Raw genomic sequence first — 71,512 nt, forward strand, 5'->3', positions numbered from 1 at the left:
CCATAAAGAAGTGTTGTACTCGTGGCATAGACCCAGTTGGCACTTCAAATTTTGTCATTAGGGTGGCTAATAAATTTGACCTACACCACAGATGACCTCTAGGTCACCCTAAAACGGCATTGTTGTGTCTAGAACGTGTTTGTCCCACAGCTACATGCAAAACATCAACCTAGGCAGAAACACTTAAGAAGATAAGTATCGTTCTTGCAGGATGATGGTAGACTAGTTTTCAACGGTGACCTGATTTGACCTGACCTTGTGGGGGAACAGAAATGGTCGGAATGGACTCTCCATAGTATTTGCACTTATTTACGTGCCCTCCACATCAGTTTTCACGTGTTTACGTAGGCTTTAACTGCATCCATCGGAACGACCATTTTTGACCTTTACCGTCCACTGGTGACCTCACATTTGACCTAAAGTGGAATATTTGGGGTGTATTTTTCATGATTTGACCAGATCTTCAAAATGGTATTTTTCCATACGGCGTCTAAAAGTTGGAGATCCCAGAGGGGAAGTCAACTCCCCCCCCCGCCGAGCGCGGTTGTCTCAGACCACCGGCCGGTCGCGGGTTAAGAACAGACGGTGGCACTGTGTACCATGTCCTTACTTAGCATTCATTGTGCTTTTTCTTACGGCTATCTATGTAAATCTCTCATAAGTCCGCAGATTTTGCCAACATTTGATAGGTCTCTTCGCCTGCGTGATGTTAACAGCGCAGCGCCGGTTAATAGCACGCGGGATGTGCCGGGGAACAGGATGACGATGTCAGAATGCCAGTCCAATAACTGCTTTCACGGGCACAACAAGCTGATTAGAACCGCTGGCATTGACATTTTGCCAGTTTCCCCCGCTGTGTTCCTGGGTCGCTCCTCGGCTCCTCGCCCCTTCTCTCCCCTCCTCTCTCCTCGGCCCACACGCCGTTGACGGGCTGTGCACCATCCGCAGTGCGTAGGTGCTGGACCACCTGGACACGCCGCGACGTGCACCGCGGAGACCGAGTGTATTCGCAATGCGTTGGTGACCGGACCACCTGGACACGCCGCGACGTGCACCGCTGGGAGACCGGGTGTGTTACCTTCACACGCGCTCACATCCGCCTTTCAGTCAGGAGCGTTCGCCTTCCGCCCGACGGCCGGCGAAGGTTGCGTCATAGCCGGGTACTGGCGGCAGGAAAAGGAAATGCCGGCACGCAGACGAAAACTGGACAGGAGAACGCCGTCGAAGTGGCACGTGCGTCAAACAATGCGCCCATCGCAGCCGTGCTAGAGTGTGCAGTTGGTTTTCGGGCCGGCCGTGAGGACACTGTGAAAGGAGCTTCTCTTGGGAGTGGAAACAATGTTCCGGACAACGGTAAATTGAGCTGTACGATCTATGGAACTCCAGTCACTTGTCACGTTGGTTTGTTTTAATAGCGTAGTGGTCAGTTGCTCGTTTTCATCTTCACCTGACAGACCTACAGACGTGGATCACACATTTGTCATCAAAAACTGTGTACTACGTCTGGCGCGGGAGATATCTGGACCGAAAGGCATGATGGCGATGAAACGTGCCCGAGCCAGACGAAATATCCAGCGGCCAGACGGACGAAATATCCAGCGGCCAGACGGACGAAACATCTAGCAGCCAGACGGACAAAACATCGGGCAGCCAGACGGGCGAAACATCTCGTGATCAGACGGACGAAACATCTAACGGCCAGATGGACAACGCATCTAGCAGCCAGACGGACGAAACATCCAGCGGCCAGACGGACGACACATCTCGCGACCAGACGGACGACACATCTAGCATCCAGACGGCCGAAGCATCTCGCGTCCAGACGGTGCCGCTGCATGCTACGGCGTATAAAAGCGCATCTCTGCCGCTGGTTACCCGACACCGCCGCCGCTTTTCATTCAATCGGTAGAATTCCGACCAACTTTTCTGATGTCAAGAAGCTGGTACGGAATTTGTGTGACGTCGGGGCCATTTACTGGCGGCTGACGGCTTTGTGCTATATTCTAGTGATGACCGTCATCGTCTGTTCACTGTGACGGTCCCCGCGGCCCATTCCAAAAACTGTTCGCCGGAGCTGTATCATTTTCAGTGATTTCGAGCACTTTGACGACCTGAGGCGTTTCACATGTGGTTATCTTGGCTACAGCCGTCTCTCTTTTGGTGGTAGATTGCTCCCGGGTGGCTAACGGTGCGCAGGGATCCTCACTTCTTTCTTCATCGCTTCACTGAATCCTCGCGACACCCTTTTCTGGGACCAGAAAGTTAACTAGCCGTTAATCAGAAACCGGTTTAAGTCCCGCATCCTGGCGAGAGCCACATCTGAGCACCCACACATATCTGAGAAGGGCGCCTGCATGGGGTAGCCCCGGTAGCGCAGGACCATCAGATGACCGGAGAGTGGGAAGTCTCGGGGTAGCGCAGGACCATCAGATGACCAAGAGTGGGCAAGCCTCGGTAGCGCAGGACCATCAGATGACCAGAGAGTGGGGCAAGCCTCGGTAGCGCAGGACCATCAGATGACCAGAGAGTGGGGAAGCCCCGGTAGCGTGGACCCAGATGACCTGGATAGTCCCGCAGATAGCTTTGCTTACCACTCACCCGGACCTTTGCCACTGGAGTTATTACACTTAGTCGGACATGTATGCAAGCATCTGTGAGAACGTTCATAAAAGCAAACGTCCAAGTTAGAAGGCCAAATGCCAACCGTTCTGCCACTACAGACCAAAAGCCCATGACCGCCTTTCATCTCATGTTAAATGCAGGCCCTCACCAAACGCTGGCTGACCGCCAGGGCGTCCCGTGACGTCAAACCAATCACGGGTCGTTTCAGCCGGGCTCCCCTCTGCGAACCGATTTTAGCCGTGCCATCTGTGATTTCGGAATTGTGGTAAGTGATTAGCAATTAGAAGACTAGAGCTGACCAGCCAGCATGAAAAATCCTGAAGCGTTTTTCGATGGTGACTATTCTAATCAAAGGGGACTTCCAGGGATCGCGTGATGCCGTTTTTTTCGAAATGGTTGCATGCTTCGATTTCAAGTACGCTTAACTACTGAGCTGCACACCTTGCTCTATCACATAGTTGGTTTGGCCAAGGCTAGGCGCATATATCATTTGCGTGCAGTAGATCGCCATACTGAAATACACAATGCTAACAATCTTCCCATCCGAGCAAGAAACCGCTACCTCGGGCCTCGTCCCTTCTGCTAATCGTACCACCGTCGTGATATGCCCTGGGGCGGTTTTGGCAACATGGTGTGCTAGCGAAGCCCGCGGATTGGCGGTTTGTTTGACCGTGCAGCGCTAAGGCAGCCTGCTAGCTGCAGACTCGCGTGGTCGTGTTAACATAGTCAGAGCTGGCACAACCAGACAAGCCCAGTGTAGCTAGGTCCTGACCAGGGGTGTCGCTTTCTAAAATCGAGTGAGGGTTTCAGCGGAAAAGGTTGACCTGACCTAACCCAAAATCCGTCGAGTTGGTGCGAGCTGCCTTTTTGTGAAAAGCTTAGAATGGGGCGAAATTCACAGAAAAGCATCTCAGTAAATCTTAGTGAGGGATCACCGATGGCTGCCGGCGTTGCTGATCGTGATGTGTAACCACCACAGCCAAGATTATGCGACAAATACACTTGCCACTGTTGGTAAAAAATACGTTAACTTTTGCCTGGGCCAAATTGTACTTTAAAAAGTTGTCGCATACTGTAGTCATTTGTTCTTTATTCCAATCCAGGCGTTATCATTTAAGAAGCTTGTCAAACATTTACAGGTTGGCTTAACATATGAAGTATTTAGCATGAATTGTTGAAGGGCCTCGAGAATGACACACATTATGCACCTACAGGATAGATACCATTTGGTACCAAATTTAGATGATTATTATGGTAATGGATTAAGATATCTACTACCTGGTGTACCTATCGTTAATACAATTACTCCACATTTCTTTGGCCCAGCATTCCCTCCTTGTCCATGTGCATTGAGCGGGCTCAGAGCAGCACTGGGGAGGGGAGCACAGCACATGCCGCCAAGCCAGCATGGCGGATCAAGCCCCCGAAAGTATATAAAGTGACGCCCCTGGTCCCAATCCACCCAGGTCAGCTGTTAGCAAAGGTGTGGAGAGCACGGACCCTGGGGTGATATTAAAGCTATGTCACATCAGTGCTCAAGGCATGGAGGCTCAAGCCGTTTTTCCACAATTAGTGCTTCGGATGTAAGCCAGACAAGCTGATATTGTTCCCGGGAATCAGCACACTGTGTAAGCATCAATGCGTTGGATGCCGGAATTTTGGTGTAGTGGCGTAATGGCCTTATGCCAGCGCATGAGCGGCTGATCCACGTCAGTGCGGTGACCTAGGGGCAGCATGTCAGTGCTCTGACCTCGTGTCAACAGAACAGCGCACTGATCCCTTGTCGGTGCGTAAGTGTGCCGGCCTCAAGTCAGTGCACCAGACCTGAGCTAGGACGTGACGCCAGCACACCGACTTTATGTCAGCGCACCAGGCCTGAGCTGAGACGTGACGTCAACATGCCGGCCTCAAGTCAGTTAACCAGACCTGAGCTAGGACGTGACGTCAGCACACCGACTTCATGTCAGTGCACCAAGCCTGAGCTGAGACGTGTCGTTAGCATGCCGACCTCCCGTCAACGCACCAGACCTGAGCTAGGACGTGACGTCAGCGCCTGCGACGCCGGCATACCAAAGCCAATGTCAACGTTGGCGCTTGTTTGGCGTAGCCGAAGCGCCCGCTGCGGGCTCTGGTGTCTCCAAAACGCGAGTCATCGCCTGACGGAGCGCGCCCGAGCCCGGAGCCTGACCCCAAACGCCGGAGCCCGACTCGCGTGCTGGCCGTCATCACAGCCCGAGGTGCACGACTTTCCCACGACCCCAGCTGCGGCTCCCGTGATGAGACAGCCGGGGCGCCGTGACCAGCCTCGTCGCCGGCACGGGACTCCCGGCGTCAGAGCGCCGACCTCGTCACTGCGGTGGCTCGTCATGACGCCGGGTCGGCGGGGTCTTCAGCCGGGCGCCGTGACCAGCCCCGTCGCCGGCACGGGACTCCTGGCGTCAGAGCGCTAACCTCGTCACTGCGGTGGCTCGTCATGACGCCGGGTCGGCGGGGCCTCGACCTCAGAGGCGGCGTGGAAGGCGGCCGGGAACGGCGTAGATGCCCGGCTGGCGGTTGTGGGAATGCTCGGAGCGCGGTGGCAGGGCTAGGACCTCGTGACATTGACGCAGATGGCCGCTGAGTGTGGGCAACGAGAGGGAGTGCGCACTGGAAGGTGGGACATCCATTAGGCGTGTTCCTGGCCACTTGCATTGCTCCGTGTGGACAACCATGGACAGACGGTTTAAGAGCTGTTCGCTATCCGCCGCTGCGCGCGCTTGTATCATCGAAGTGCATTAACACTAACAGCAAAAACATCTCACCAATGTGCCAGGGGCATCGGGCAGTTTTGCTGTTATTGAAATACTGTGACCCTGGTGGTGCGACACAAGGCAAACTACACATGCACGAGTTGAGCCTCTCGCCAGTAATACTCCAACACGCTATTCATTGGGCCGCGGTGTGAACGCGAATAGACTGTACGTCGACTAATGCGGGATGCCTTTCCCAGCAGGTTGGTTTGTTTAGCACCTCAGGTGACACTTCAGATGACAAGCCGATAGCAAATTAACGCAATGTTCGTGTGCGACACACTGAAGCCTCAGATCCGAAGCGAAGCTTCCCAACTTGAGCTGGGGGACTGAACGTTGATAAAAGACTCAACCCACCGCAAACTACAGCAACAAGTGGGTTTCCCCCCGCATTTGGCAGACTTTCTTCTCAAAGTTGGGGGGTTGGGGGCTCGAGCCGAAGTTGGAAGGGGATGAGAGCTTAAGTCTCCCCAACTGAATACGGAACTTCACCCCTGCTTTAGGTAAAAAACGCATTTCAGTTTCCTGAGGCGTTGCTCCCACCGACCAACACACACACACACACACACACACACACACACACACACACACACACACACACACACACACACACACACACACACACACACACACACACACACACACACACACGTGTTCCACTGTCAACGCGCGTGTCTGTGCTCCGTTAGCAGCTTTCCTCTGCCGTCTGTTGCTGTCAAACACCAGACACCACCTGCCGTAACGTGCTGGGTTACATCACCGCCAGCCGGTAACACTCGAGACTCCGCATCTCAGTCCATCCGCCGCTGCATTGTCTCGGCAGCAGCGGGTGAAACTGAACTCTTCAAACAAAGGCGGCGGGCCCGGAGCCAAGGGCGTGAAGTGGCGGCCGCGTGTCTCGCCGGGGCCGCATCATCCATGCATCCATAGTGCAGAGCGTACAAAGTGCGAAATGTCCCAAGCACACAACGTCCAAGACACGTAATGTTTGAAGTGTACAATGTCTAAATGACGCAAGTCGTAATGTAATTGTTTTTAGATTTGGCTTCGATGCGTTATTGTCAGGTTAATGTGTTACCGTGTATTTCCCCTAGTCTCCTGGAGGCTTTATAGTGACCTTTGAAAGTCATGCTGCCGACACCATGGCGACACGTTGCCACCTTCAGGGTTGGATTTGATGTCTTATTGACGGAGTAGTGCGTATATGCGTACTTAACTGTTAGCTGCCTTTGTGCTATACGATGACCTATGTTAGGTTATCAACGGTGCATATCCGTCACGACAGGACGAGCACGTAGACGTTTTGATGTTTGAATTTGATGCATTATTGGCGGAGTGTACGCGACCACATTTTTAACTCCCCACTGCCTGGGGGTTGTACGGTGACCCCCAGAAATTCGGCTGCCAGAAGTGCCTACACCCGACGTCATGACAAACAGCGGCCGTTTTTAGATGTGGGTTTGATGCATTAATGACCAAGAACTCGGTGATCGCGTGTTGTCCCCCAATTGTCTGGCAGCTGTGAGGCGACCTTCACGGGAATTGTTACCAAATGTGCAAATACCTGACGTCATGGCGACCACATGAGTGTCGGCACGCTTGGATTAGATGCCTTGCTGACGGAGTGATGTGACTGCACATCCGACTTCCAATTGCCTTGAAGCTGCACGGGGACCTTTATTCATTTAGGGGCCAGTCTGTCAAAATTCAATGCATTTGACGTTGCAGCAAGCACGTGGTTGTGTTTGGATTTGAATTCGACACCTTATTGACGGGCAAATGCGTGACTGTGTATTGGATTAGCCACTCCTTCGAAGCTACATCGTGACCTCCGGAAAGGCCAAGTTGTCAAAGGTGCATATACCTGACGTTAGAATCGCAATCTAAATACGTGGCCGCATTCAGATTGGGATTCGATGCATGATGGATAAACTTTGACATCGAAGGCCTCAACCGTGGAAGAGCATGGGGAAAAGACATTCCAGGATTTCGAGAGCGTTTTCTTACAATGCACGTGAGCATGACGCTTCATTTCATGAGTTCAGGGCTCTCAGAATCGCCGTGAATTCGTAATCTTATTTTGAGGCTGAACACGGCGTCACTATAGGGCCTGGTTTTAACATTATGTAGGTTATGAACGTTCAAAAATGATTCAGTGTGATGAACGCCGGAAACCCTGCAACAAATAGCTATACCCCGACACCAGGCACAAGGGATCGAAACGTCCAGAAAAATATTATGCTTTCGACGCATGCTCGGGTTGCCCTTACCAGTCCCTCGTATTGTTAGGCTGCAGGACGTGAGCACACCGTTCCAGTAATGTTCGTGAGGTTGAGGCAATGCTGGAGGCCGGATAAACGCGGCGAGTGAGATTCTTAACCAATACTCGGTACGGGTCATCGCGAACTTCCGGCTTAGCCGTCTGCGTTTCGTGCAGCCCTTTTTTGTGGCATTGTCTTTGCAGATTAGGAAAATTTTCAGCATTTTTTTTACATTCCCGTGTCTTACCTGCCAGGTGTTTCTTTTATTTGCTCAGGACTTGTTCAAACCCTTATTACTCGTGAGTGCTCTTGAGCATGTCAGCTCGAAGCGTGGAGCACCGTTCATATGATGAATGTTTGCGATATAACTTCGTTTCAGCAGTACGTTCCGTCATTTGAAGGTCAATAACTCACCATACGAACTATAAACTCAAGCTGCCGAAATACAAGGAGCTGAAGATCTTTCTTTCTTGCATAATGCTGCATGCGATTACACTGTTGGTCGACCAATATCTTACCAAGTTGGTTACAGGATGTGTCTTCCGACCCGCCCACCCACGGCGGAGTGGGTTCGAGTCGCCTCAGGCGCCCACTTCTCGCTTCTGATTGGGATGGCCTGCGCCCAGCGGCCGTATCCAGCAGGTCAGAGGGCGGGACGGGCCGTGCCCACCATTGCGACACGTGAAGCCCTCGCCGCAAGATCCTGCCGTCGACCCGGAACTTCAGGATCGAGTTGAGGGATTGGGGCTCACGCAATAACCCCGGCTTAGTGTGCGTGCTGATCACCGAAATCCACCAAATCAAAACGTCAGACTAAAGTAGTTTTAAAATGTCAAACAGTTGGGCTTGTCTCCGTCCCCGTGGCGGCGGAGCCCATTTCAACGTACGACTTCTGAACGCTGCTGAACACCTGCTGCGGATGAGATGTGTATTTGTACGGTGCAATTCACATCAAATAAACCCCAGCGACAGGTGGCGCCACCGCGCGCTGCGGCCGCGCCGCCGGCAGCGGGCGGTTGACCGGTGGCGCCGCCGCCAGCAGCGGGCGGTTGACCGGTGGCGCCGCCGCCGGCAGCGGGCGGTTGACCGGTGGCACCGCCGCCAGCAGCGGGCAGTTGACCGGTGGCGCCGCCGCCAGCAGCGGGCGGTTGACCGGCGGCGCCGCCGCCAGCAGCGGGCGGTTGACCGGTGGCACCGCCGCCAGCAGCGGGCGGTTGACCGGCGGCGTCGCCGCCAGCAGCAGCCGCCGCTACCAGTCCGGCACGGCGAACACGTCCGTGTCGGCTGCGGCTGTCGAGCCCCCGGGTGCTGTCGTCCCGTTCGCCGAAGAGTCTGGAGAAAGGAGAAAAAAAAACACGATAATTACATTTGCGGCATAAGCTGGCGCGTCCTGCTGCCGTGGTCCACGAGCGGTCCAGGTGTGCCATGCCGCATACAACACATCTACTAGTCGTTATCATGCCTGCCTCATTACGAAAGTCCGAGCGATCACTGTGCCAAGGAGAGCTCCAAGAATCGACCCAGCTTGGCAGGCTGATGATAACGCCAGATGCCCTTGCATCACACCAGCGCTAAAAGCGACCCCATGCTTGATAATTTGTGTGCCCGCCTACAACACTTATTTTTCGTTGTTTTCTTAAGAAGTGATACCTTTCCGATGAGGTGAACCGCCGCATAGCACAAATTAGAATCCTGTTTGTGTATTTCAGATTGCAGTCGGTGTCAGTGATTCAAAATACTTGAAACGAAAAGGCGAAACGTTTAGATGCGTTCCAGTAGTGTGTTAAATAGGCGTTCAGTGTTTCAGTAGTGTTTTTGGTAGCCTTTCACAGTTTTTAAGTCAAAATTGTCACTTAACTGCTTGCCTAACGTCGATCTCTCCAACACGTTTGGTGTCAGCTCCAGGACATCGAGGAAATAATCCGGTAATGATTATGACTCCAATAAGTAAGAGTCCCGGCCTGTTCCTTGCCTATTCTGGACCGCAAGTGACACGCACAACCAACAGCTTAACAGCAAAACAGCCAAGGGAACAGGCAACATAGCCTCGGGCCAAGTTGGAAAGGTCATTTGATTATGCCTTGACACATGTAGCTGCCTGGCCGACGAGCATTTTCATACTACGATGGATGCGGCGCCAGCAAAAGTCTCTTGCATCGGGATTCAAACCTGGATCCAATAATTATCAACACCAAAGCCTACCACCCACTTGACTAGCTTTCCTCACACACAGAGCTACGGCACTGTGAGGCGCAGCTGACTGTTCACCACACCCCGCTGACTTACTGACGCCCTGCGGACTCACCGGAAGTCTCCCGCTTCCGCTTCTTCCGGGCGGACCTGGCCAGCGCGTGCTGCGCGTCACTCCCGGCGTCCCGCGGCGAGCTGTGGCGCGGCGCGGCGCTGTCGGCCGCGGTCGGACTGGAGCGCGCCGTCGCCTCGCTGCCGGAGGCGGTGCGGCGGCGTGGGGCGCCTGCGGCGGCTGGCGGCCGGCCCGGGCCCGGGCGCGGACTGACCGCAGCGGCGGGCGGCGCGTCTGCGGCCGCCGAGCCCGCGCCGCCAGCGGCGGAGACCGCGCGGACCGGCGCGGGAGAGGTCTTCTGCTTCGCGGCTCGGTCGGGGCGCGACATTCGCTGAAATGGAGACGTGGTTGACGCCCACGACTCGTATGAGACTGCTTCACATGGATGTTCAGTTAGTTTTGATAGATGTGTCAGCGATAATTGGCTTTTCCTATGCCCAAACTAGACGCACAACCGCATATTCGAACCACAGACATCTAAACGCAGAGGAGGGACCAGTGCCGTGTGCCGTCCCTGATAACCTGTGCCGCTCCGGGAGGGGCCAGCCGCCCACGACCCCATCCCCCTCCATACCCTGCGCCGCGCCGCCCTGCCACCGACCTGCGCCGCCTGCCACTCGCTGTAGGTGCAGAGCGTGAAGAGGCCGGCCGCCTTGACGTTCTGCAGCACCTGGCTCGCCTGGTCCCGCCGGTCCAGCGAGACGAACGCGGACGTGTCGTTAATCCAGGCCACGTGCACCCGGCCTGCGTGCAGCCCACCCGTCGGTCAGAACCCCGTGCTGCGGGGCTAGGTCACGGGTCACGGGTCACGGGTCACGGGTCACGGGTCACTGACCATGGGTCACGGCCCTCGGCCCGGCATTTCGCCAAGTCCTGATTTGTAGCTGCGCTCCAAAAGTCGTGATCACAGACCTTCGTCCGGTATGTTGGCGTCAGGTGGCGCGAGCTTGGCGCTCCGCACTGATTTCTAAAGCAGTCCATCTGTCTCCGGGTCAGGACAACCAGCGACATCGGCTCCCTGATGTCTCGACGGGGCGCATTTTGGCATCGGTCTCACCGTTTTGTGACGCGTCAGGCGAGTCACACAGCGTGGTCACGAGTCAGGGGACTTAACCACACAACGGGCAGGCGAAGGTCCGGGACGCCTGGCGAGTCACACAGAGTAGTCACGAGTCAGGGGACTTACACCACACAACGGGCAGGCGAAGGTCCGGGACGTCCGGTAATGCAACACACACACATGCACGCGCACGCGCACGCGCACCACACACGCACACGCACAAACACACGCACACGCACAAGCACACGCACACGCACACACACGCACACACACACACACACACACGCACACACACACACACACACACACACACACCGATGTGCAGCACACAGCGGCAGCTTGACCAATACAACGTGCGGGAAGTTTGTGTTATGCAGTGTGCGGGCAGCCTGAGACCCCGGCGCATTTGACCGCAGATCGCACTCAACCCCTGATGCACTCGACATGGGCGTAAATTAACGGTGACATCGCTGGGGCTGGACCACGTCAACTCCGCAACGATAGCTAGGGTAGGCTCGCGTTCGTAGCCACGGTACGGGCCGTCGGCGACTCACTGAAGGCGCTGAACAGCTGGACGATGTCGCTCGTCTTCCAGGCGGCCGGGAAGGTCAGGTGGAAGACGTGGTCACGGCTGGGCTCCACGTCATCTCCCGTCAGGTTCAGGTACGGCATGTCGGCCATCCTCATCACGAACACCCTGCGGCGGGTATGGTACACGTGTACCCACATCCCCTTCACAAACACCCTGCGGCGGGTACGGTACACGTGTACCCACGCCAGGGCCGACAGACGGCTCTGCTAACCCTGGGCCAGTCACATAACATCAGGTCAGGCTCAGGTGAGGTCAGCGCAAGCACAGGCTGACCAGGCTGGCATACACTGCACTGCACGGCACGCCGGCCACACGCATCACGCGCAGCCTTCCGCGGCTCAAGGGCACGCACGCTACACTCGCGGCCTCGCTTCACGGAAATGTGAAATGTGATCCAATGGTGACTTCTCACTAACGTAAAATATTGTTTCCCGAATCAATGGGGAATCGGTGACTGCCATGCACGTGGATTCCATTGGCCATTTCACATACTTCAGCTTCTCGCATCAGCTGGACACGGACCTACCACACAAACGCTCGCCTCTCCACGCGGAAAACGCGGCCATTATCCAAAAGCGATCGCAGAACACGGAAGCGGCGCAACTACCCGCCGTAACTCACTTGTTGGAGAAGGGGCGCACGATATCCGCGCTGGGCTCCAGCAGCGGCTTGGGCGGCGTCAGCAGCAGACCTGAGGACCGCCGGGGCGCTCTCAGGCCTGGCCCTGCTCCACAGATCTGATCGCGGAGCCACCCACGCTGGACCGTGTAGGAACAAAACTAACGCACCAATGTCGACAATTATCACCACCAGGCTTCCACTCAGAACCCCACCGTCGTGCGCTGCTTCACATAATGTATGACCCGCACCACTGCCAGAGCCAAGCTTTCAACGATTTTTAAACGATTTCAGAACCGCTTTAACGATACTAACACGCTGTCACACCTGGGAGAACGAATACCACCTTCCACATCTAAAAATCCTCCCCACATGCAGCCATTCTCTCCGTCGCCAACAGCTCTTGAGCCTGAACACTCTTCAGGACGTCCTCTCACCCAGGTAGTTGACCATTGAGGCGAAGCAGACGGCGGTGAGGAAGGCGTCGTAGCCGGCCTCGTGATGTTTGCTGTCGCCCACGCGGTACTCGGGCCCGCTGCTGCCCTCGGCCGCCACTGCCAACAGGTCAGGGTCACATCAGGTCAGGTCAGGTCAGCTCGGGGTGAGACCCTGGTCAGGTTAGGTTGGGTCAGCTCAGGATGAGACAGATCAGGGTCAGGTCGAATCGGACCAGACCTAGGTCAGGTCAGCTCGGGATAAGATCAGATCAATGTCAGATCGGGTCGGGTCAGGGTCAGATAATATCGGGACAGGCCAGGTGAGAATCACGCCACGTTGGCATCAATTGAGGTCAGGCCCCTGCAATCCTGCAGTCGGGTCAGGGCCGTGCAAGGCCGTATTCCGGACATGGCTATGCAAGACTGTATTCTAGGCAGGGCCATGTAAGGCTTCAGTCGGGGCAGGGCCATGCAAGCCTGCAGCCGGATCGGGGAGGTACAAGGCCGTATTCCGGGCAGGGCTATGCAAGACTGTATTCTAGGCAGGGCCCTGTAAGGCTGCAGTCAGGGCAGGGCTATGCAAGCCTGTATTATGGACAGGGCCATGCAAGGTCGTAGTCAGGTCACGGCATGTAAGATTTGAGCCAGATCCAGTCCACTAAGAGTCGGTCCGAGTCGGATCGGCACCGCGCGACGTCAGAGCAGGTCCAGGACAGTCAGCACAGGTCGGGTCGGGTCAAGCAAAGCGGGGGGTCTTGCCAGGTCAGACCGAGGTCAGATCGGTTGGCTCAAGCCAGTCAGGTCAGGGCGGGTTCGGCCGACAGCGGCAGCGTATCAGCGTCGCGTCAGCGGGGACGCACAGCGCGCCTGGACCGCGTCAGTCGACTCCGAGTACAGGTCCTGAGGACAACCGTCGGGGCGCAGGGCGCGCGCCGCCCAGTCCGAGTCCTCTCCCGGCTAGGGCAGCTGGACGCGTCTGGTTGTCGTGGCCGATCCACTCTCGAGCCCGAAGCAAACACCAATAGATAATGCAAGGTGTGCACCGTACACTGCACTGTGTTAACCAAATAATGAAGTGCAACGATTCTGGTCCAAAACAAAGGTCTGCTTAGCATCGGGCGAAGAGAAAGCTGTGCCTGGGGGAAGGAAAGTGGTGTGCGATTAAAAAAGTGATTTACCGTCGTAAGAGAAGCGAGATCGCACATAGCCAACAGCGGAAAGGCGCTCTACTCACCGACCGTGGGCGTGGTGAAGGGGTGCGTTCCCAGACAGACCACCATCTCGCCCAGCGTGGTCGACGGGATGAGGTCGCGGAACGGCTGTGTTGAGCCCATCACCTTGGTGTCGACCAGGCTGCGAACAGGCCGATCAGAGAGAAAGAGCTCCCCAGGCCGCGCCTCGCGTCTGCTTTCGCCGGCATCTGACAGCTACGTAGCTGGGCGCCATTCGCACCACTGCCGTTCTTCTACATGTCCCGCTAGCCCAAGGTCCTCAAAGGATAACCAGACCCACCGACAGCCTGCCGCCATCACCGGCATATCTCACACTTAATACTGCCTTCGGCATGGCACCAGCGTCTGCTATCTGTTATTATTATTATATACAGCATTATACTAAGAACTGATATGAACCAGCAGTTGCAGGAGTTACTGCAACAAGCAGCAGCACCCCTGGTGCAAACCGGGACACATAAAACTTCTCCGCATCCGGTTTGGAACCAATACATTTTGATCACAAGATCGACCACACTGCTTGTCCACCGCGCCTGCCGACAGGGCGAATCCGGGACAAGCTGGCGCCGCCTGCCACCGCCTGGGGAAGACACAGGGGAAGACGCAGCTGACCTGGGGAAGACGCAGCCGACCACCGCCCTGAAGTCGGCGTAGCTCTGCGGCAGCGGACAGACAAACTGCTCCACCATGTGCAGCAGGTCCAGCAGCATGTTGTGGCCCACGACCGTCTTGCCCTAGCAGAGGGGCACGGGAGGGACGTCAGCGCGCCGCGGGGGAGGGGGAGGGAAAGAAAGGGGGGAGGGGGGCACAGGAGGGTCGCGGCGGGCGGCGGGAGCCCAGCTACGGCGCAGGACAAGGCGCGCTGGAGTTGGCGGCACACTCGTGGTGCCCTCCAGTGGAGCATTGTAAGCCGTTATTGCGGGCGATGACGGCTCGCGACGTGTAATCGAGTAGACCCTTGTCGTTCTCTTATCATGACCGCGCCAGCGCAAAAGAAATTTCGCGTCACAGTGACATTGCTTGCCCGCGCTGCGCAGACGGCCGTGACGACCCCGTGGCGTCACCCACCGACTCGCTGATGGCCGAGATGACCTGGCAGAAGCCGGCCGCCTCGTCCAGCCGCTCGCGCAGTCGGCGGCGCCGCTCTTCCGGGCCGGCGGCTCGCCGCACACGCAGCGTGCGCTGGCCGCCCGGCGTGCGCTGCGTCTCCAGATCCAGCGGTGTGGCCACCCTGCGGTAAGCAGCGACCACAGTGGGGAGAGAGCGGCGAGAAAGCGGTGAGAACGACGCGTGAGTGCGGAGGCCGGCGGGCCAGACGCAGCTACAGGCTAGACAGTCGCGGCAGACGGTCGTGGTACAGACGCCAGTGCAGTGGGCCCGGCGCAGAAACCGGAACACGGCTGGCAGGGGCGGAGGCGAAGAGACAATCGAACTTCAGCGGAGCACATGGTCAGTGTACAGACCCCGGCAGATGTCGCCGACCGCGCATGTGCTGCGACCCTTCACTACAGAGCCGATCAGAGGCTCCTCAGAACGCGGCGGGGGGGGGGGGGGGGCTGCAGCGCAGAGGCACGTCAAGGAATGCGATACAGAGGTCGGCTCTGGGCCGGAGTGGAGGCCGGCTTATGGGCCGCGGTACGGAGGCCACCAGAGGCGTATGATGCAAGGGTCAGGTGAGTATCACAGAAAACATCGCAGGAACGCATATTTGAGTTCCGAATCCCCATCAAACAATGTAAATATAGTACTTTCACCAGTATTTCAACTCCACGTGCAGTACACGGAGCTGAATGGCTTTAAACAAGCAATGATGTGTATAGAATGGACGGTGCCGAGAAGCCTAGTATCCGATCACAAACCTGATCCGCGTATACTGGGTACGCACGCGACACTGCAGATCCAGCGGACAGTGAAACACTTGCACCGCCTTGCGGAAACCCCACCGCCAGCGGTAATTCACCCACCCAGACACAACGTTCACCGCAAACCCATCCCACCAGCGGCTAGGTACCACAGCCAGCCACGGCAGCGTACCTGGCGCTGACGTGGTCGTACATGATCTTCCGCTGGTAGCCGCTCAGGCGTGGAAGTCCAGGTGCTCGTCGGACGAGCGCAGGAACTCCCCGACCTGCGATCTGACCGGCACGACACACACCATCACACCCGGCGGACAATCACCCGCCGCCCCGTGGGCGCCGCGCCCCACCCGCCGCGTGGCAAACTGCGCCGTCCGCGGCGATCCTGCCCGCCGCTGTCTACGCTGAAGACTGGCGCGCCACGAATACGAACGCGGCGTGTTTGTGTACTAGGCTAGTTTGTACAAACGCGCAGATGGGTTGGCTGTAGCGTGCAAATGCGCGAACGGCGTGATGCCCAAGACAATACTTCGGTGACGCATGCACATGCCCACACCTTGGGTTCAATTGGTCGCAACACCAATATTGTTGGACCCGCAAGTGCTTTAAGTGCCTTTTCCCGGGATTCCGCGCTCTTAAATCACTCCCTCAGCTCGCCCCGGAACTCACACAGCCTTGTCGAGGAACTCGCCTGATGTCGGGTACGCTGGCAGCGGCGGCGGCAGCAGCGTGGTGGTGGCGGCGGCCGGCGAGGCGGCTTCCTCCTGCTGTCGCTCTAGCTGATCGCGCAGCGTCTCCCCTGGGCGGGCTTCAGGTACGGTACGCCTAAGGCGGCGCAAGGCGGGGCGTCACGTGCAGAGCGTCAAGGAGCGGGGTGTCACGGGGCGGGTGTCACGGGGCGGGTCACGGGGGGGCGGTGTCACGGGGCGGGAGTCACGGGGCGGAGTCACGGGGCGGGTGTCACGGGGCGGGTGTCACGGGGCGGGAGTCACGGGGCGGGTGTCACGGGCGGGGTGTCACGGGGCGGGTGTCAACGGGGCGGGTGTCACGGGGCGGGTGTCACGGGGCGGGTGTCACGGGGCGGGTGTCACGGGGCGGTGTCACGGGGCGGGTGTCACGGGGCGGGTGTCACGGGGCGGGTGTCACGGGCGGGTGTCACGGGGCGGGTGTCACGGGGCGGGTGTCACGGGGCGGGTCACGGGGCGGGTTCACGGGGCGGTGTCACGGGGCGGGTGTCACGGGGCGGGAGTCACGGGGCGGGTGTCACGGGCGGGTGTCACGGGGCGGGTGTCACGGGGCGGGTGCACGGGGCGGGTGTCACGGGGCGGGTGCCACGGGGCGGGTGTCACGGGGCGGGTGTCACGGGCGGGTGTCACGGGGCGGGTGTCACGGGGCGGGTCACGGGCGGGGCGGGTGTCACGGGGCGGGTGTCACGGGGCGGGTGTCACGGGGCGGGTGTCACGGGGCGGGTGTCACGGGGCGGGCGTCACGGGGCGGGTGTCACGGGGCGGGTGTCACGGGGCGGGTGTCACGGGGCGGGTGTCACGGGGGGTGTCACGGGGCGGGTGTCACGGGGCGGGTGTCACGGGGCGGGTGTCACGGGGCGGAGTCACGGGCGGGAGTCACGGGCGGTGTCACGGGGCGGGTGTCACGGGGCGGGTGTCACGGGGCGGTGTCACGGGGCGGGTGTCGGGGCGGGTGTCACGGGGCGGGTGTCACGGGGCGGGAGTCACGGGGCGGGGCGTCATGTCAAGCCACCAGCTCCGTCTGGTGACATGGCATGGGGTGGGGCCGCTTGGCAGTAGTCGAGGGTAAGTACAACAGGTCTTCAAGTAAATTATGCCAACACCAGTTATGCACCTAGCTGTGACTTCGACGCACAATTCATAAACGTTTGGATGAAGTTGCCCCGTCAGAGGTATGGAAGGCTTTGTCTTGTTTTGTTTGGTTTAGGTGCGTTTTCTGAAGAAAATCAGCTTCAAAAACGGGCATGACAGTGATATTTTAGAATGGTTCCTCCATCTATAGCGCTTCCTTTCCCAAAACTCCAGACACCATTGAACCAAACGAAATGCAGAGGCAGGGCCGCAGTCAGCCGCACACAGCTGCTGCAGGCAAGCACACGCGAGTGTGAAGTCGGTCAGGACATAGAGTTGTGGCGAGCTCGTACCATCCTTGATCAGCTTGTTGAAGTCGAAGCCATTGCCCGAGAGGAACTCGAGGCTGGACGGCTGGCAGAGGAATGAGCCTTGGCTTGGGTGGCGCGGGAACAGGTAAAAGTTGAACGTCTCCTGCGTGTACCTGCGGTCAGAGTTCACTGTTAGTAGATTACAGTAACAATCGCACTGCCTAGGTGCAGCTGACTGTAGTCGCATTGTGGTGCCACAAGCAAATAGCTAATATACACATAAACACACCTGCCAAGCCTCTCATCACCACGTCACTCAGCCAATGATTGCAATAGCACCAACAAAAACTGTGATATCTCAGATTCAAACCCACCACCGCCGGGCCACACAGCCCACCGACCTGCCCCGCTCCTGGTCCAGCGTGAAGGCAGCCAGCCCAAACTGGATGACGAGGAAGCCGGCGGCCGTACGCCGCAGGTGGGCGTATCGTTCAGCTGGCGTGTCATATTGACAGGTGGTGCCGCCTGTCGTCAGCCCGCTGAACTCGCAGTCCACAGCCAGGAAGGAGCAACGTGAGATGGCATCCCGTATGCGTGGAAGGTGGGCGGCAAAGTCTGCCGGAAGAGCGGGTCAGCAGCAGGCCTCACTGGGAGCAAATGGCCCAGTATCTCATGCAAGGGGTGTATAATGGAAAGGGAAGATATCATGATGAGATACTCATAACTACATCTGTTCCTCTGACAGGGGTTAAATGATGGCATGACATAGCAAATAAGAGGACTTAGGGAGGACTTTGAGGGCTTTAGATGCCACCCATCACCCAAATTAGGCAGAAGTGCAGTTTTTCACAATGCTTCTGAATATACTTCAGAAATCTGGTGATTAGGAAATCTATTTAGGCTACATGATTCATAAACACTACCATGTGCAGTGACACAAATGACTCAACAGCCATAAGCACATAGCAAGACAAGCAGATAAGTGAGTGAAGATATACTATAAGCAGCTCAAACAACAATTTTATGAACCCGGACAGACCAACATCATTAGCTTATTAAGACACTACAGAATGATAACCTATCCTGATGTTTAAATCTAAAAGCTCTTGTGGGGGTCTGTTAGTTTGTTCACAGCATGTAGGTACTATCAACAGGTCTGAAACCTCCTCACGAAAATGCATGTCCCATCACAAATAATGGTAGCCCCTTCCATCACACATTATGGTAGCCCCATCACAAGTTCTGGCTGTCCCCCCACATTGATAGGATGGGAAACCCCTTGAAATGACTACAGAAACTTTTCTGACTAAGGTTTAGGATCACATCACAGCACTTAAAATGTTATCACATTTCAATACAATCATTACATCCCTTAACCATCACCAAATCCTTGCATGGGACAGTGGGCATGCACTAACTTACTTTCCTTGGTTATGTCCCATTTCATCTCTTCAGTAGCAAGTTGCAACCGCGGCCAGATCATAAACCTGACAGTAAATCATCCGATGATTATCATCATAACAAACGACTTCGATTGGGCTGTTCATGGTGCTAGATGGAATATGCAACTTGATAAATATTGACACATGAGTTCCAGATGCCGCATAGCCAGATTGAGAACGGTACGGTAGTTAAGCAATAACATGGAAATGGAAAAAAACCGGTTCAAATCCGGGGAGAAGCCCGTTTTCGTGTCTTTGAATGCAATTGCGACCAGCTTTCCTGCTCAGTCCCACAACTTATTTCGCATAACTACATCAATGACGTGGCACCTACCGAAGCCCGCTTTGAAATCGCGGCGTGTCCCCATTTCCCAATGCTAAACCCCCGGCTGGGAATCCCTCCAAATTCCAGTTTCGCGCACCATCATTTTCAACACTGACGCATTCGCGCCAAGATGTGCAGCATCCGTAAACTAAAGTACAATGCTTGAAAAGCACATTTTGGAAACATCAATTTGTGCCATGGGCAAAGCGCAGTCGAAACTTCGAAATACCGCAAGAGACCAGTTGGAAATGTTAGACTTGCATGCTTTGTTCTTCAGTTGCACTTAATGCCAAGAGGTTATCCACATGTTTTGTAACCCAACGAACACAGCTGCAGCATTGTTTCTTATTTGAAACCATTCCGCTTACGCAACAAACGTCTGCTGGCACGCGGCTGTATCTACCCAGGCGCAGGCCACAAGTTTTTTTAGTGTAAGTAGGTTATTCTTGCAGCACGCGTATTTTCTGATCCCGGGGACGAGGGGCGGGATTGAAATTGCTACCTTCAGATATGACGCACGGCGTGTCTATCCGTCGCTGGCCACATATGTTTTTTTTTCATGTACGAGTACAGCTCTTTTGTTACGTTTGACCGGGCGCCCGTTCCGGACACGCGAGTCAAGACGATCAATAGGGGCGGAGGGAGCCTTTAAAAACACCGACCCCGTCGGAGTATGGGCACCTTTAGAAGCACGGTGTGGGCTGTCGGAGGGATATTGGCACGAACGCACGCGATTGATTGAAGACCATATTGGCCTGCACGCCGGCGACCTGCGCTCGGTTCCTACACCTCTTGTAAAATATCAGACCGGTGAGGAATGGCCGACCCTTCGGCGTTCTTTTGATTTTCCCGGCCCCTTTCAAAGTTTTGTAACCTGTGTCGTATTAATGCTACTTAAAGAAGGGAAAGTTCTGTAGGAATGTTGAGCCTACGTACTCGCACATGATTCCTGATTCGTATATGTCGTGCACTCCTTTCGTGCTCGCATTGTATCATAGTATAAGTGTACCTAATGCACAAATACGTCGCTATATGTGTGTTGTGTAAATGACGTGCTGATCCCCCGCCTGGTACTTCCCTACTCGCTTCAATGAACGGTCTGTAGGAAAATAGCTGTTTAGTGAATAATGAGTGGCCTGATTATGTGCCATAGTGAGGGATGCGCCGTGGTCAGACCCGTACATTTGACGTAAACATCTCTAACCTTGCTTAGCTCATAAATTACGCACAGCTCGGGGTGGCTGTGAATTTTTCCCGACTGCAACCGAGGGAATTGGTCACGACAGGCTAAAGGTGTTACAGATGCCTTACCTAGTGACTACCCGCAGGGGGTGATGGAGGAAGTCCTTGGAGGTACGTAGGCGGTTGTTTAGCCGCGGGTTGAAAGGTCCCACTTCCTGTAGAAATTAGGAAGTTGGCTGTTGATCGATCTCTCTGTGACTCACAAATGAAGTGGGGCGCATTTTCGCACGTCGCTGGCCGCTAGTGAAAGTAGCAAAAGCACGTGTAGGGTACCGTTGGTCGATTTGCGGCACGCAGAACTTGGGACTTGCTTTTCAGCTGTTTTCTTGCGACTCCTAGAAGACGGAAGGCGGAAAAGGGCATTGGGCTGTCGGAAAAGCTAGCTGATTTTTTTCCGCTGGTGGATTTACATGCGGCCACAGAAGGGGGTTTGCTAAGATAATCATGAGCAACTGACCCTTAGCAGCGGCAGTGGATTTGGTCACTGAGGGTACCGTTGTTAAAATCATTACAGCTGCGCCAGATGGCCAGGTTCGCACATTTGAACCGATGAGGATTCCGGCGTGGCGATGTGAGATTCCGGCGACAAGGAATTAAGAAGCCGATGTGGGATCCGTGTGTGCTCAACGGAGATTCCGGCATAATTCAGTAACGAGAGAGGGTGGGGGCGACACAGCGATGTCGCGGTGAGCCTCGCACCAGGCGGCTACTATAAACTGCGGCTAAATTCCGAGGTATGCATGATGTACAGCTGTATGGTTGCGCTGATAACTGAGGGAGGCTGATTGTCGCTCATAACCTGCAGACTGTGTGTGGCGACCAAACTAAAACCCTCCCTTTAATATGACCGGTGACAATTATGCATGAGACGGTGTGAATAAAGGAATGCTTGTTGCGCAATCCCAGTAGCGACGTTTGCAGCCCATGTTAGGACGAAAACACTTGTTTCGTAGAAGTCCATGTAATGTCGGTGAGCCAATGTCTTCGCCACCATTTACAGTCACTCATGAGAGTTGCTTTATGACAGAGCAATGCCTCGGTGATTATTACCTGCAGATCAATACAGAAGGGCAACTAGCCGACAGCCAAAATCGTACGTAACATATCGTCGAGAGATTTAACTAAAAAATTGATGTGATTGAAAAACCGCTCATAACATAATGATGGCCAGTATGGCAGGTGCCGCGCAAGAGTGAAGCGAGAAAATAAAGAACCTTAACTACCGATCTACGGAAAATCCCCCCCCCGTAAGATGTCTAGCATATCTGTTTAAACCTAAAACCAATTGTTGGTGTCTATAAATATTTTCAAATTCTTGAATCCCCTGGGCCTGAAGTGCTACCATATTGCGCTCTGTCGTCGACAACAACGTATGACGTAATAAAACAATGTCCTGATGCAAGTTGTGATGGTGTTCACCACCTACCGGTTTCTCGCGTTTGACAAGTTGGCAACATATTCAAATCCATATTCAAATTCAATCCATATCCGTATTCAGAGCGATATTTCCGACTTTGACCTGCTCTGGGTCCCTCAAAGTTCTTCCAGTAGTCTTCCTGTATTCAGTGAAGGCTTCGGAATTGTTTCCTGCACCGTTCAGTTGTCCGTTAGCCTTCTCCTTAGTCCTACAACCTGTTGGTTCGTCGCCCAGCCGGTTATCTGGTGTTGATACACGACACAGCCCTGCATTTTTATGTAAAAAGGACTGATTAAAAGGAACTTTAAAAAAAAGGACTGATTAAAAGGATAAAAGGATTTTCAGGCTGGCAAGAAAAGGGCCAAACATAGCACTCACGAGGCCAACACCAAAGCAGAGGCACTCACACAGGAACCAATCGACAAAGACCGACTGTCCATCGTCAGTCACATTTCATTTTGGCTGGTCCGGGATGAAGGGTAACCCCTATATGCTTGAAAAACGATGAAAATCACGGTTGCTTCAGCACAGGATGCACGGGTCCCCGCCAGTCCCAGCGAAACAGTGAGAGCGAGAGCCTAAACTAGGCCTTTTGTAACAGCCGAAGTGGTGGAGTAGACCAGCCGGTCTAATGCTGAGGAGGATGGTTGACCGCTAGGCAGATTGCCGCTACGCGGTTGCCACGCCAGGCTGCCAGTTTCTGGGCGACACCCATCTCCCGTGTCACGGTCACATGGCTACAGACCCTGTCTCGTCCGGCGCCGGCGCACCCGGGCGTGTTCTCGATGCTGTGCCTGTGCCGAGCTGCAGGTCGCACGGCGCGCGGTGTCGTCCCGCGTCCGCGCCCTCGGTCGTGCTCTCCCGTCCCCTCGGGCAGGCCGATCGTTGACCCAGAGCGTTGGCTGGCGCCCGGGCGGAGCGACGCCTCGGCCGTTCGGTAGATGACGTGTCGGGCGGCTGAGCCGGGCCGCAGGTCGAAAAACTGCTGTGGCACGTCTGCTGGGCTTCCACGAAGCTCTTATTTTCCACATAGGCACGTTTTGATTGCGCGAATCAAAGGAGTCCGATTTGAATGACATGTTTAGCATATCCCTCCGGTAATACGTCAGCGAGCCCGGCGGATTGCCGGTAGCAGCGTCAGCGGGGGTGTTCAGCGGCGCCTGTTTGAGATACTCATCGGTTGGAGGGAGGGTCGGAGGCTGGTATTTTCGAGGACTCTGGAGGTGGTCCCTGCCCGCGGATAGAGCCAGGGGCGATCTGGATGGCCAGCAATGGCCGGGAAAAGATTCGTGCCAGGGTAGCGCAGTCCAAGCATCTCGGTTCTGATACCGATGTCATTTTGATAAAACGAGACGTCAGTTTTTCAAATACACAATGACGGGTAAACCGTATAATCTGCCACCTGCGCACGGTGTGAAATTTCTCATAAGCACAGCCATCTGCGAAATGAAGCCGCAAACACTATACAGGCTTCTGTGAATGCTCGAAAACATGTAGTATACTTGCAATGGTGCACAACAAGCACACACCATGGCAACGGCCAAGCTTGCAAATGATAAATATGAATACCAGATATGATAAAACTGCGTAATGCGCATTATGTCCACGACGAGTTTTGTATGATGGGAGCACAAAGCAACCAGCTGTTCTTATACAGACGATTGGTGTTATTATATCGGCATATTTCGCGCGGATACGCTAAGGAAACAAAGCAAAAGAAAACGTGACGCTCATCATGGGCACACATCAGCCAATGGAAACTCAGCCCAAACATTTCAGTGATCTGTTTCGCACAAACGGAAGTGGTAGCACGTGCAAGTTGCTTGCCAACCATATGCGCAGTCCATGATCCGCCGCAAGCGGCAGCAATCTAGCGAGCTGGCATTTCCATTACCTTTGCCATGACACGCTCGGCTGATACCCCGCCAGGACTGGTGTCCAGACGCACTGGCAGCTTAGGATATCAGATCTCAGACATGACTCCGACGTCCAAAACAAGCATCCGTGACATCACGTGACGCACCCTTGTTACGCAGAGGTGAGTTCGAGGTCAGACAGCTGGGGTGACTTCTGTCTGTCCCAGGAGCCGGCGCACGTGCGCCACCGTCTCTATCACACTGTCTGCAGATATGCCAAGGGCGTGCAGGGCCTCCTTAAACGACCTGTTTAGGGGGTGCAGGCGGCCAGGCCACAAGCAAATAGACATCGGCTGGGGATTTGCAGCATTTTTAAAGTTAAGTCCTGAGGTAGGTGGATTAAGATACGGATTTCTATTTGGACTCGATATTTAAATGTAATTGAATGGATTGGAATCCCGGTATCGAAATCTCGACTGATATGAACAATCTCATGATAAAAAGGAGGACGGGCGACTAAGTGAGGTGCAGTAGGTATTCGTCACGGTATGTATGGTAGCACGTGCCCATAAATCTTTAACCGGGAGAAACTTATGCCGGTTTGATTTGGAACTGTTCCACCGGACAAATCTCCAGAATAATCTATTCAATCCCCAGTTCCCCAAAATCTTAAGTCATCCGCTAAGAGACTTCTACTGAACGCGGTGCTTCTTCCGCAGTGGCCAAAGTTACTCGTGAAACTCCGCCCCACGACATTCGTCGATCGCTTTTGGTCAATGGCCGTGGCTTGCTGCAGCTCCTCCCCATGCAGTCAGTGGAACGACACTTTCGACTCGTCACTTATCGGCTAGTGGGTCGGATGTTCATACGGGCTCACGCTCTTCAGTTCCACACAGTCGAAGTCGCCTTCTTGCCGCGGACTTCGCGTTTGACCCGATGTGGCCATTACTCATTGGAGCGCTCTCCTGGAGAATAGTGCGCATGGAAGAGTGGGGGAGCCTTGCACGTGGTCATAAAAAGACACGTTGTCCCGCAAGAGCGGGCGCACGCAGCCCTCGGCCCCAGCGCCCGTCCGCCCCCTCCCCCCCCCCCCCACACCATAACTTGCGTGAGTCGATGTGTGTCAAAGTCGGTGAGTGAATGAAGCTTGACTAGGTGCCTTAGCTGGGTGGCCAGCTAGGTGGCTGGGTGGCATAGGCAGGGTATTTAGGTGGCTTGACTCTCGCTCCGGGAGAGGTCTCAGTGCTGGCGCGCTCCTGCAACAAGAGCAGCCCTGGGCCTCTTTGTATAGCTAGATCTATATAATGAAGCAGTCGATACATGAACCTAAAACAGCCGGAGAACACCGAATCGACCGACTTCAGATAGACCTAAGACACTTGGCACGGGGACGTCATGGCTCAGAAGTTGGCGCGTCGGATTCCCGTGTGGGTGCTCGGGTTCGAATCCCAGTGGTGTCATAATCCTTGAGCTTTAATATCGCTAACGCAGTCGCTGGCTCTCAGTCAATGGGATGTGGCGGAGTACGTCGCGTTCCCGTACAAAGACACTTAAGATGCGGCTTCGAACACCCCATCGCTGAAGACTGCTGTGAACATGATCAGATGATATCTTGAAGCATCATCTCAATTAATTTTTGCTGTCGTTATCTAGACGTGGCGGGGACTTCAGTCGTCACCCAAATCTATGCCAAAAGTATATCGACGCGATACCTTTGGCATTGTATGTGATTGTGCCACCAGTTCCACGTAGGGCACCCAGAACACCGCGCTACACGTGAACTTAAAATAGCTACGACAACCTTCCAAATGTCGTCACCATATATGTGCAAGGGGACGAAAACGTGCTTGATCGTAAGTGCACAAAGATCACAAGATCACTTGATCACGAAACGCTCAATCAGGCGGACAGGCTTGCAGAGTTCTCGATTTTTACCAAACCACACACTGGCATTTTCAAAACCAGGTACATTAGGTCTTGTTGAGCCCAAGAAATATCCTTGCTGCTAGAAACGAGACTGTGAATCGTGCTGTGCAGTCCAATGATGATGATTAGTATCATTGATTATATTCGTGTGGGGAAGTACATAATTATTCTGTCAACGCCCCGTAGGTCTTATTCCATGCTCACATCGTCATTTCCGTCCACCACCATCCCCTCCCCCCTGTAACCGGGTTTTATCTGCATGTACTACTGCAACCGGGTATGAGGCTGCTAAAGTATGGCTTCTGCACTGGCGTCCCTCGCGCCTGGAAAGGCCGTCTGAGAATCCTGTAGTCAACTACACAGGTCATCACCGCACCCGGGAACATGTGCAAAGCCATTGTAGGATAATGTTGTTCACCATCGGAGCTTTCTAAGCCTGTCGCCGTAATATGTAAACAGGTGAAGGGATGGGGACGCCACAGGAAATCTATGTTCATATATAGCAATCCACGCATATTCATATATCCCACAAAACCCCGTGTAATGCGTTGTAAAATCCTAAACGGGCTCCTAACAACACCCTGGTGAGGGTTACTCGACAATTGCGCCTGCCGCGCGCATGACCATTCGAAGCGAGTAGCATGGAAAACCAAGGCGTGGTATCTTACTTCATCAGTTGACATGTTCCGCTCGTTCGTGCGCTCTCGGTGTGATGGTGGATGCGTTTGGGGTTGTACAGGTGAGTGTTTTATAATTGAGGATTCGAATTCACATAATCTGAACACATTTCAATGCAATCGAATTTTGCAAATCTTCGATTTCTAAAAACGGGCATTGGAGTCCTGAAAAGCAAGATTTAAGTGCAACATACGACATCATTAAACTATCACTTAGGTATTCAAATACAAATAGAGCAGTCTGTATCGTTTAGCATTTCTTTCACATAAAATAAACACATGTGCGGTAAACACACACACATGCAGTTTGAGAAAGACTAACAAAAGCAGAGGGTCTTATTTTTATGGTGTGCAAAAAATGTTGAAGACGCACTCGGGGGTCAATTTCAACCCTCAAAGGGCTTTCCGGAATGTACAAGAAGCACGCGCTTCAACCCGGCACAGCAAAGGAGTGTCACCAGTCACCTGCGGCGGTCGGGGAGACCGCTCATTCGAACACAGTTAAAGCCCATCAAAGAGCTTACCATACATATGCTGTAGCACACTTACGCCCGAACAGTAAGACCCTTCTGATACTGTGCGCAGGTATTCCTGCGGCAGACCTCAGCTCCCGGGTGCAAGAATGGTATGTAAGCCGCAGACACATGATGGGTAGCCCCCCCCCCCCCCCCCGTCAATAAGGATAACCGATAATACAAACCAAGCTATACAACGATTTGTGAGCCCCGCCGAGTCTGGCTGTGGTCGCGGATGCCATTACAATCAGACTTATATACCCCTGCAGAACCGCGTGAGAGCAATTACACGTGTCACGCTCCGGCGTCAGTTAAAAGCCAACCGAAGTGTGTCGGTGCAGCAAACGGCGTCGCGCCGTCGGCAAGACCTCGTCCTTGGCCACGCGCCGAGCGTCGACAGCCGAGTAACGTCATGGCCAGCTTGCTGCCGCTTCTGCTGCTGGCGGCCGCTGGAGCGCCCGCCGTGCACGCCGCGGGCGCGTGCGTCTCCAGCGGCATCGTCCAGGAGACGAACGTCTGGAACGAGGGCATGAGCGCCAACCTCATGCTCACCTTCCCCAACGCCGTCTCAAGCTGGACGGTGGAGATGACGTTCGACAAGACGCTGACCAAGTTCGAGACGTGGGCGGCCACGGCGTCATCCACGGATAACACCGTCTTCACGCTCAAGAATAACGCCGGCGACGGCACGCAGCCCGCCGGCGCCAAGATGGCGCTCGCCTTCAACGCCTACTTCAGCAGCAAGGCTGAGGTGATCAGCGTGAAGCTGGACGGCGCCGAACTCTGTCCCGGCGGCGGCGGCAGCACCACGCCCAAGCCAACCGGCCCGACCGTGCCGCCGCCCACCGGGCCGACCAAGCCTCCTCCGGACCTGCCCTACGACTACAGAGACGTCCTCGGCAAGTCGCTGCTCTTCTACGAGGCGCAGCGGTCCGGCGCGCTGCCGCCCGACAACAGGATCCCCTGGCGCGGAAACTCGGCGATGAACGACCGCGGTCAGAATGGCGAGGACCTCACCGGCGGCTACTACGACGCCGGCGACCACGTCAAGTTCGGCTTCCCCATGGCTGCCGCCATGACGGTGATGGCGTGGGGCGCCATCGACTTCGCGGACGCCTACGCGGACGCCGGGCAGAGCGATTACGTGAAGGCGGCCGTCAAGTGGGGCACGGACTTCTTCATCAAGGCGCACGTCGGTGCCACCGACTTTTACGGCCAGGTGAGGGAGCCTTTTCTGGTGTTCTCGGTGTCCCGTCGCCTAGATAGGACTTGTCTAGTCATTACAACGACGGGTTATTTTTCGTGACGATCACGATAACGTACCTGCCATTCATTTGGCTATCGCTATGAGAGGAAAACCACTCCAAGTTCAAAGCTGTCAGACGGTGCAGGAACGAGCGCGATATGTTTGAGGCCAGGGGCCGGCTGATCGTCGACGGAGGAAGCGCAGACGTGGAGAACTCAAGTTTTTCCTCACGAGCCATGAGAGGCACCTTAATGTCAAGAACTTTGACGATCACGTAGCATACAAATCCCCTGAACAACACAGAACGCGGAGGTGGTGCGATGGTAACCGTCCTTCTATTGCCGCCCGCCATTGTCGCTAAGGTCACCTATGCGCACGAGAACTTCCGTCTATCTGAAACGTCACGGAGTTCTGCTGTTTGTCGGCACCTGTCAGCAAACAAGAGCTTGCCAAGCCTGTCTTCTGTTTAATGCCGCCCATGTATTTGACGCCGCGCATGTGTCTCATGCCGCCCATGCGTCTCGTGCCACCAATGTGTCTGACGCCACCTGTGTCTGATGCCACCCACGTGTTTAGTGCTACCCATGTGTCTGACGCTAACCATGTGTCTGATCTCACCCATGTGTCTGATGCCACCCATACGTCTGATGCCGCCCATGTGTCTGATGCCGCCCATGTGTCTGACGCCACCCATGTGTCTCATGCCACCCATGTGTGTGCGACAGTGCGGCAACGGTGAAGGCGGACCACTCGGTGTGGGGCCGTGCCGAGGACATGAACATGGACCGACCCGGCTACAAGATCTCGGCTGGTGCTCCGGGCTCTGACCTGGCCGGCGAGACGGCCGCGGCCATGGCCGCCGCCTCGATCCTCTTCAAGGACTCGGACGCCGCCTACTCGGGACAGCTGCTCGACCACGCCAAGCAGCTGTACGACTTCGCGAACACGCACCGCGGAAAGTACCAGGACAGCATCACCGACGCCGTCAGCTTCTACGGGTGAGCTGGACGCTGCTGTTGGAAAAGAGGAGTGTTTGCCGTGATGCTTTCATCCATTGCTATCTTTGTTTAGAGTTTTGTGATACCGAGTCGCCTTACTTTAACAGTTCTGGCACTGAAATCACACTGAGCTCTCACTCAAAATCGCTACTGCAACGTGCAATGCCGGATTAGTTTCTGCATTGATTTCAGTTACTCGTGGCCGCATTTGTGTCAATGCTAATTACGTTTAAATCGCATAAGACTTTTCGAGGGCATAGAGTTACGCTGCAAGAATCGTACTGCCGACCCAAACAAGAGTTGGTCTCCAGATGTTCTTAGCCGATGAAATATATAGTTCTCATTTTTTTCTGCGGTCCATTTGCTGGCAGGCGGTAGGCCGTGACACTCGAACGGTCTGCACCTGTGGATGCGGCGACATAACAGCCAGGGCTGTCGGGAGCGTGTCTGAACGGACGATACTGAACAGAGTCGGGCCAGCTGTTTGGGACGGTTCCAGCACATTGCCTCAAGAAAAACAGCAGTCCGCGTCGGTAGCCACGCACCTTAGGGTTGCCTTTCAGCCTCTTCGCGTTGCGAGGTCCGCCGTTTGACATCGTTCGCTCTAACTTATTTCAGGTCGAGCGGCTACGGCGACGAGCTGGCCTGGGCCGCGGCCTGGCTGTACCGCGCCACGCAGGACAGCTCCTACCTCGACGCGGCCAAGGGCTTCTTCCAGGAGTTCAGCGACCTGAACGGCAAGGCCGGCGAGTTCTCCTGGGACAGCAAGCACGTCGGCGTGCAGCTGCTCATGTACACGCTGACCAAGGATTCGCAATACGGCGATCTCGTCACCCAGTTCTGCGACTGGATCGTGTCGGGAGCGCCGCGCACTCCGAAGGGCCTCGTGTGGCTCAACCAGTGGGGCTCGCTGCGGCACGCCGGCAACGTGGCCTTCATTTGCGTGGCGGCGGCCAAGGCCGGCCTCAACCCCGACTCCTACCGCCAGATGGCCGAGCAGCAGCTCAACTACATCTTCGGCGATAGCGGCCGCAGCTACGTGGTCGGCTTCGGGAACAACCCGCCGGTGCGCGCGCACCACGCCGGCGCCTCTTGCCCGAACGCGCCGGCGCCCTGCAGCTGGGACCAGCTCAATTCGCCCAACCCGAACCCGCAGGTGCTGTACGGCGCCCTGGTCGGCGGTCCCGACATTAACGATAACTACGCCGACGACCGCAACGACTACGTGAAGAACGAGGTGGCCTGCGACTACAACGCCGGCTTCCAGAGCGCCATCGCCGGCGTGCTTTCGATGCACTGATGATGGGATGTGGGGGCCGCACGCGGCTTAGGGCGCGCGGGGAGTTGCCTTGCTCGGCTTGCAGAGGGGTTGGTGTGAATGATGCAGGGGTGCGATCGTCACCGGCTGCTTTCGGAGACCATGTTTAACGATCCTGATGACGCAGCGGTTAGGACTCCTGAGTGTTTGAAGCCATCATCACGCGTTGATTTGCATTTCACTGTTGAAGTCAAAACGGTGTGTTAACACATATTATGTTCGGAAAGTCTCACCTTGACCGAATACAACAAATATTGCAAGATTGGAGTGACGTTCTGCGATGATGAATCATATCAAACTGTGGAAATGTTTGGAATCCAAGTGCAAAATACATGCAATGTGCATGAATTGAGCATAGCTCGCAACGTGCACAAAGCTTAGGCTGCTTTCATTGCATGCAATCAAGAAATCCAAGAAAGGCAGTGCCCATATCATGGCTTTTCCTTTTGTTTCTGATTACATGAATATTTGATGTTGTGTTGTCCGCTAAGCTATTCTTGTTTTACAAAGCATTAACGTGCAAAGTCACGTCATCTGGCCGTAAGACCGTGGTGACTGCGAAGTATTGCAACTTACTGTCGTTTGCGTTCTAATGACATCAGTTACGATATGATATGCCTCATAACCGCGTCACTTGCCGTGCGTGCAAATCATCCCGGCTCCGATAAGTTTTATGGTATGATGACATGCCTTGCCCCCATAGCTTTACAGCCAGCCTGTTCCAGATGTTTGTGTCATATGAATAGCTACAGTGTGTGTCATATGAAATGCCAATTCTAAGAAGACTGGCATATATATATATATATATATATATATATATATATATATATATATATATATGATGTTTAGACCCGCCTCCTCTTTTCCTTATAATTTTTTAAAAGAAAAAGTGGATATTTTTGTTCGTATAACCATTGGCAGAAACTTGGCAAAACGTTTCCACGACGGTCCCTGAACACAACACACCTTTCCGAATTCCAGGACGCCTCACACCTGCTGATGTTTTACAAATAACGTGCTCAGACGCTGAACACGGGAAAACGAGGCCATCATCTCCAGGTCTCAGACCACACTGACTGAGAGACCACACTGACTGAGAGACCACACTGAAAGACGACAAATTGGATGTCCAATGATTTTCAGCAATTTTTGCGAACTAGCGAGCGCACGACCCATTTTTAGATGCATACTCGCACTCTTCATTGTATATCTCGAGTGAAACACGCAGCGTATTGGTGGTATACACCAACTGAACACAAACCGTAATATGACTGCACTCGTTGAATTAATCCTTGGCCTTAGAAGACTGACTTTAATAGACCGTCTGCAACATCTTGATCGATGATGAAGACATGATTTTCATGCAATGAAAAGTAATTGGAATATCGGTGTCGAAATCTCGAAAAAAACTGATATGTACAATGTCATGATAAAACGGAGGACGGGCGGTTCAGTGAGATGCATTACAGGTATAAAGGTGTCGCGATTAGTTTATGTAAAGGAAATGTTAAGCGATGCAAAATGTTTTACCTGTATTTGAACACCTAAGCGGTAGTCTTATGATGTTGTGTGTTGCATTTAAACCTTGCTTTTCAGGAGTTCGATCACCGTTTTCAGAACTCGAAGATTTGCAAAGTTCGATTCTAATGAAATATTTTCAAATTATGTGAATCCGAATCCTCAAATATAAAACACTCACCTGTACAACCCCAAACGCATCCATCATTACACCGAGAGCGCACGAACGAGCGGAACATGTCAAATGATGAAGTAAGATACCACGCCGTGGTCTTCCATGCTACTCGCTTCGAATGGCCATGTGCGTGGTAGGCGCGATTGTGGAGTAAACCTCACCAGGGTGTTGTTAGGAGACCGTTTGGGATTTTATAACGCGTTACATGGGGTTTTGTGGGAATATATGAATATGGGTGGATTACTATATATGAACATGGATTTCCTGTGGCGTCCCAGGCCCTTCACTTGTTCATATATTACGGCGAGAGCTTTAACAACCCTCGGTTGGTGAGCAACATTATCCTACGACAGCTTCGCGCATGTTCCCGGGTGCGATGATGACCTGTGCAGTTAGCTACAGGATTCTCAGACGGCCTTTCCAGGCGCGAGGGCGCTGGTGCAGAAGCCATATTTCAACAGCCTTATGCTCTGTTGCAGCGGTACATGCAGATAAAACTCTGTAACAGGAAGAGGGGCGGGGGGAAGGGTATTACAGCGTGAGCATGGAGCAGGACCTTCGGGGAGCTAAGAGAATCATCATTTGACGGTACAGCATGATCCCGAGTCTGCCGTCTAGCAGCAACGCTATTTCTTGAATTCAACACGAACTTATGTGCCTGGTTTGAAAAATGCCAGTGCCTGGTCTGGAAAATCTCGACAAGTTTGCAAGCCTGCCTGCCTAATTGAGCATTGTGTGATCGCCATTCTGCACCTTCAATCAAGTACGTTCTCGTCCACTTCCACAGATATGCTGACAACCTTCGGAAGGCGGTCGTGACTTGTGTGAGTTCACGTGATGCGACGTGTTTTGGACGCCTTCACGTGGAATGCGGTGGCACAATCACATACAACGCCAATGGTATCGCGTCGATATACGTTTGGCATAGATTTGGGTGACGACTGAAGTCCCTGCCACGTCTAGATAACGACAGCAAAAATTAATTGAGATGATGCTTCAAGATATCATCTGATCATGTTCACAACAGTCTTCAGCGATGGGGTGTTCGAATCCGCATCTTAAGTGCCTTTGTACGGGAACGCGACGTACGCCGCCACATCCCATTGATTGAGAGCCAGCGACTGCGTTAGCGATATTAAATCTCAAGGATCATGACACAACCGGGATTCGAACCCAAGCACCCACACGGGAATCCGACGCGCCAACTTCTGAGCCATAACGTCCCCGTGCCAAGTGTCTTAGGTCTATCTGAAGTCGGTCGATTCGGTGTTCTCCGGCTGTTTTAGGTTCATGTATCGACTGCTTCATTATATAGATCTAGCTATACAAAGAGGCCCAGGGTTGCTCTTGTTGCAGGAGCGCGCCAGCACTGAGACCTCTCCCGGAGCGAGAGTCAAGCCACCTAAATACCCTGCCTATGCCACCCAGCCACCTAGCTGGCCACCCAGCTGAGGCACCTAGTCAAGCTTCATTCACTCACCGACTTTGACACACATCGACTCACGCAAGTTATGGTGTGGGGGGGGGGGGGGGCGGACGGGCGCTGGGGCCGAGGTTTGCGTGCGCCCACTCTTGCGGGACAACGTGTCTTTTTATGACCACGTGCAAGGCTCTTCAACTCTTCCATGCGCACTATTTTCCAGGAAAGCGCTCCAATGAGTAATGGCCACATCGGGTCAAACGCGAAGTCCGCGGCAAGAAGGCGACTTCGACTGTGTGGAACTGAAGAGCGTGAGCCCGTATGAACATCCGACCCACTAGCCGATAAGTGACGAGTCGAAAGTGTCGTTCCACTGACTGTATGGGGAGGAGCTGCAGCAAGCCACTGCCATTGACCAAAAGCGATCGACGAATATCGTGTGGCGGAGCTTCATGAGTGACTTTGACCACTGCGGAAGAAGCACCGCGTTCAGTAGAAGTCTCTTAGCGGATGACTTAAGATTTTGGGGAACTGGGGATTGAATAGATTATTCTGGAGATTTGTCCGGTGGAACAGTTCCAAATCAAACCGGCATAAGTTTCTCCCGGTTAAAGATTTATGGGCACGTGCTACCATACATACCGTGACGAATACCTACTGCACCTCACTTAGTCGCCCGTCCTCCTTTTTATCATGAGATTGTTCATATCAGTCGAGATTTCGATACCGGGATTCCAATCCATTCAATTACATTTAAATATCGAGTCCAAATAGAAATCCGTATCTTAATCCACCTACCTCAGGACTTAACTTTAAAAATGCTGCAAATCCCCAGCCGATGTCTATTTGCTTGTGGCCTGGCCGCCTGCACCCCCTAAACAGGTCGTTTAAGGAGGCCCTGCACGCCCTTGGCATATCTGCAGACAGTGTGATAGAGACGGTGGCGCACGTGCGCCGGCTCCTGGGACAGACAGAAGTCACCCCAGCTGTCTGACCTCGAACTCACCTCTGCGTAACAAGGGTGCGTCACGTGATGTCACGGATGCTTGTTTTGGACGTCGGAGTCATGTCTGAGATCTGATATCCTAAGCTGCCAGTGCGTCTGGACACCAGTCCTGGCGGGGTATCAGCCGAGCGTGTCATGGCAAAGGTAATGGAAATGCCAGCTCGCTAGATTGCTGCCGCTTGCGGCGGATCATGGACTGCGCATATGGTTGGCAAGCAACTTGCACGTGCTACCACTTCCGTTTGTGCGAAACAGATCACTGAAATGTTTGGGCTGAGTTTCCATTGGCTGATGTGTGCCCATGATGAGCGTCACGTTTTCTTTTGCTTTGTTTCCTTAGCGTATCCGCGCGAAATATGCCGATATAATAACACCAATCGTCTGTATAAGAACAGCTGGTTGCTTTGTGCTCCCATCATACAAAACTCGTCGTGGACATAATGCGCATTACGCAGTTTTATCATATCTGGTATTCATATTTATCATTTGCAAGCTTGGCCGTTGCCATGGTGTGTGCTTGTTGTGCACCATTGCAAGTATACTACATGTTTTCGAGCATTCACAGAAGCCTGTATAGTGTTTGCGGCTTCATTTCGCAGATGGCTGATGCTTATGAGAAATTTCACACCGTGCGCAGGTGGCAGATTATACGGTTTACCCGTCATTGTGTATTTGAAAAACTGACGTCTCGTTTTATCAAAATGACATCGGTATCAGAACCGAGATGCTTGGACTGCGCTACCCTGGCACGAATCTTTTCCCGGCCATTGCTGGCCATCCAGATCGCCCCTGGCTCTATCCGCGGGCAGGGACCACCTCCAGAGTCCTCGAAAATACCAGCCTCCGACCCTCCCTCCAACCGATGAGTATCTCAAACAGGCGCCGCTGAACACCCCCGCTGACGCTGCTACCGGCAATCCGCCGGGCTCGCTGACGTATTACCGGAGGGATATGCTAAACATGTCATTCAAATCGGACTCCTTTGATTCGCGCAATCAAAACGTGCCTATGTGGAAAATAAGAGCTTCGTGGAAGCCCAGCAGACGTGCCACGGCAGTTTTTCGACCTGCGGCCCGGCTCAGCCGTCCGACACGTCAACCACCGAACGGTCGCGGCGTCGCTCCGCCCGGACGCCAGCCGACGCTCTGGGTCAACGATCGGCCTGCCCGAGGGGACAGGAGAGCACGACCGAGGGCGCGGACGCGGGACGACACCGCGCGCCGTGCGACCTGCAGCTCGGCACAGGCACAGCATCGAGAACACGCCCGGGTGCGCCGGCGCCGGACGAGACAGGGTCTGTAGCCATGTGACCGTGACACGGGAGATGGGTGTCGCCCAGAAACTGGCAGCCTGGCGTGGCAACCGCGTAGCGGCAATCTGCCTAGCGGTCAACCATCCTCCTCAGCATTAGACCGGCTGGTCTACTCCACCACTTCGGCTGTTACAAAAGGCCTAGTTTAGGCTCTCGCTCTCACTGTTTCGCTGGGACTGGCGGGGACCCGTGCATCCTGTGCTGAAGCAACCGTGATTTTCATCGTGTTTTTCAAGCATATAGGGGTTATACCCTTCATCCCGGACCAGCCAAAATGAAATGTGACTGACGATGGACAGTCGGTCTTTGTCGATTGGTTCCTGTGTGAGTGCCTCTGCTTTGGTGTTGGCCTCGTGAGTGCTATGTTTGGCCCTTTTCTTGCCAGCCTGAAAATCCTTTTATCCTTTTAATCAGTCCTTTTAATTTTTAAAGTTCCTTTTAATCAGTCCTTTTTTACATAAAAATGCAGGGCTGTAGTCGTGTATCAACACCAGATAACCGGCTGGGCGACGAACCAACAGGTTGTAGGACTAAGGAGAAGGCTAACGGACAACTGAACGGTGCAGGAAACAATTCCGAAGCCTTCACTGAATACAGGAAGACTACTGGAAGAACTTTGAGGGACCCAGAGCAGGTCAAAGTCGGAAATATCGCTCTGAATACGGATATGGATTGAATTTGAATATGGATTTGAATATGTTGCCAACTTGTCAAACGCGAGAAACCGGTAGGTGGTGAACACCATCACAACTTGCATCAGGACATTGTTTTATTACGTCATACGTTGTTGTCGACGACAGAGCGCAAATATGGTAGCACTTCAGGCCCAGGGGATTCAGAGAATTTGAAAATATTTATAGACACCAACAATTGGTTTTAGGTTTAAACAGATATGCTAGACATCTTACGCGGGGGGGGGATTTTCCGTAGATCGGTAGTTAAGGTTCTTTATTTTCTCGCTTCACTCTTGCGCGGCACCTGCCATACTGGCCATCATTATGTTATGAGCGGTTTTTTCAATCACATCAATTTTTTAGTTAAGTCTCTCGACAATATGTTACGTACGATTTTGGCTGTCGGCTAGCTGGCCCTCTGCATTGATCTGCAGGTAATAACCACCGAGGCAATGCTCTGTCATAAAGCGACTCTCATGAGTGACTGTAAGTGAAGGCGAAGACATTGGCTCACCGACATTACATGGACTTTTACGAAACAAGTGTTTTCGTCCCAACATGGGCTGCAAACGTCGCTACTGGGATTGCGCAACAAGCATTCCTTTATTCCCCCCGGCTCATGCATGATTGTCACCGGTCATATTAAAGGGAGGGCTTTAGTTTGGTCGCCACACACAGTCTGCAGGTTATGAGCGACGATCAGCCCCCCTCAATTATCAGCGCAACCATACAGCCATACATCATGCATACCTCGGAATTTAGCCGCAGTTAATAGTAGCCGCCTGGTGCGAGGCTCACCGCGACATCGCTATGTCGCCCCCACCCTCTCTCGTTACTGAATATGCCGGAATCTCCCGTTGAGCACAACGGAATCCCACATCGGCTTATAATTCCTTGTCGCCGGAATCTCACATCGCCACGCCGGAATCCCTCATCGGTTCAAATGTGCGAACCTGGCCATCTGGCGCAGCTGTAATGATTTTAACAACGGTACCCTCAGTGACCAAATCCACTGCCGCTGCTAAGGATCAGTTGCTCATGATTATCTTAGCAAACCCCCTTCTGTGGCCGCATGTAAATTCACCAGCGGAAAAAATCAACTTGCTTTTACGACAGCCCAACGCCCTTTCCCGACTTCCGTCTTCTAGGAGTCGCAAGAAAACAGCTGAAAAGCAATTCCCAAGTTCTGCGTGCCGCAAATCCACCAACGGTACCCTACACGTGCTTTTGCTACTCTCACTAGCGGCCAGCGACGTGCGAAAATGCCCCCCACCTCATTTGTGAGTCACAGAGAGATCGATCAACAGCCAACTTTCTAATTTCTACATGAAGTGGGACCTTTCAACCCGCCGCTAAAAAACTGCCTACGTACCTCCAAGGACTTCCTCCATCACTCCCCGCGGGTAGTCGCTAGGTAAAGCATCTGTAACGCCTTTAGCCCGTCGTGACAAATTCCTTCGATTGCAGTCGTGAAAAATTCACAGCCACCCCGAGCTGTGCGTAATTTATGAGCTAAGCAGGATAGAGATGTTTACGTCAAACGCACGGGTCTGACCACGACGCATCCCTTACTATGGCACATAATTCAGGCCATTCATTATTCACTAAACCGCTATTTTCCTACAGACCGTTCATTGAAGCGAGTAGGGAAGCACCAGGCGGGGATCAGCACGTCATTTAACAACACACATTAGCGACGTATTTGTGCATTAGGTACACTTATTACTATGATACAACGCGAGCACGAAAGGAGTGCACGACATATAACGAATCAGGCATCATGTGCGAGTACGTAAGCTCAACATTCCTAAAAAACTTTCCCTTCTTTAAGTTGCATTAATACGACACAAGGTTACAAAACTTTGAAAGGGCCGGGAAAATCAGAGAATCGCCGAAGGGTTGGCCATTCCTCCACCGGTCTTTTATTTTACAGAGGTGTAGGCGCCGAGCGCAGGTCGTCGGCGTGCCAGGCCAATATGGTCTTCCATCATCGCGTGCGTTCGTGCCAATATCCCCCCGACAGTCCGCTCCGTGCTCTAAAGGTGCCCATACTCCGACGGGGTCGGTGTTTTTAAAGGCTCCCCCGCCCCCTATTGATCGTCTTGACTCGCGTGTCCGAAACGGGCGCCCGGGTCAAACGTAACAAAAGAGCTGTACTCGTACATTGAAAAAAACAGTGTGTGGCCAGCGACGGAGAGATACGCCGTGCGTCACATCTGAAGGTAACATTTTCAATCCCGCCCTCGTCCCCGGGATTAAAAATACGCGTGCTGTAAGAATAACCTACTTACACTAAAAAAAACTTGTCGGCCTGCGCTGGATAGATACACCGCGTGCCACAGACGTTTGTTGCGTAAGCGGAATGGTTTTAAATAAGAAACAATGCTGCAGCTGTTTCGTTGGGTTACAAAACATGTGGAAAACCTCTTGGCATTAAGTGCCAACTGAAGAACAAAGCATGCAAGTCTAACATTTCCAACTGGTCTCTTGCAGTATTTCGAAGTTCGCCTGCGCTTTGCCCATGGCACAAACTGATGTTTCCAAAATGTGCTTTTCAAGCATTGTACTTTAGTTTACGAATGCTGCACATCTTGGCGCGAATGCGTCAGTTGAAAATGATGGTGCGCGAAACTGGAATTTGGAGGATTCCCAGCCGGGGTTTCGAATTGGGAAATGGGGACACGCGCAATTTGCAAAGCAGGTGTCGGTAGGTGCACGGTCATTGATGTAGTTATGCGAAATAAGTTGTGGGACTGAGCAGGAAAGCTGGTCGCAATTGCATTCAAAAGACACGAAAACGGGCTTCTCCCCGGATTTGAACCGTTTTTTTTTTCCATTTCCATGTTATTGCTAAACCACCGTACCGTTCTCAGTCTGGCTGTGCTGCATCTGGAACTCATGTGTCAATACTTATCAAGTTGCATATTCCATCTAGCACCATGGACAGCGCAATGAAGCTCATTTGTTATGATGATAATCATCGGATGATTTACTGTCAGGTTTATGATCTGGCCGACCGAAGACTTGGTTGCAACTTGCTACTGAAGAGATGAAATGGACATAACCAAGGAAAGTAAGTTACGCACATGCCCACTGCCCCATGCAAGGGATTTGGTGATGGTTAAGGGATGTAATGATTGTACTGAAATGTGATGAATATTTTAAGTGCTGTCATATGGTGATCTTGACCTTAGTCAGAAAAGTTGCTGTAGTCATTTCAAGAGGTTTTCCCCATCCTATCAATCCAGGGGGACAGCCAGAACTTGTGATGGGGCTACCATAATGTGTGATGAAAGGGGCTACCATTATTTGTGATGGGACATTAATTTTGATGAGGAGGTTTCAGGCCTGTTGATAGTACCTACATGCTGTGAATGGACTAACATACCCCCACAAAAGCTATTAGATTTAAACATCAGGGATAGGTGATCATTCTGTAGCGTCTTAATAAGTTGATGATGTTGGTCTGTACTGGTTCATAAAATTGTTGTTTGAGCCGCTCATAGTACATTTTCACCCACTTATCTGCTTGTCTTGTTACATGCTTATGGCTGTTGGGTCATTTGTGTCACTGCACATGGTAGTGTTTATGAATCATGTAACCTAAACAGTTTTCCTAATCACCAGATTTCTGAATTATATTCAGAAGCATTGTGAAATACTGCACTTCTGCCTAATTTGGGTGATGGGTGGCATCTAAAGCCCTCAAAGTCCTCCCAAAGTCCTCTCATTTGCTATGTCATGCCATCATTTAACCCTTGTCAGAGGAATAGATGTAGTCATAAGTATCTCATCATGATATCTTCCCTTTCCATTATACACCCCTTGCATGAGATACTGGGCCATTTGCTCCCAGTGAGGCCTGCTGCTGACCCGCTCTTCCCGCAGACTTTGCCACCCACCTTCCACGCATACGGGATGCCATCTCACGTTGCTCCTTCCTGGCTGTGGACTGTGAGTTCAGCGGGCTGACGACAGGTGGCACCACCTGTCAATATGACACGCCAGCTGAGCGATATGCCCACCTGCGGCGTACGGCCGCCGGCTTCCTCGTCATCCAGTTCGGGCTGGCTGCCTTCACGCTGGACCAGGAGCGGGGCAGGTCGGTGGGCTGTGTGGCCCGGTGGTGGTGGGTTTGAATCTGAGACATCACAGTTTTTGTTAGTGCTATTGCAATAATTTGCTGAGTGACATGGTGATGAGGGGCTTGGCAGGTGTGTTTATGTGTATATTAGCTATTTGCTTGCGGCACCACAGTGCGACTACAGTCAGCTGCACCTAGGCAGTGCGATTGTAACTGTAATCTACTAACAGCGAACTCTGACCGCAGGTACACGCAGGAGACGTTCAACTTTTACCTGTTCCCGCGCCACCCGAGCCAAGGCTCGTTCCTCTGCCAGCCGTCCAGCCTCGAGTTCCTCTCGGGCAATGGCTTCGACTTCAACAAGCTGATCAAGGATGGTACGAGCTCGCCGCAACTCTATGTCCTGACCGACTTCACACTCGCGTGTGCTTGCCTGCAGCAGCTGTGTGCGGCTGACTGCGGCCCTGCCTCTGCATTTCGTTTGGTTCAATGGTGTCTGGAGTTTTGGGAAAGGAAGCGCTATAGATGGAGGAACCATTCTAAGATATCACTGTCATGCCCGTTTTTGAAGCTGATTTTCTTCAGAAAACGCACCTAAACCAAACAAAACAAGACAAAGCCTTCCATACCTCTGATGGGGCAACTTCATCCAAACGTTTATGAATTGTGCGTCGAAGTCACAGCTGGGTGCATAACTGGTGTTGGCATAATTTGCTTGAAAACCTGTTGTACTTACCCTCGACTACTGCCAAGCGGCCCCACCCCATGCCGTGTCACCGGACGGAGCTGGTGGCTTGACATGACACCCGCCCCCGTGACTCCCGCCCCGTGACTCCCGCCCCGTGACACCCGCCCCGTGACTCCCGCCCCGGTGACACCCGCCCCGTGACACCCGCCCCGTGACACCCGCCCCGTGACTCCCGCCCCGGTGACACCCGCCCCGTGACACCCGCCCCGGTGACACCCGCCCCGTGACGCCCCGCCCCGTGACTCCCGCCCCATGACACCCGCCCCGTGACACCCGCCCCGTGACACCCGCCCCGTGACACCCGCCCCGTGACTCCCGCCCCGTGACTCCCGCCCCGTGACACCCGCCCCACCCCCCCGTGACACCCGCCCCGTGACGCCCGCCCCGTGACACCCGCCCCGTGACACCCGCCCCGTGACACCCGCCCCGTGACACCCGCCCCGTGACTCCCGCCCCGTGACACCCGCCCCGTGACACCCGCCCCGTGACACCCGCCCCGTGACACCCCGCTCCTTGACGCTCCGCGACGTGACGCCCCGCCTTGCGCCGCCTCAGGCGTACCGTACCTGAAGCCCGCCCAGGTGGAGACGCTGCGCGATCAGCTAGAGCGACAGCAGGAGGAAGCCGCCTCGCCGGCCGCCGCCACCACCACCGCTGCTGCCGCCGCCACTGCCAGTGTGCCCGACAACCAAACCGAGTTCCTCGACAAGGCTGTGTGAGTTCCGGGGCGAGCTGAGGGAGTGATTTAAGAGCGCGGAATCCCGGGAAAAGGCACTTAAAGCACTTGCGGATCCAACAATATTGATGTTGCGACCAATTGAACCCAAGGTGTGGGCATGTGTATGCGTCACCGAAGTATCACCTTGGGCAGCACACCACTCGCGCATTTGCACACTACAGCTAACCCATCTGCGCGTTTGTACAGACGTAACCTAGTACACAAACACGCCGCGTCGTATTCGTGGCGCGACAGTCTTCAGCGTAGACAGCGGCGGGCAGGATCGCCCGCGGACGGCGCAGTTTGCACGCGGCGGATGGGGCGCGGCGCCCACGGGGCGGCGGGTGACTGTCCGCCGGGTGTGACGGTGTGTGCGTGCCGGTCAGATCGCAGGTCGGGGAGTTCCTGCGCTCGTCCGACGAGCACCTGGACTTCCACGGCCTGAGCGGCTACCAGCGGAAGATCATGTACGACCACGTCAGCGCCAGGTACGCTGCCGTGGCTGGCTGTGGTAGCTAGCCGCTGGTGGGATGGGTTTGCGGTGAACGTTATGTCTGGGTGGGTGAATTGCCGCTGGCAGTGGGGTTTCCGCAAGGCGGTGCAAGTGTTTCACTGTCCGCTGGATCTGCAGTGTTGCGTGCGTACCCAGTATACGCGGATCAGGTTTGTGATCGGATACTAGACTTCTCGGCGCCGTCCATTCTATATGCACCATTGCTTGTTTAAAGCCATTCAGCTCCGTGTACTGCACGTGGAGTTGAAATACTGGTAAAAGTACTATAATTTACATTGTTTGATGGGGATTCGGAACTGAAATATGCGTTCCTGCGATGTTTTCTGTGATACACACCTGACCTTTGCATCATACGCCTCTGGTGGCTTCCGTACCGCGGCCCATAAGCCGGCCTCCACTCCGGCCCAGAGCCGAACTCTGTATCGCATTCCTTGACGTGCCTCTGCGCTGCAGCCCCCCCTCCCCCCCGCGTTCTGAGGAGCCTCTGACCGGCTCTGCAGTGAAGGGTCGCAGCACATGCGCGGTCGGCGACATCTGCCGGGGTCTGTACACTGACCATGTGCTGGCCGCCGAAGTTCCATTGTCTCTTCGCCTCTGCCCCTGCCAGCCGTGTTCCGGTTTCTGCGCCGGGCCCACTGCACTGGCGTCTTCACCGGGACCGTCTGCCGCGACTGTCTAGCCTGTAGCTGCGACTGGCCCGCCGACCTCCGCACTCACGCGCCGCTCTCACCGCTTTCTCGCCGCTCTCTCCCCACTGTGGTCGCTGCTTACCGCAGGGTGGCCACACCGCTGGATCTGGAGACGCAGCGCACGCCGGGCGGCCAGCGCACGCTGCGTGTGCGGCGAGCCGCCGGCCCGGAAGAGCGGCGCCGCCGACTGCGCGAGCGGCTGGACGAGGCGGCCGGCTTCTGCCAGGTCATCTCGGCCATCAGCGAGTCGGTGGGTGACGCCACGGGTCGTCACGGCCGTCTGCGCAGCGCGGGCAAGCAATGTCACTGTGACGCGAAATTTCTTTTGCGCTGGCGCGGTCATGATAAGAGAACGACAAGGGTCTACTCGATTACACGTCGCGAGCCGTCATCGCCCGCAATAACGGCTTACAATGCTCCACTGGTGGGCACCACGAGTGTGTCGCCAACTCCAGCGCGCCTTGTCCTGCGCCGTGGCTGGGCTCCCGCCGCCCGCCGCGACCCTCCTGTGCCCCCCTCCCCCCTCCCTTCCCTCCCTCTCCCCCGCGGCGCGCTGACGTCCCTCCCGTGCCCCTCTGCTAGGGCAAGACGGTCGTGGGCCACAACATGCTGCTGGACCTGCTGCACATGGTGGAACAGTTCGTCTGTCCGCTGCCGCAGAGCTACGCCGACTTCAGGGCGGTAGTCGGCTGCGTCTTCCCCAGGTCAGCTGCGTCTTCCCCTGTGTCTTCCCCAGGCGGTGGCAGGCGGCGCCAGCTTGTCCCGGATTCGCCCTGTCGGCAGGCGCGGTGGACGAGCGGTGTGGTCGATCTTGTGATCAAAATGTATTGGTTCCAAACCGGATGCGGAGAAGTTTTATGTGTCCCGGTTTGCACCAGGGGTGCTGCTGCTTGTTGCGGTAGCTCCTGCAACTGCTGGTCCATATCAGTTTTTAGTATCGTGATGTATATAATAATAATAACAGATAGCAGACGCTGGTGCCATGCCGAAGGCAGTATTAAGTGTGAGATATGCCGGTGATGGCGGCAGGCTGTCGGTGGGTCTGGTTATGCTTTGAGGACCTTGGGCTAGCGGGACATGTAGAAGAACGGCAGTAATGCGACTGGCGCCCAGCTACGTAGCTGTCAGATGCCGGCGAAAGCAGACGCGAGGCGCGGCCTGGGGAGCTCTTTCTCTCTGATCGGCCTGTTCACAGTCTGGTCGACACCAAGGTGATGGGCTCAACACAGCCGTTCCGCGACCTCATCCCGTCGACCACGCTGGGCGAGATGGTGGTCTGTCTGGGAACGCATCCCTTCACCGCGCCCACGGTCGGTGAGTAGAGCGCCTTTCCGCTGTTGGCTATGTGCGATCTCGTTTCTCTTGCGACGGTAAATCACTTTTTTAATCGCACACCATTTTCATCTCCCAGGCACAGCTTTCTCGTCGCCCGATGCTAAGCAGACCTTCGTTGTGACCAGAATCGTTGCACTTTATTATTTGGTTGACACAGTGCGGTATAGGGTGCACACCTTGCATTATCTATTAGTGTTTGCTTCGGGCTCGAGAACTGATCGACCAGGACCACGTAGCGAGAAACAACCGGGCACACGTCAGCGTAACCGCTCCCGACTGTCCCGACCCCAACCAGACGCGTCCAACTGCCCTAGCCGGGAGAGACTCGGACTGGGCGGCGCGTGCCCTGCGCCCCGACGGTTGTCCTCAGGACATGTACTCGGAGTCGACTGCCGCGGTCCAGGGCGTGCTGTGCGCCCCCGCTGAGGCGACGCTGATACGCTGCCGCTGTCGGCCGAACCCGCCCTGACCTGACTGGCTTGAGCCAACCGATCTGACCTCGGTCTGACCTGGCAAGAACCCCGCTTTACTTGACCTGACCCGACCTGTGCTGACTGTCCTGGACCTGATCTGACGTCGCGCGGTGCCGATCCGACTCGAACCGACTCCTAGTGGACTGGATCTGGCTCAAATCGTACATGCCGTGACCTGACTACGACCTTGCATGGCCCTGTCCATAATACAGGCTTGCATAGCTCTGCCCTCACTGAAGCCTTACATGGCCCTGCCTAGAATACAGTCTTGCATAGTCCTGCCTGGAATGTGGCCTTGCATGGCCCTGACTCGCCTGCAGACTTGCATGGGCCTGACCTCACTTGATGCCAGCGTGGCGTGATTCTCGCCTGGCCTGTCCCGATATTATCTGACCCTGACCCGACCCAATCTGACACTGATCTGATCTTATCCCGAGCTGACCTGACTTGGTCTGATCCGATTCGACCTGACCCTGATCTGTCTCATCCTGAGCTGACCCAACCTAACCTGACCAGGTCTCACCCCGAGCTGACCTGACCTGACCTGACGTGACCTGACCTGTTGGCAGTGGCGGCCGAGGGCAGCAGCGGGCCCGAGTACCGCGTGGGCGACAGCAAGCATCACGAGGCCGGCTACGACGCCTTCCTCACCGCCGTCTGCTTCGCCTCAATGGTCAACTACCTGGGTGAGAGGACGTCCCCCAGTGTGCAGGCTCACCAGCTGTTGGCGGTAGAGAACGGCTGCATGTGGGGAGGATTTTTAGATGTGGAAGGTGGTATTCGTTCTCCCAGGTGTGACAGCGTGTTAGTATCGTTAAAGCGGTTCTGAAATCGTTTAAAAATCGTTGAAAGCTTGGCTCTGGCAGTGGTGCGCGTCATACATTATGTGAAGCGGCGCACGACATTCGGGCTCTGAGTGGAAGCCTAGTGGTGATAATTGCCGGCATTGGTGCGTTAGTTTTGTTCCTACACGGTCCAGTGTGGGTGGCTCCGCGATCAGATCTGTGGAGCAGGACCGGACCCGAGAGTGCTCTGGTGATCCGCAGGTCTGCTGCTGACGCCGCCCAAGCCGCTGCTGGAGCCCAGCGCGGATATCGTGCGCCCCTTCTCCAACAAGTGAGTTACGGCGGGTAGTTGCGCCGCTTTCGTGTTCTGCGATCGCTTTTGGATAAAGGCCGCGTTTTCCGCGTGGAGAGGCGAGTGTTTGTGTGGTAGGTCCGTGTCCAGCTGATGCGAGAAGCTGAAGTATGTGAAATGGCCAGTGGAATCCACGTGCATGGCAGTCGCCCATTCCCCATTGATTCGGGAAACAATATTTTACGTTAGTAAGAAGTCGCCATTGGTCTAGAGATCACATTTCCGTGAAGCGAAGCCGCGAGTGTAGCGTGCGTGCCCTTGAGCCGCGGAAGGCTGCGCGTGATGCGTGTGGCCGGCGTGCCGTGCAGTGCAGTGTATGTCAGCCTGGTCAGCCTGTGCTTGCGCTGACCTCACCTGAGCCTGACCTGATGGTATGTGACTGGCCCAGGGTTAGCAGAGCCGTCTGTCGGCCCTGGCGTGGGTACATGTGTACCATACCCGCCGCAGGGTGTTCGTGATGAGAATGGCCGACATGCCGTACCTGAACCTGACGGGAGATGACGTGGAGCCCAGCCGTGACCACGTGTTCCATCTGACCTTCCCGGCCGCCTGGAAGACGGGCGACATCGTCCAGCTGTTCAGTGCCTTCAGTGAGTCGTCGACGGCCCGTACCGTGGCTACGAACGCGAGCCTACCCTGGCTATCGTTGCGGAGCTGACATGATCCAGCCCCAGCGATGTCACCGTTAATTTACGCCCATGTCGAGTGCATCAGGGGTTGAGTGCGATCTGCGGTCAAATGCGCCGGGGTCTCAGGCCGCCCGCACACTGCGTAACACAAACTTCTCGCACGTTGTACTGGTCAAACTGCCGCTGTGTGCTGCACATCGGTGTGTGTGTGTGTGTGTGTGTGTGTGTGTGTGTGTGTGTGTGTGTGTGTGTGTGTGTGTGTGTGTGTGTGTGTGTGTGTGTGTGTGTGTGTGTGTGTGTGTGCGTGCGTGTGCGTGTGCGTGTGTGCGTGTGCGTGCGTGCGTGCGTGCGTGTGTGTGTGTTGCATTACCGGGCGTCGCGGACCTTCTCCTGCCCGTTGTGTGGTTAAGTCCCCTGACTCGTGACCACGCTGTGTGACTCGCCTGCCGCGTCACAAAACGGTGAGACCGATGCCAAAATGCGTCCCGCCGAGACATCAGGGAGCCGATGTCGCTGGTTGTCCTGACCCGGAGACGGATGGACTGCTTTAGAAATCAGTGCGGAGCGCCAAGCTCACGCCACCTGACGCCAACATACCGGACGAAGGTCTGTGATCACGACTTTTGGAGCGCAGCTGCAAATCAGGACTTGGCGAAATGCCGGGCCGAGGGCCGTGACCCATGACCAGTGACTCGTGACCCGTGGCCCGTGACCCGTGACCCGTGACCCGTGACCCGTGACCCGTGGCCTAGCACCGCAGCACGGGGTTCTGACTGACGGGTGGGCTGCACGCAGGCCGGGTGCACGTGGCCTGGATTAACGACACGTCGGCGTTCGTCTCGCTGGACCGGCGGGACCAGGCGAGCCAGGTGCTGCAGAACGTCAAGGCGGCCGGCCTCTTCACGCTCTGCACCTACAGCGAGTGGCAGGCGGCGCAGGTCGGTGGCGGGGCGGCGCGGCGCAGGGTATGGAGGGGGACGGGGTCGTGGGCGGCTGGCCGCTCCCGGAGTGACACAGGTTGTCAGGGAGAGGACATGGCACTGATCTCTCATCTGCATTCACGTGTCTGTGGTTCAAATATGCGGCTGTTGTGCGTCTAGTTTGGTCATGGGAAAAGCCAAGTATCGCTGACACATCTATGACAACTAACTGAACACCCATGTGAAGCAGTCTTGTGCGAGTCGTGGGCGTCAACCACGCCTCCCTTTCAGCGAATGTCGCGCCCCGACCGAGCCACGAAGCAGAAGACCTCTCCCGCGCCGGCCCGCGCGGTCTCCGTCGCTGGCGGCGCGGGCTCGGTGACCGCAGACGCGCCGCCCGCCGCTGGGGTCAGTCCGCGCCCGGGCCCGGGCCGGCCGCCAGCCGCCGCAGGCGCCCCACGCCGCCGCACCGCCTCCGGCAGCGAGGCGGCGGCGCGCTCCAGTCCGACCGCGGCCGACAGCGGCGCACCGCGCCACAGCTCGCCGCGGGACGCCGGGAGCGACGCGCAGCACGCGCTGGCCAGGTCCGCCCGGAAGAAGCGGAAGCGGGAGACTTCCGGTGAGTCCGCAGGGCGTCAGTAAGTCAGCGGGGTGTGCTGAACAGTCAGCTGCGCCTCACAGTGCCGTAGCTCTGTGTGTGAGGAAAGCTAGTCAAGTGGGTGTTAGGCTTTGGTGTTGATAATTATTGGATCCAGGCTTGAATCCCGATGCAAGGGACTTTTGCTGGCGCCGCATCCATCGTAGTATGAAAATGCTCGTCGGCCAGGCAGCTACATGTGTCAAGGCATAATCAAATGACCATTCCAGCTTGTGTCCCGAGGCCATGTTGCCCGTTCCCTTGGTTGTTTTGCTGTTAAGCTGCTGGTTGTGTGTGTCACTTGTGGTCCAGAATAGGCAAGGAACAGACCGAGACTCTTACTTATTGGAGTCATAATCATTACCGGATTATTTCCTCGATGTCCTGGAGCTGGCACCAAACGTGTTGGAGAGATCGACGTTAGGCAAGCAGTAAAGTGACAATTTTGACTTAAAAACTCTAAAAGGCTACCAAAAACACTACTGAAACACTGAACGCCTATTAAACACACTACTGGAACGCATCTAAACGTTTCGCCTTTTCGTTTCAAGTATTTTGAATCACTGACACCGACTGCAATCTGAAATACACAAACAGGATTCTAATTTGTGCTATGCGGCGGTTCACCTCATCGGAAAGGTATCACTTCTTAAGAAAACAACGAAAAATAAGTGTTGTAGGCGGGCACACAAATTATCAAGCATGGGGTCGCTTTTAGCGCTGGTGTTGATGCAAGGGCATCTGGCGTTATCATCAGCCTGCCAAGCTGGGTCGATTCTTGGAGCTCTCCTTGGCACAGTGATCGCTCGGACTTTCGTAATGAGGCAGGCATGATAACGACTAGTAGATGTGTTGTATGCGGCATGGCACACCTGGACCGCTCGTGGACCACGGCAGCAGGACGCGCCAGCTTATGCCGCAAATGTAATTATCGTGTTTTTTTCTCCTTTCTCCAGACTCTTCGGCGAACGGGACGACAGCACCCGGGGGCTCGACAGCCGCAGCCGACACGGACGTGTTCGCCGTGCCGGACTGGTAGCGGCGGCTGCTGCTGGCGGCGGCGCCGCCGGTCAACCGCCCGCTGCTGGCGGCGGCGCCACCGGTCAACCGCCCGCTGCTGGCGGCGGCGCCACCGGTCAACTGCCCGCTGCTGGCGGCGGTGCCACCGGCCAACCGCCTGCTGCTGGCGGCGGCGCCACCGGTCAACCGCCCGCTGCTGGCAGCGGCGCCACCGGTCAACCTCCCGCTGCTGGCAGCGGCGCCACCGGTCAACCGCCCGCTGCTGGCGGCGGCGCCACCGGTCAACCGTCCGCTGCCGGCGGCGCGGCCGCAGCGCGCGGTGGCGCCACCTGTCGCTGGGGTTTATTTGATGTGAATTGCACCGTACAAATACACATCTCATCCGCAGCAGGTGTTCAGCAGCGTTCAGAAGTCGTACGTTGAAATGGGCTCCGCCGCCACGGGGACGGAGACAAGCCCAACTGTTTGACATTTTAAAACTACTTTAGTCTGACATTTTGATTTGGTGGATTTCGGTGATCAGCACGCACACTAAGCCGGGGTTATTGCGTGAGCCCCAATCCCTCAACTCGATCCTGAGGGTCCGGGTCGACGGCAGGATCTTGCGGCGAGGGCCTCACGTGTCGCAATGGGCACGGCCCGACCTGCCCTCTGACGTGGTGGATACGGCCGCTGGGCGCAGGCTATCCCAATCAGAAGCGAGAAGTGGGCGCCTGAGGCGACTCGAACCCACTCCGCCGTGGGTGGGCGGGTCGGAAGACACATCCTGTAACCAACTTGGTAAGATATTGGTCGACCAACAGTGTAAACGCGTGCAGCATTATGCAAGAAAGAAAGATCTTCAGCTCCTTGTATTTCGGCAGCTTGAGTTTATAGTTCGTATGGTGAGTTATTGACCTTCAAATGACGGAACGTACTGCTGAAACGAAGTTATATCGCAAACATTCATCATATGAACGGTGCTCCACGCTTCGAGCTGACATGCTCAAGAGCACTCGCGAGTAATAAGGGTTTGAACAAGTCCTGAGCAAATGAAAGAGAAACACCTGGCAGATAAGACACGGGAATGTAAAAAAATTCGGAGAATTTTCCTAATCTGCAAAGACAATGCCACAAAAAGGGCTGCACGAAACGCAGACGGCTAAGCCGGAAGTTCACGATGACCCGTACCGAGTATTGGTTAGGAATCTCGCTCGCCGCGTTTATCCGGCCTCCAGCATTGCCTCAACCTCACGAACATTACTGGAACGGTGTGCTCAAGTCCTGCGGCCTCATAATACCAGGGATTGATAAGGACAACCCGAGCATGCGTCGAAAGCATAATATTTTTATCGACGTTTCGATCCCTTGTGTTTGGTGCTGGGGTATAGCTATTTGTTGCAGGGTTTTCCGGCGTTCATCACACTGAATAATTTTTGAACGTTCATAACCTACCTAATGTTGCTAAAATCAGGCCGTATAGTCACCCCGTGTTCAGCCTCAAAATAAGATTACGAATTCACGGCGATTCTGAGAGCCCTGATTACATGCATTGTAAGAGAACGCTTTCGAAACCCTGGAATGTCTTTCCCCATGCTCTTCCATGGCTGAGGCCTTGGATGTCAAACTTCGTCCATCATGCATCGAATCCCAATCTGAATACGGCCACGTGTTCAGATTGGGATTCCAACGTCAGGTATATGCACATTTGGCAATTTGACCTTTCTGAAGGTCACGATGTAGCCTCGAAGGCGTGGCTAATCCAATATACAGTCACACATTTGCCCGTCAATAAGGCATCGAATTCAAATCCGAACACAACCACGTGCTCGCTGCAACGTCAAATGCATTGAATTCTGACAAACTGACCCCTAAAGGAATGGAGGTCATTGTGTACCTTCAAGGCAATTGAAGTCGAATGTGCAGACACATCACTCCGTCAGCAAGGCATCGAACCCAAGCCTGCCGACGCTCATGAGGTCGCCGTGGCGTTAGGTATTTGCACATTTGGTAACAATTCCCGTAAAGGTCGCCTCACAGCTGCCAGACAATTGGGGGACAACACGCCATCACCGATTTCTTGGTCATTAATGCATCAAACCCACATCTAAAAACGGCCGCTGTTCGCCATGACGTCAGGTGTAGGCACTTCTGGCAGCCGAATCTCTGGAGGTCACCCTATAAGCCCCAGGCAGTAGGGGAATTAAAAATGCGGCCACACACACTCCGTCAATAATGTATCAAATGCAAGCATCAAAACGTCTACGAGCTCGTCCTGTCGTGATGGATATGCACCGCTGATAACCTAACATATAATAGGTCATCGTATAGCACCAAGGCAGCTAACAGTTAAGTACGCATATACGCACTACTCCGTCAATAAGGCATGAAATCCAACCCTGGAGGTGGCAACGTGTCGCCATGGTGTCGGCAGCATGACTTTCAAAGGTCACTATAAAGCCTCCAGGAGAGTAGAGGAAAATACACGGAAACACATTAACCTGTCAATAACGCATCGAAGCCAAATCTGAAAACAATTATATTTACGACTTGCGTCATTTGGACATTGTACACTTCAAACATTACGTGTCTTGGACATCGTGTGCTTGGGACATTTCGCACTTTGTACGCTCTGCACTATGGACGCATGGATGATACGGCCCCGGCGAGACACGCGGCCGCCACTTCACGCCCCTGGCTCCGGGCCCGCCGCCTTTGTTTGGAGCGTTAAATTTCACCCGCTGCTGCCGAGACAATGCAGCGGCGGATGGACTGAGATGCGGGTCTGGAGTATTACCGGCTGGTGATGTAACACAGCACGTTACGGCAGGTGGTGTCTGGTGTTTGACAGCAACAGACGGCAAAGGAAAGCTGCTAACGGAGCACAGACACACGCGTTGACAGTGGAACATGTGTGTGTGTGTGTGTGTGTGTGTGTGTGTGTGTGTGTGTGTGTGTGTGTGTGTGTGTGTGTATGTGTTGGTCGATGGGAGCAACACATTAGGAAACTGACATGCGTTTGTATCTAAGGCAAGGGTGAAGTTTCCGATTTAGTTGGGGAGGCTTAAGCCATTCCCCTTTCCAACTTTGGCTCGAGCCCTCAACTCCCAACTTTGAGACGAAAGTTTCCCAAATCCAGGGAGAAACCCACTCGTTGCTGTAGTTTGTGGTGGGTTGAGTCTTTTATCAACGTTCAGTCCCCCAGCTGAAGTTGGGAAGCTTCGCTTCGGATCTGAGGCTTCAGTGTGTCATACACCAACATTGCGTTAATTTGCTATCGGCTTGTCAGCTGAAGTGTCACCTGAGGTGCTAAACAAACCAACCTGCTGGGAGAGGCATCCCGCATTGGTCGACGTACAGTCTATTCGCGTTCACGCCGCGTCCAGATGAATAGCGTGTTGAAGTATTACTGGCGAGAGGCTCAACTCGTATATATGTAGTTTATCTTGTCTTGCACCACCAGGGTCACAGCCTTTCAGTAATAAGAAAATTTCCGGATGCGCCTGGTCCATTAGTGCGATATTTTTGCGGTTAGTGTCAATGCACCTCGATGATACGAGCGCACGCAGTGGGGATAGCGAACAGCTCTTAAACCGTCTGTCCATGGTTGTCCACACGGAGCAATGCAAGCGGCCAGGAACACGCCTAATGGATGTCCCACCTTCCAGCGCGCACTCCCTCTCGTTGCCCATACTCAGCGGCCATCTGCGTTAATGTCACGAGGTCCTAGCCCTGCCACCGCGCTCCGAGCATTCCCACAACCGCCAGCCGGGCATCTACGCCGTTCCCGGCCGCCTTCCAGGCCGCCTCCGAGGTCGAGGCCCCGCCGACCCGGCGTCATGACGAGCCACCGCAGTGACGAGGTTAGCGCTCTGACGCCAGGAGTCCCGTGCCGGCGACGGGGCTGGTCACGGCGCCCGGCTGAAGGCCCCGCCGGCCCGGCGTCATGACGAGCCACCGCAGTGACGAGGTCGGCGCTCTGACGCCAGGAGTCCCATGCCGGCGACGGGGCTGGTCACGGCGCCCGGCTGAAGACCCCGCCGGCCCGGCGTCATGACGAGCCACCGCAGTGACGAGGTTAGCGCTCTGACGCCGGGAGTCCCGTGCCGGCGACGGGGCTGGTCACGGCGCCCGGCTGTCTCATCACGGGAGCCGCAGCTGGGGTCGTGGGAAAGTCGTGCACCTCGGGCTGTGATGACGGCCAGCACGCGAGTCTCGCTCCGGCGTTTGGGGTCAGGCTCCGGGCTCGGGCGCGCTCCGTCAGGCGATGACTCGCGTTTTGGAGACACCGGAGCCTGCAGCGGGCGCCTCGGCTACGCCAAACAAGTGCCAACGTTGACATTGGCTTTGGTATGCCGGCGTCGCAGGAGTTCACGTCACGTCTTAACTCAGGTCTGGTGCGTTGACGTGAGGTCGGCATGCTAACGACACGTCTCAGCTCAGGCTTGGTGCACTGACATGAAGTCGGTGTGCTGACGTCACTTCCTAGCTCAGGTCTGGTGCGCTGACATGAGGCCGGCATGCTGACGTCACTTCCCAGCTCAGGTCTGGTGCGCTGACATGAGGTCGGCATGCTGATGTCACATCTCAGCTCAGGTCTGGTGCGCTGACATGAGGTCGGCATACTGACACACCGACAAGGGCTCGGTGCACTGTTCTGTTGACACGAGGTCAGAGCACTGGCATGCTGATCCTAGGTCACCGCACTGACGTGGCTCAGCCGCTGATGCGCTTGCATGAGGTCATTACGCCACTACACCAAAATGTCGGCATCCTGACGCATTAGTGCCAACACAGCGTACTGATTCCCGGGAACATCAGCCTGTCTGGCTTATATCCGACGCACTAATTGTGGAAAAGCGGCTCGAGCTTTCATGCCTTGAGCACTGGTGCGACATAGTTTTAGTATCAGCCCAGGGCCCGTGTTCGCCACACTTTTGCTAACAGCTGACCTGGGCGGGTCGGGACCCGGGCGTCACTTTATGTACTTTCGGGGGCCTGATCCCCATGCTGACTTGGCCCCCCCCCCTTCCCCCTTAGTGCTGCTCTGAGCCCACTCAATGCACATGAACAAGGAGCGAGTGCTGGGCCAAAGAAATGTGGAACAGTTGTAATAACGATAGGTATACGAGGTAGTAGATATCTTAATCCATCACCATACGTATCATCAATTTTGTACCAAATGGTATCTATCCTGTAGGTGCATAATGTGTGTGCCATTCTCGAGGCCCTTGAACAATTCATGCTAACTACTTCATATGTTAAGCCAACCTGTAAATGTTTGACGAGCTTTTTTAAATGATGACGCCTGGATTGGAATAAAGAACAATTGACTACAGTATGCGACAACTTTTTAAAGCACAGTTTGGCCCAGACAAAAGTTAACGTATTTTTTACCAACAGTGGCAAGTGTATTTGTCGCATAATCGTGGCTGTGGTGGTTGTATAACACGATCAGCAACACCGACAGTCATCAGTGATCCCTTACTAAGATTTACTGAGATGCTTTTCTGTGAATTGCACCCCATTCTAAGCTTTTCACAAAAAGGGGGCTCACGCCAACTCGAATATGGGAAGCCATTCCCCCACAGGAAAACATTTTAAGTCTTCATGACATTAGAATTGTTTTTTTTTAGCATTTAGGGCGCAAATTTAAGTGGCCGACACCTGTGAAGAAATCGGGTTTTGAGGTCAGGTTAGGTCAACCTTTCCGGCTGAGTCCCTCAATCGACTTGAGAAAGCGACACCCCTGGTCAGGACCTGGCTGCACTGGGCTTGGCTGGTTGTGCCAGCCCTGACTCCGTTTAACACGACCACGCGAGTCTGCAGCTAGCAGGCTGCCTTAGCGCTGCACGGTCAAACAAACCGCCAATCCGCGGGCTTCGCCAGCACGCCATGTTGCCAAAACCGCCCCAGGGCATTCCACGACGGTGGTACGATTAGCGGAAGGGACGAGGCCCAAGGTAACGGTATTTTGCTCGGATGGGAAGATTGTTAGCATTGTGTATTTCCGTATTGTGATCTACTGCACGCAAATGATATATGCGCCTAGCCTTGGCCAAACCAACTATGTGATAGAGCAAGGTGTGCAGCTCAGTAGTTAAGCATACTGGAAATCAAAGTATGCAACCATTTAGAAGAAAAATGACATCCCGCGATCCCTGGAAGCCTCCTTTGATTAGAGTAGTCACCACCGAAAAACGCTTCAGGATTTTTCATGCTGGCTGGTCAGTTCTAGTCTTCTAATTGCTAATCACTTACCACAATTCCGAAATCACAGATGGCACGGCTAAAATCGGTTCGCAGAGGGGAGCCCGGCTGAAACGACCCGTGATTGGTTTGACGTCACGGGACGCCCTGGCGGTCAGCCAGCGTTGGTGAGGGCCTGCATTTAACATGAGATGAAAGGCGGTCATGGGCTTTTGGCCTGTAGTGGCAGAACGGTTGGCATTTGGCCTTCTAACTTGGACGTTGCTTTTATGAACGTTCTCACAGATGCTTGCATACATGTCCGACTTAAGTGTAATAACTCCAGTGGCAAAGGTCCGGGTGAGTGGTAAGCAAAGCTATCTGCGGGACTATCCAGGTCATCTGGGGGTCCCACGCTGCCGGGGCTTGCCCCACTCTTTGGTTATCTGATGGTCCTGCGCTACCGGGGCTTACCCCACTCTCTGGTCATCTGATGGTCCTGCGCTACCGGGGCTTGCCCCACTCTCTGGTCATCTGATGGTCCTGCGCTACCGGGGCTTACCCCACTCTCTGGTCATCTGATGGTCCTGCGCTACCGAGGCTTGCCCCACTCTCTGGTCATCTGATGGTCCTGCGCTACCGAGGCTTGCCCCACTCTCTGGTCATCTGATGGTCCTGCGCTACCCCGAGACTTGTCCCACTCTCCGGTCATCTGATGGTCCTGCGCTACCGGGGCTACCCCATGCAGGCGCCCTTCTTCAGATATGTGTGGGTGCTCAGATGTGGCTCTCGCCAGGATGCGGGACTTAAACCGGTTTCTGATTAACGGCTAGTTAACTTTCTGGTCCCAGAAAAGGGTGTCGCGAGGATTCAGGATGAAGCGATGAAGAAAGAAATGAGGATCCCTGCGCACCGTTAGCCACCCGGGAGCAATCTACCACCAAAAGAGAGACGGCTGTAGCCAAGATAACCACATGTGAAACGCCTCAGGTCGTCAAAGTGCTCGAAATCACTGAAAATACTACAGCTTCGGCGAACGGTTTTTGGAACGGTCCGCGGGGACCGTCACGGGGAGCAGACGGTGGCGGACGTCATTAAAATATAGCACTAAGCCGTCAGCCGCCAGGAAATGGGCCCCGGCGTCACACAAATTCCGTACCAGCTTCTTGACATCAGAAAAGTTGGTCGGAATTCTACCGATTGAATGAAAAGCGGCGGCGGTGTCGGGTAACCAGCGGCAGAGATGCGCTTTTATACGCCGTAGCATGCAGCGGCACCGTCTGGACGCGAGATGCTTCGGCCGTCTGGATGCTAGATGTGTCGTCCGTCTGGTCGCGAGATGTGTCGTCCGTCTGGCCGCTGGATGTTTCGTCCGTCTGGCTGCTAGATGCGTTGTCCATCTGGCCGTTAGATGTTTCGTCCGTCTAATCACGAGATGTTTCTCCCGTCTGGCTGCTCGCTGTTTTGTCCGTAGATGTTTCATTCGTCTGGCCGCTGGATATTTCGTCCGTCTGGCCGCTGGATATTTCGTCTGGCTCGGGCACGTTTCACCGCCATCGTGCCTTTCGGTCCAGCTATCTCCCGCACCAGACGTCGTTCACAGTTTTTGATGACAAATGTTTGATCCACGTCTGTAGGTCTGCCAGGTGAAGATGAAAACGAGCCATTGACCACTACGCTATTAAAACAAACCAACGTGACATGTGACTGGAGTTCCATAGATCGTACAGCTCAATTTACCGTTGTCCGGGACATTGTTTCCACTCCCAAGAGCAGCTCCCTTCACAATGTCCTCACGGCCGGCCCGAAAACCAACTGCACACTCTAGCACGGCCGCGATGGGTGCATTGTTTGACGCACGTGCCACTTCGGCGGCGCTCTTCTGTCCAGTTTTCGTCTGCGTGCCGGCATTTCCTTTTCCTGCCGCCAGTTTTCCTTACCCGGCTATGACGCAACCTTCGCCGGCCGTCGGGCGGAAGGCGAACGCTCCTGACTGAAAGGCGGATGTGAGCGCGTGTGAAGGTAACACGCCCGGTCTCCCAGCGGTGCACGTCGCGACGTGTCCAGGTGGTCCAGTCACCAACGCATTGCGAATACACTCGGTCTCCCAGCGGTGCACGTCGCGGCGTGTCCAGGTGGTCCAGCCACCTACGCACTGCGGATGGTGCACAGCCCGTCAACAGCGTGTGGGCCCAGGAAATAGGAGGGACGAGAAGGAGCGAGGAGCCGAGGAGCGACCCAGGAACACGGCGGGGAAATTGGCAAAATACCGATGTCAGCATCTCTCATCAGCTTGTTGTACCCGTGGAAGCAGTTATTGGGCTGGCATTCTGACATCGTCATCCTGTTCCCCGGCACATCCCGCGTGCTATTAACCGGCGCTGCGCTGTTAACATCACGCAGGCGAAGAGACCTATCAAATGTTGGCAAAATCTGCGGACTTATGAGAGATTTACATAGATAGCCGTAAGAAAAAGCACAATGAATGTTGGGTAGGGACATGGTGCACAGTGTCACTGGTTGTGCTTAACCCACGCCCGGCCGGAGGTCTGAGACGACCGCGCTCGGCGGGGGGGGGAGTTGACTTCCCCTCTGGGATCTCCAACTTTTAGACGCCGTATGGAAAAAGATACCATTTTGAAGATCTGGTCAAATCATGAAAAATACACCCCAAATATTCCACTTTAGGTCAAATGTGAGGTCACCAGTGGACGGTAAAGGTCAAAAATGGTCGTTCCGATGGATGCAGTTAAAGCCTACGTAAACACGTGAAAACTGATGTGGAGGGCACGTAAATAAGTGCAAATACTATGGAGAGTCCATTCCGACCATTTCTGTTCCCCCACAAGGGTCAGGTCAAATCAGGTCACCGTTGAAAACTAGTCTACCATCATCCTGCAAGAACGATACTTATCTTCTTAATGTGTTTCTGCCTAGGTTGATGTTTTTGCATGTAGCTGTGGGACAAACACGTTCTAGACACAACAATGCCGTTTTAGGGTGACCTAGAGGTCATCTGTGGTGTAGGTCAAATTTATTAGCCACCCTAATGACAAAATTTGAAGTGCCAACTGGGTCTATGCCACGAGTACAACACTTCTTTATGGCCATGAATAGTGCATTGAACATACACAGGTACTCAAGATCTGATAGCTGTTGTTTACGTTAGGCGTAGTCACTTCGACGTCTGGCAAGGTGTTTGTAAAGAAAAACTGAGAACAGGTACATTGGAACAAGAAATTAGACGATATCTTCTTCAGAAGCAAACACGACAATGCGGGTATCACACTCATAGCATTCGTTCATTTAGCCTCTTCGCTACTGCCAACATAGATCATTAACCTTTGATGACCTTGTATGACCTTACATGACCTATTGTGACCTCACTGTACATTGAAATATATCTCAACATGTATTCAATGCGGTATTCGAATTATGCATTCAAAATTACTTAATAACATTGCCTATTTTGAGCTAAGCATGTGTTTTGCAAGAGGTGCACATATAGTTAAGTCATGACCTTGGCCAGGGTCATATGCTCTGTGGTCATGTGATGGCTGCGCATATGAGCACTCTTTTCACCATGAGCACTTTGAAACTATACAAAAATAAGCCTAAGCTTGCATCTTTACGAAAAATAGCAAAAGATGACCTGGCTTCAGGTCAATTATCTCGCATTTTTCGAGGCATCTGAAATATGCAGATTGTACGTACTATCATGTTCTATTGTAGGTACTATCACGCAGTGTGACTCATACCCTCACGCCATTATCATCACCATCGGACCATCACGCCGTCTGATGTACGCGATGATGTTACCTGGCGTTATGAGTCAGCCTGGGGTTGGGATGAGCCCGCCTGACGTCTGTGCCCTTGCATCTGTTGGCACCATGTGCAGAGGTATGCCGGCTATCGGTGCAGTTCGGCACGGCGCGGAAACAAGACGGTGATCATGCTATCTTCTTCCACATCGTGGAGCACCCCGGCAGTTAAGATGATTGATGCTACCTCTACGAGATAGTATCAATAGCACATAAATTGCGCGATTTTCAGGAAAAAGTTGGTTCTGATCGGTTAATTAACACGTGTTACAACTGTGCAACTGTTAACTGAACAGTTAACCAACACGAATACTTAACAGTCAATACGTGATCGGCAAATGCAAACTTGTGGGCGAAGCCCCGACAGCTTAACTGCACCTGCTGGAGGTCACGTCACCGAGCTTAGGTCACTTCGTCGTCCATTTGCGCTGTAAATCAGGCTCGTGTGTGCTGTCGACCCATGGCCCTCGGGCCGCCCGCCGGCCTGATGGGTACATATTGACTCTGCACTTCTGGGCGGTCACACCATGACGAAATCAGCCGGTAACAGGGGTCAGGGGTGCTCAGCACGCGCGTTGGGTGACTCGTCGATTTCAGACGGGCAAAACCCGTACCGAGGCCGAGCATACGTGGTGTCACTGTGTACAAATAAGCATCAGTGACCAAGACAGAATAGATATTCCATCTAAGCTAATGGTGCACGTGTTTTTTAGTGTTGGCTTAAAGGAAATGCTCCGCATTTGAAGATATTGCAGCAAGCATCACTATCGTTTTCGCTCGTGTTTTGGCTCTTGCTCGTATTTTCTTATATATTTATCCATCAGTTTAAGCTGTTTAATTGTATTAAGCTACTCGATTGTGACGTTATTCTTAATCTATTCAATTTTAATTATTGTTTCCGTGTTGACTTCTGTAATAACTAGAAAGTGATAAAACCATGTCCAGCTTATTCGAATATGTAGCACAAAACGTGACTTGTGATTGAAGCCTTCACAGCTTAGTCAACATTGATTCAAAGCCGATTGACCTTGCTTGGAAATTGTGCTCACGGACGCCAGATCTGAACGGCTCGACGATAATACGGCCTTGAACGCTGCCTGGCCTATTGGATGGCGAAATTTGAATCGCATTGTTATGTCGTCATGCATGGCCGAGTGACCTTGAAATTGTTCGCGCGAAATAGTCTGTACATCTTCGCGGGCGTGTATTTAAGATACGGAGATTTTCAGGCCCTGCAAAGGTCAGAACCGTGAACTGCACCGAATGATCTTCAAGACGTCTATTTCAGTCCGAAGCGCTATAAAAATTTGGAACAGTCCCTTTAAATATCACATGACAGGCCATAGAGGAAAAAGCCCTCACAAGTTGCTTTCCCTTACAAACAAGTCAGATGCATCTGACTGTGCTGACAACAGTGACAGCTACTGCCAGACTGCGTGGGTGGTAGAAACCTTGGCCAGTCTGCAGCCCGCTCACGTTTATGCCGCTGCATCTAGCACGGACTAGTGTTGTGGACTGAGTGTTCAGCGGCGTTTTTGTACGGGAGGTCAGCGCGAGAGCCGTTGCACTCGCCTGCGGCTCGTGGCGGCTCTGTTTGATGTCAACGGACCGGAACGATCCAGCTGCCACTGTCTGATCCAGCAAGAGAAGCTTCGGAAACCGATCTGCAGGTTTGAAAGGGCCACGAAGGCAACATTTGCGGTATGTGCCATGCTCCACATCAGATGCCGCTGCAAACGTCAACCTCGAAAACAGTGGCACCCTTTGGCAGCGTAATGCGATGACTTCCTTATTGATGCGATTGTCGTCAATATCATTTTTCACTGATGAAACGTTTGACTATCCTGCCAAGCAACAGGGCGCGAGGGCAGCATCGGTTACTAGAGACCATGAAGAGAGAGAGAGAGAGAGAGAGAGAGAGAGAGAGAGAGAGAGAGAGAGAGAGAGAGAGAGAGAGAGAGAGAGAGAGAGAGAGAGAGAGAGAGAGAGGGAGAAGGAGGAGGATGACAACGACGAGAGAGGAGGGAGGGAAAGGGGGACATAAACAGGATACATGCTTGGGCATCAGCGAACGGCTCATGTCAGAACATTGTCTGATTTGGGAACCACGCCGCCGGCCGCGTTTCCGCATTCGAGGCCCACTGACCCGATGGCACGGCGTCGGTGGGTTTACGAGTTTGATGACTCACTGGCCCCGCCCCGGTCTGTGACCGGTTAGTAGTGCAGGCGCATTTCGTCACAATTATTTTTGCGCATGGCCATTTGTTGTAACTGCTGACATCACATGCCGTCTCGCAGCTCGGCTTTATCTGCACAAAATTTATACAATCTTTAAACACAAATGTACAACTGTCGGCTTGGCTCGTCTTCTTTGATCCAGTGGTGTTACTTGAAGTATCAGAAGGCCTCTAATGTGGCTAAAAATGATCGGTGCGGTGGCTATTTATCTCCTTGTGACCACAAATCGACAATCGACATGGACTAAGGCTGTAACATTACCCATTCCAAACAACATTATTAGACAGGGATTTTTTTGTGCATCAAATTGTTAACGCTCAAAAAAGGACGAGTAGTAACGAGCGCAATGGTTTGTCGTCAGAACTACTAAAACAAGGACGGGCTGCGTGAGCTCATGGCCTCCTGCATTGGATAGGCAATGGGCCGCGCCGGGTACAGATTTGGGGAAAATTACGGACATGGGCACACATACCGGTAAGATGTTTATGTAATTTCGGAAAAATACGTCGAGGAACTACGCACATTTTACTGTCTTCGCCTCTTTAGCTCATAACCAGCTCCGTTCAGACTAACTTTGTAGCTATCAACACCAAAGAATAAGTTTACGTATATACTTTACCGAGCCTCTTATATAGCTTAGCACGAAAGCGCCCGTCATGAAATGCAAAAGGAGTGGTAGCGGATGGGTTCAACTTATTCGGAATGGGTAACGCGTGGGTATTGACACGGCCTCATAGGTAGAACGCGGATGAGGTAAATGGCACAGCATCGTAGGTAGCGGGGGATGGGGTAAATGCCTGATAGGTAGCGGGTGGATGGGATAAACACCTCATAAGTGGCGGGTGGATGGGACCAATTCCTCATAGGTAGCGGGTGGATGGGATCAATTCCTCATAGGTGGCGGGTAGATGGGATCAATTTCTCATAGGTGGAGGGTGAATGAGGTAAATGCATTAAAGTTAGCGGGTGGGTAGGGTAAGTGACGTGGTACCCGTATAGATATCTAAGGGCTACCAAAACCGCCACAAACATCTACTCCTGGGACCTCACCGTCACGCGTCGGACGAATTCACTGTGCCGCTCAAGCTGATTGGCGCCGTGTTGCAGACATGCTGACAGCGCTATCCTAGACGTGACAGTGCTGTTCATAGATTCAGCTCGGATTTTTTATTGAACATTGATCACAGAGACATGCAGCTGTAGGCACTGGGTGATCTACGTGCAATTTGTACTGTGAGTAACAGCGGTACCCAGCGCCGCGAATTCAATGCAGCACATGTTTGTGGTTGCCTCCAAAGTTTCGTCATGTGGCAAGGGGCGAAGGAGATCTCGACGCTGAATGACGTCACATGTTGAATGCGGCGGTAAAACCCAATAACTATTACCATTGATACTACTGGCGCTCAAAGCCGGTTCATCACTCCCGCGTCATGTCTGAGCGCAGACCGATCCACCCTCCGGTAAGCCGCGTCTCCAGAGAGCGAGTCCGTACGCCGTTGGCAGCCGCTCAGGCCAGCGCAGCCTTGATAACGCCTCCCCTCCGTCCAGGGAGAGCGCGCCCGGCGGCACGCAGGCGCCTGCGGCGTGAAAGTGGCGCCAGCTGTCTGCCGCGTGCAGCAGCCACGTCCGGGTCAGAGTGGGTCAAGGCCGCGGGCCGCGACGCCGGAGCTCACGCAGAGGTGGCCGCAGGGGCGGGGGCAAAGGCCGGGAGATGGAGCTTAAACGGTGGCGGAGTCTTGAGACGACATATAGCGATGCATAACCATTGGACTTCATCATAGGCTCCAAAGTCATTGCGCGTATTGTTTGGTGAAGTGGACCCCAAATGGCTATATAAACAGGCACCATGCACAGGTTTATCACTATCCTATTCTGGAAGCCTCCGGTCGTCCGTTGAGCACTCCTCATAACGCCCGTCATCGAGATGCATGCCTCACATTAGTTCACTGGACGCGCCACTGGTCCACTCGCCAGCTGTGCAAGAGCCTAGCTCAGGGTGGCACCGTTTCCAAAAAACCGATGACAGGCCAGAACAGAGCACATCCACGGGTCCGTGTCATTCCTTTCCTGGAACAAGTGCTGGCGGCAGGGCGTGATAACGCGCCGGCAGCAGCGCAAAGTTGCTGGCGAGAAGGAACGAGAACGCGCATAAGCGTCGTCACTTCTTCACTGCTGTGCTGGACTAAAGCTGCAGAAAATTCCAACTCTCGACTCATTTCATTGGATAAAATGTTCTTCCATCCGTAACTGAACGCACCTAGTCATTTCACAACTTCCGGTGAACTAAATACCAATGGTGCCTGAGACGTTCCGAAGGCCTTCGAAGAATGCCGGCAGCGTAGTGGTTAAGTTGCGCCTCTGGGAGGCCAGAATTATAAGGTTTGATTCCCCGCGGTGGCCGCCCTTCCTGCCACGATGAGAGGCAGGCAATGACATGTGGCCCCACCAGCTGAGTGCGTCGTAAACCCGCAAGGACCGAAGGCTCTTGAAGGGTAATGAGTAACCCTCTTAGGTCTTGGGTTGTGTTAATCATCAGAAGATGGCTATAAGCTGCGATCACTATAAACTATCCGACTTCTAGCTGCTGCTACGGAGCATGTGTTGCTGGTAAGTCCCGTGATACTGTGATCATTATTTTTTATTTTAACATAGCCCTGGTGGCTAGTATGGCTTGCATGCACCCAACTCCCGCCATGTGTTTTATAGTCTACTTTGCCAGGCCGCAGACGAGGGTAAAATACTCAAGCATTGCGATTACCTTATCTGGCACTAATCCCAAACACTGTCGTGGTGCCGTTTCCAGCTTGGTCTCCAAGCCTATTCAAGTATTGCGTCCAATACGGCCTTCTGCCCACCTCGGCCCTCTGTCCTCTCCTGCACTCTGTCCTCGCCAGCTCGTTGTCCACTCGAGCCCTCTGTCCACTCTGCAACCTTCTACGCACAACCATCTGTCCACTCCAGCACTCTGTCCACTCCATGCCTGTGTCCACTCCAACTCCGTGTCCACTCCACACCTGAGTCCACTCTATCCCCGTGTCCGCTCCATCCCCAGCTATCCGGCCGGGTGCCGCTCCCCCCCCCCCCCCCCCGTCTACCCACCGGCTCCTCAGCGGTCAGCCGTCCCGGCCCGGCGCAGCCGTGTCCGAGGCGGCCGTCACGCACGGCTCGCGGCCGCGGGCGTGACGGCGCTCCGCTCACGCCACGGCCGGCTCGCGCCGCGGCGGACCAGCCGGCCGCCGGCCCGTCGGCCGCTCCCATTCGCACAGTGCGCTGGATGGGACCCGCGCATCGCGCAGTAGCAGTGGCCAATGACATGGACCGCCACCGCACGCCGTGCACACTCAGACTCGGGTGTCCAGCGTGTGCTGCACCCATCCGATGTTGCACGTGCCCGGCTGCCACGGCGGGACCGCGTTGCAATAAAAGCATGGTTGTATAGTGTTCGGTATTAGAGGCGCAATGAGGATGTTCTAAACGGGGGGCGGGGGAGGTCGGAGCTAAGTCAGAATGCATCGCGCTGTTTTTTTTTATAACTTTCTGCCAGAAGACATCCATAGCGAAAAATGAGAGCATGCGGGTCTAGGGCGGGGAATGGCGAACCCAGCCCCCCCCCCCCCCCACCCGCCTGCACGGCATTTGAAAAAAGTCGTGTCTGTTCCGCTTTTGTGTAACCTTGACTTAAAGGTACTTCCATCACACACCAGCGAAACTTAAAATGATAGGATTTATATGGTGCTACTTTGGTTGCAAATTCAGCGGAAAAATGGTAAAATTGCTCTTCCCCGCTGCCTGCGTGCGGGAAGTCCGTTCGTTCGTCTGCAGCCTGTTCCGTGTACACCGGATGAAAATTTACGAATAGGGAACGGCTTCCGAGGCTTGCCGCCGAGCTGCTCTGGACCGCTTGGCGGGATGGCTGCTGCGTTCCACGGCCCGTCGCTGGCCGACTCCACGTCACGGGCAGTGAGGCGGTGCGAGCCTCTTCTCCAGCGGCGTGACGCCCGGTCCAGATCGCCGGCTCGAGCCGCCCCCTGTGCCGCACCTGTACACCGAGGTGCACCACGTCTGCGCATCCCGCCGGAGCCGAGGTACGGTCATCAGTGACCTGTCAGGTCCGTCGATGACCTGTCAGATCCGCCAGTGACCTGCCAGGCCCGTCGGTCCCTTCAGACCCGTCGGTGACCTGTCAGACCTGCCTGGTCGTTTGACCCAGGTCGACCGCAGCGGCCCGTGATCTGCATGCACGCGCCGCGCCGCCTGGGATGTCAAATGGTCGCATGCATGAGACACTCTCTAATGAGCATCATGCACAATTAATGTGCGCGTGGAACCACATCCCTTCTCTCCAATGAGCATTATACAAAAGTTTTGTGACGGGCTTGCCGTATTCTGTCATGGGCGTGGCCACCCCTGTCGTCCGAGAGACTCGACTCTGAAACCCTGGTAGAGTTGCTTTGTTTTCTTTTGCAAATGTGTATATATATATATATATATATATATATATATATATATATATATATATATGTATGTGTGTGTATACAAAGGGAATGCATATATATATAAATATATGAATATATAAATATATATATAAATATATAAATATATAAATATATATATATATATATGTATATATGTATATATATATATATATATATATATATATATATATATATATATATATATATATATATATATACTACATTTGGCATGCTGTGAGTCAGTGAGTCAAAATGTAATGGTCGGAAGCAGGATCTTCTGGGGAACATTATGAGTATGAGAGGAAAACCGGATCGATCAAACATTCTTAAGACACCATATTCGCTGGGTTGTAGATTCGAAGCGGCCTGGACCTTGGGAACTGAAACCGTGAAGAGCTTCACCGGAGTGGACCAGAAGCTGGAGTTCATAGGGCTGCGAAATGATTTCTATTCTTCATATAGTGTGATTAAGCTTGAAGAAGCCGTTTGATCATGCGTTTGCGTTTCACCATACGTTTCTTTTCCTTCTTGTCACCTGCAAGTGCAAATCGAAACTATGCGAAGCATGAAACGTACAGACTGCAGCAACGTGCTGCAGACTCGGGGATTGGGGGCAAAATAATTTTACACCGATTGCACTGTTTTGCGCCACGTCATGCAAAATGGGTTTTTACTCGTCATCTTCTCGGAGCATTATGCCGAACTTCGGGCAATCCATGCTCCGAGAACGAGAGCTTCGAATCAGCACACCAGCCCGGCAGTCAGGCCTTCCTGGAGCCGGATGTAGCGCATGCTGTAGGCAGCGAGCTTCCGTCCGTGGCCTTCGGTTGGCGGCGCCTACAGCGGATGACAGCGATTAAGAGGAAACGCTTCACATCGTTCTTTTGGTTTAGTACTGGTGTAGATTGTGGTGTACAGTGCTTGGTGATGTTTGCATGGCTCGACGCATGTTGTCAGCCATGAACCCCATTTTGGGCAATGCCACACGCATACACAAATTAATGAATTCGTGCATAGCTTTGAGCAGCTCCTTTCCATCGATCTGCGTGATCGCCATAGTGCGGTATATGTTGAATAAAATAGACGAGACTTTCCTTATTCTGTAAATGTATGCCTGTTGGTTTTCATTGGCAGGCCGTATATTTCTGTATTGATAGTTTACCTTCGCTTGACATTGGACACCTGAAAATCATTCCCTGACACCTTTCAGAAACGGCTTGATGATCAAAAGACGCGTGATGCTGGGAGTCTTAGTGACTGGGTTTCTAGCACTTCAACACCCAATAAAAATGTAAAGCCCTTTGCTTTCATAGTTGACAACTAGGTCTGTGACACGGCCTCTCTGTCAAGAACATGTCCGTTGCAGTTCGCACGCAGGCACGCCATAACGTCGCGTCGAGTGTATTCTTAAAAATGTCCCTCGCCGTTTTGTGATAGATTTGCATGTCACATGGTCCAATTTTGTGTGATGAAGTTACTCGAGATCACACAAAGTCAAACTGCGTTAGTTGTGTGAATAGTCATCTGCACGGATTATCTGTTGGTGTTCTGTCGGACCTGGTCTGGCACATGTTAGTCGCGTTAACTGATATTGACACCGTTTGGGAATAGCCGGTGACGTTTGTCTTCTTGCAGTGCGGGCTTAGTTCTCGAGATGGAGATGCCGTGACTGAGTGTGCACTCAAGGCTTCACTGTAGCATTTTCTGCTGACAGAGGACGTAGTTCTCGTTACAGGAAAAATAAGTCTGAATTCACTAAATACCCACTGGTAACATGGATGAGCGATCAGAGGTCATTTGCACAGATGTTCACTGACGCTACACCAGTGCAGGTGGGCATGAGCTGTTCCACGCCGCTGTCTCGTACGGAAAACTTTGGCTGCAAAGAGTACTTCTCAATCGCCCCCTCCCCAGAAATGCGGAAACATGGAAACATTCGGACTTTGCGCCTCGCCTTCGGCCGCAACATTCCTGCATAAAACACTTCCATTCTGGAAACGTCACTGCCGCCTGTTCACTGCTAGGGGATCAACGCCAAACCCACAGTTTTATCGATTATTTGCAGTGTAAGGAGATATCGTGAGATAAGAGGGACGACGCTAAATGAACTGGATATGCTTCGACTTTCTACGCACTGAACACAGCATCGGCTGGTGGGCAGGTCCAGTCGCCGTAACGCATGAGACACTGCAGCTATTCTTGTTGCCACTCCTCGAACACTGCGTCGAAACGAAGTTCAATGCGCTGTGCTCCGGTGGAACTCATGCCCACTGTTCAGACAGGTGTATTTATCATACCAGGCTCATCATCGCTGCGCCGCTGGCTGACTCACCACCTGAGTCCGCAGGACAGCCGCAGCCTGAAGGCGCCCGACGCAGAGGTCATCGCACGTGCGCCGTGACGTCATCGCAGGGACATTCCATGACGTCATACCACAGCCAAGACAACCTTCGGACTGGAGCAGTGGCGGTGGAAACGGCCGTGATGGTACGCAGCTGGCATGTGTGTCATTACGCGGATGCGGAGGGCGAGGACTATCTACAGATAACGTCACGCATTTTTGGTGATCTTTGGCCGTTTCCCTGTTTGCGCACTGACTGCATTCGGGGAAACCCTTTCTCGTTGTTATGCAGACACTGCTTAAACGTAAAAAGAAGATTTCAGCACGACTGTCAACCTGTTCTAACCCAATCTCCAAACCTGAGCGCAACGTTATTATGTTTAACACCCCCGTTACGCCCCGATCGCGCTCCATCACCACCTCAAACCGTGACGCTCATCTCTGAACGGCCCTTGTTCAGTCGCTATGGCACTTGCCGGTCACAACGCCACAGCGCGAGGTCGGCCAATGCGGTGGACTGGACAATACCGACCGCAGCGTGTAAAAGCGAGGCAAGTAATGGCACCACAGTGCGTAAACCAGCCGGTGACGTCACCATGGTGGACAAGCCGGTGAGTGACGTCACCGTGGTGATATACACCGTTACTCACCCATCACCGTAAACAGCCCAACGCGTCGGCCACCACAAGGCGTCGCCGCGCCGGCCGCGGCAGAAGTGACGTCACTACGCCGGTGCGGTAGCCATGACGTCACGAGCGCCGGCCGCCGGCCGCCGGCGGGCCTGGCCCGCTACGCGCTGGAGGTCACGGTGGCTGGCGCTGCCCGCCCCGGCCGCGCCGCTCCGTCCGGCTCAGCCGCCGGTCCGGGGCCGCGTACCTGGTGAGGAGGCCTGCGTTGCATGCACGGGTTCGGCGGCCTGGGAATGAATGCAACAGAGCCGCTTCTGACGATTTCGATGCGCCACAAATCGGATGAGTCTGGGTCCCAAGCGTGGGAACTTCCCCCAAAAGTGGGCGGAGTGAACCCCTTTTGAATAAAACTATACCAACGTCGCCTTAGGGCTGTTGTGAGCCTTCCACTAAAAGTGGGTCACGCTGTGTCTCAGCTCCTCACCCCATTGCTCCTATCCCGATGGCGATTCATGATTAGGCGCTTTGCTGATGATTTACTACTTTATTGGAAGCATGTATTCAGACGCTTATTTCGTGGCAGGAGTTTGATATACATTCTTGGAATACAGCAATTACTGTTTACCAACAATTACTTATCGTAGTATCACATACTATGCACGGTCCTGCATCAACACTAACCATTCCCAAAGGCTGTCGGTCTTTGACCCTACACCACGTGCTGCGTATCACACACTTTTAATCTCATAGCCTAGATTAGCTTCGTCCACACTATTCTTTCCTCGCTGCTGATCTCTGATGGATCTGAGGATCTGGCGGCCGGGTGATCAATTGGTGCTCGCCCTCGACCTTCTGTTGACCTTCAGGGTCGGTTTATCCGTGGCGGGCTGTGGTGACGTCACGTTACGCTTTAGTTCGATGACGAGACGCCCAGCGATGAGATGCGTGCCCGCCTGAAGTGAATACACGCGGTAGTTCACCAGCGATCACGGCTTAGTTCGTTAAGGCAACACAATGGCCTGCAGTGAGCATTGTTGGGCCTCCATCGATGAGAGGAACACGCCACAGCCTCACAACCTCACAGCGTCACGCGTCACAGCGTTACGGCGTCACGCGTAGCGGCGTCACGTAATTCCGCAAATGCATCGCAGAAATCCTTATTTCCAGACATGCGATAATGTGTGCGGACGTTTCAGGCAAACCGAAAATCAGTAGGACTCTTCGTCTGTTTTAGGACGAGACAAAACCTTGTTTGCCGCTGATAATGTTCTCCTCTCCCGCTGTTATTGCGTCACGACAGTTACCTTAATCGGCTGTTAGACCTGGCTTTCCGGGAGACACTTTGTTTCCATATCTAGATTCAGATTCCCGAGCTATGGTGCGATTGGAACTTGACGGGAGGTACCGTTGCCATTTCATTCGCTGGCAAGCACCATTTCCGTATTCCACCTGGCCGTTGCATCCGCTTCACTGGTTTCTGCAACCACACGATCTGCGTCATGCAACGACTTCACCTAAGATGCAATCACGCGCCACGTGACGCAATACCCGCACCGACGTCTGCCGAAGTGCGCAATTCACACCAAAACTCTGATTTCCTTTCACTACCGGATGCGAAGGCCCGCACGTTTGTATCTCTTTCATGAACCTCAGCATCGCTTGATTTCGTTGCTCAACGGTCGAGTAAATTGATGCCTTTGTCCCGTTGCTGGCGGCCTTTTTCATGCCCATCTCTACGGAGAAGTGATGAATCAGACCCATTACGACACAGAGACGATCTCCCGAGCCTCGGGCGCAGTAAACGCACGGCGTAGGGATAAACAAGAGCAGCCGTTTGGCTTCATTCGCGCCTCCTCGTTTACACTGGGCTGTAGATAGCACATTACACAAAGCGACCTCCCAGAAACGTTACTGTAGCTCCAGCTACCGAGAACTAGGAAATCTTGACATCTTCAGTGCAACACATTCATTG

General features: G+C 54.0%; 3 protein-coding genes across 3 annotated transcripts; 2 read left to right on the top strand and 1 right to left on the bottom strand.

Moving 5' to 3' along the window:
• Positions 1–10,233: 10,233 nt before the first annotated feature.
• Positions 10,234–19,459, bottom strand: LOC119113555 (poly(A)-specific ribonuclease PARN; the record flags this gene model as incomplete). The annotated part of the gene is made up of 13 exons (XM_037237852.1): positions 19,320–19,459; positions 18,299–18,512; positions 17,940–18,070; positions 16,575–16,594; positions 15,948–16,048; positions 14,982–15,144; positions 14,526–14,647; positions 13,916–14,034; positions 12,682–12,798; positions 12,248–12,317; positions 11,589–11,731; positions 10,576–10,718; positions 10,234–10,305 (listed from the first exon to the last, which is right to left on the bottom strand). Coding segments are annotated over exons 1-13 (1,476 nt in total), but the record flags the coding sequence as incomplete, so codon positions are not given.
• Positions 19,460–27,662: 8,203 nt separating this feature from the next.
• LOC119113885 (endoglucanase 15) lies at positions 27,663–31,018 on the top strand. The gene is made up of 3 exons (XM_037238118.1): positions 27,663–28,534; positions 29,285–29,541; positions 30,160–31,018. Exons 1-3 carry the CDS (start codon positions 27,710–27,712, stop codon positions 30,839–30,841), a joined length of 1,764 nt encoding a protein of 587 aa, XP_037094013.1. The 5' UTR covers positions 27,663–27,709; the 3' UTR covers positions 30,842–31,018.
• Positions 31,019–39,684: 8,666 nt separating this feature from the next.
• On the top strand, positions 39,685–48,541 carry LOC119113556 (poly(A)-specific ribonuclease PARN; the record flags this gene model as incomplete). The annotated part of the gene is made up of 13 exons (XM_037237853.1): positions 39,685–40,037; positions 40,853–41,066; positions 41,295–41,425; positions 42,352–42,511; positions 42,901–43,002; positions 43,805–43,967; positions 44,300–44,421; positions 44,913–45,031; positions 46,095–46,211; positions 46,572–46,641; positions 47,110–47,252; positions 48,087–48,229; positions 48,503–48,541. Coding segments are annotated over exons 1-13 (1,542 nt in total), but the record flags the coding sequence as incomplete, so codon positions are not given.
• Positions 48,542–71,512: the final 22,971 nt, after the last annotated feature.

Source organism: Pollicipes pollicipes, unplaced genomic scaffold (assembly GCF_011947565.3).
Source record: "Pollicipes pollicipes isolate AB1234 unplaced genomic scaffold, Ppol_2.1 Scaffold_7262;HRSCAF=8765_pilon_pilon_pilon, whole genome shotgun sequence".
NCBI lineage: Eukaryota > Metazoa > Arthropoda > Thecostraca > Pollicipedomorpha > Pollicipedidae > Pollicipes > Pollicipes pollicipes.

Excerpts from the sequence above, each read along its gene's own strand:
- LOC119113885 (XM_037238118.1), top strand. The coding sequence starts at position 27,710 with ATGGCCAGCTTGCTGCCGCTTCTGCTGCTGGCGGCCGCTGGAGCGCCC. Across the intron at positions 28,535-29,284 it reads AGGTGAGGGAGCCTTTTCTG|GCGGACCACTCGGTGTGGGG; the intron begins GTGTTCTCGGTG and ends GCAACGGTGAAG. Across the intron at positions 29,542-30,159 it reads GACGCCGTCAGCTTCTACGG|GTCGAGCGGCTACGGCGACG; the intron begins GTGAGCTGGACG and ends AACTTATTTCAG.